This window comes from Cnephaeus nilssonii (assembly GCF_951640355.1).
Source record: "Cnephaeus nilssonii genome assembly, chromosome: 14".
Lineage (NCBI taxonomy): Eukaryota > Metazoa > Chordata > Mammalia > Chiroptera > Vespertilionidae > Cnephaeus > Cnephaeus nilssonii.
In genome coordinates, this window is record NC_137085.1 from 26,016,082 (window position 1) to 26,070,955 (window position 54,874).

The 54,874-nt window shown below is 46.1% G+C and overlaps 1 protein-coding gene across 1 annotated transcript; it reads right to left on the reverse strand.

The window, feature by feature from the left end:
- Window positions 1–30,189: 30,189 nt before the first annotated feature.
- Window positions 30,190–49,277, reverse strand: GALNT12 (polypeptide N-acetylgalactosaminyltransferase 12). The gene is made up of 9 exons (XM_079790079.1): window positions 48,436–49,277; window positions 44,979–45,168; window positions 42,032–42,217; window positions 41,584–41,701; window positions 40,053–40,229; window positions 37,477–37,608; window positions 35,002–35,115; window positions 33,172–33,318; window positions 30,190–30,616 (listed from the first exon to the last, which is right to left on the reverse strand). The coding sequence occupies exons 1-9, from the start codon at window positions 48,698–48,700 to the stop codon at window positions 30,476–30,478; spliced, it is 1,470 nt and encodes a 489-aa protein (XP_079646205.1). The 5' UTR covers window positions 48,701–49,277; the 3' UTR covers window positions 30,190–30,475.
- Between the last annotated feature and the right edge of the window lie 5,597 nt (window positions 49,278–54,874).

Consider the following 54,874-nt stretch of genomic DNA (forward strand, 5'->3'; position numbering starts at 1 on the left):
TAATACAAGATAAGAGTCTGGGAAGTTGGGGTTGGGGCTGTGAGGAGAAATAGGACACTGCCCCTCTCTCCTGCCCTGTCTCACAGCCTGCCTTGTAGAGCTCTTGTGGACAAGCCTTCTCTCTCTTACAAGGTCAAGGCTGACTTGTTCCTTCCTTCCCCCATAGCACCTAGCCTTGTGCCTGGCACTGAGAAGGTGTTCAGGCAACATGGGTTCAAACGAATTGTGTTGGATTGGAATGGAAATGAACCGGGACTCATGGGGGAAAGAGAAAGCAAGCTGGTTGAGTGCAAATGAAGGCATGTTTTTTGTTTTGTTTTGTTTTGTTTTGTTTATAGGAAGCATGTTTTAAGCAATTACAGATGTCTAACTTGTTGCAGAAAAGGCTTGTGGGCAACAAATAAGAAAAGGGATCTGGTGTTCTCTGTGGGTAGGAGTTACAGAGAAGCAGGTGTGGCTTCATACTAGGAAAATCTTTCTCATAGATATATTGGGTCGTTTGGGGAGGTGTTCAAGCAGAGACTGGGTACCATTTAGCAGTTATTCAGGCACTGTATGTGGGGCTTGGACTAGATGAGCCGCAAAATTCCTTTCCACTGGGAGTGTCTAAGTCTATGCTTTTATTTGCTGGTGAAATTGTTAGTCAAAGTTCTAGTTATTAATGCACCATCTCACAAACCTTGGCCATGTGTTCTGAAATAAATATCAGACAAAGAGCAGCCAGGGGATAACTGTTATGATTTATAACTTCAGTTTTTATTATACAGTTTTATTAATGTTGGATAACGTTTTAAGAAAAGCTTTTTTGCCCCCAAAATGTTAATGGGTTGCCTGTCAGCTTCAAAAGAAGAGAAATTGCTAACAAGGAAATTATGGAGTTACAGTGTGAATCTAGAAGTGGAAAGAAGAAGCAAAGTTCCAGCAAAGGGCCTGACGTGCTCAGCCCAAAGTCACCAAGAGGACAAATCATGATGAAGACCAGGCCAGCTTGCAGGATCCAGTGGGACTCTGTTGTCTGTGTGCTACCAGCTGACTGAAGAGGGATAGGCAATTTTCCAAAACTGTATATGGAATACGAATCCCCCCTGCCCCATAACAATGCCTCCACTGGCCCCCTTCCAATGTAATCCTCCTGTTATCATAATAATCTACTCCTTGAATAAGCCGGGCTATTCTTAGAAGAGGCAGAAAGAAGAAAGCTGGTGGGGCTTTTGGGGGCTCCATCCTACTCTTACCTTCTTCTTGGCCTTTTTGGCATCTTGGTGCTTGCCAAGTAGCCATGCTCAAGTAGACCCGCCATCAAGCATGCATGGAAGTCCATTCACCCAGCTGCCAGGATCCGCACATCCCAGCCAGGGAAGCACCTGCATGGCAAGCAGGATGACAGAGGATTCTATCATGAGACAAATCCCTATGACTGTGGTTTTTAACTTTGGCCGTGGGAACTTCTAAAACCCAGAGCCTCATTCTAAAACCGTTAAAATCTGAATCTCTGGGGGTTTGACACAGACATTAGCATTTTTACCTTTTAAAAATTACATATACTTTATATACCTCTGAAATGTCTAAACTTAACTCCACATCTTAATGTGTGTGTGTGTGTGTGTGTGTGTGTGTGTGTGTGTGTGTGTGTGTGTGTTAATGCACACATCCATGTAGCCTACACCCTTATCAAGATATGGAACATTTCCATCTTCTCAGTGTGGAGGAAAGGAGCCACATGCTAACCTGACAAGCTCAGGGGAGGCCTGCGTGGCAGTCTTGCAAACTCAGAGACCTAAAATAATCACAAAAGTTGGTCTGAAAATTAAATATTTAACTACAAACAGGTTACAGTGGGTAGTCATGTCCTAGGCCAGTATTTTCCCTGACAAAGATCAACTTAGATCTTTACTGAGCCCATTTGCCTTTTTGCCTCTAAGATAACATATCTGTGAGATGTCTGGGTACCTTGTAACTTCCTTTTTACCCTGACCCCTCAGGGCACAACAAATGGCACCGGGACATTCCCTAATTGTTATTGTTATCAAGTTAATTGTCAACTGTTAATTATGTTAAAGTATCCTGTATCCATCTCTGTAAAAGAAGCATATGTCCATCAGTTCACTTTTTACCCTATCCCAGAGGTTTCCCCGCTTTGCTTTGTCCCACCTCCTTAATCTATCACCAATGAATTTCATGTAACTCCCCTACATCCCTTTCCTTTGATTGCAATGTATAAATACAGATGTAACCCTCCATTCTCTGGAGTATTATCTCAATTCCTTGGGGTTCTGCTTCCCAGCGTATGTCGACAGTTTGGCTCAAATAAACTCACAAAAATTCTTTACAGGTTTCAATGTGTTTGTTTTTTTTACGTTAACATCAGGAAGCTCCCTCCTGTCCCTTCTGATGAATGCCATCCTCAGACCTCAGAGCTCAAGATGCAACCATTGTTCTGATTTTTTTCTACCTTAAATCAGTCTTGTTTGTTCTAAACTTGCATATAAATAGAATGATACAGTATGAACTTTTTTTGTGTTTGGCTTCTTTTACTTAGCATAATATTTTTGAAATTAATCCATGTTTTGTTTGTATCAGTAATCCATTCCTTTTTCATTGCTTAGTTCTATTTCACTTTATGGATGTATTCAATGTATTTCTGCATTCAGCAGTTGATTTTGGTTTTTCTCAGTTTGTGATAACTCTGAATAAAGCTTCTATAAGTATCCATATCCTAGATTTTGTGAAGAGTTATGTTTTTATTTCACTTGGTTAAATACCCAGGAGTGAGATTGCTAGGTTATTTCATCAATATTTTTACAGTTCCTTAAGTGATCCTAAGGTACATCCATGGTTGAGAGCTATTGAGCAGTAGTTCCCTAAATGTGAAGGAGCAGGGTGGGGGTGGGGAATCCCAAAGAAAATGCAGAACCCCTCAAGGGGGAGTGGTCCTGAACAAAGTCATGAAGGATGTTGATAAAGGAGCTCTACTCTAAAATAGCTCTAACCTGGAAGACATAAAGGAATAAAACACAAGATAAGTCAGTGAGTCAAGTTTAGTCTATGTACTTTCTGCCCTTTAAAAAACGATCAGCTGTGACAGTTTACTCTTACTCTGTTTGAGTGGACCCTTTAAGACTTTCTTAACATCTAAATTGCAGAAACTAACGTGATATATGCTCAAAAAGAATTCCTGATGCACTAAAGCCATGGGGTGTAGGAAATTAGATCATCTCTTGGTTAAATCTTGTCGTTATCAGATTCCAAGCCCAGGGGATATAAAAGAAGAAGAATGTGTTATTTCCACCCCAAAGTGGCTCCCAATCTAGTTGAAATCCCAGTATATATGGCACTAAATGAAATACATTTCAGACTGTGCTACGTCCAGGGGGAGGCAGAGATAGAGTCAAAGTGCTTTTAGGAGCACGGGTGTTTCTAACTTTGGGTCACGAAGGAATAGCTTTTGAGTTGGGTCTCATTACGGATAAGAAGGGTGAAGAAGATTGTGGGGGCGGGGTGAAGAAGGGAAGGGTATTCTAAGCAAAAAGAACAAATGCAAGGGAGAATAAGTGGAACATTAGGGAAAATTTGGGAAGTTCTGTGTAGAAAGATAAGGAGGGGACGTTTATAGAACAGCAGAAATAAGATGCTTTCACCCTCCCCATCAGGTGAGACAAGACAAATTTAGGAAATAAAAATAACTTCTAAGTAGTTCCCACTGATTTTTAATGAATGCCAGCTTCTTTGGGACTAGAGTAGGTCCTTCGCAGAAGTTTAACAGAGGTCTGTCACTACAGTGAGGGAAATCCAAACAGCATGCAGGGAACCAGGGATGTCTGACCAGGTGAATCTCATCTGAAGAATGTAACCTCACTAGAGTTACAGCTTCCCTTTTAGCATGAAGGTGTGGAGAAGGATCTTTCCAAATGGATGGGGTCATCATTCTCATTGTCTTACATATGCACAGGCACTGCAGAAAGGCCAGGCCACTGAGTGGACTGAGAAGCTTAAGGATCTAAGACACTCGGCCAAATGTGTTTTAGAAATCTATCTTCCCAGCAGCCAGAAAGCATGAGTCTGAGGCTGCTATTTATTGACTGCACATTGTGCCCTTGAGAAAGTTCTTTACTTCCTCAGCTCCCCCATCTATGAGAGGAGCGCATTAATGCTTGCTGACCCTGCTGTCTCATGGGGTGGTTAGGAAAGACCTAATGACCCACTTTGTGTGAAAAAGCCTTTATGGTTTAGAGCACTGACTGTGATGCAAAGGGTTATTATTACTAATAATAAACAAGAAGAATGTGTAACAATGACCAGAACTTCCTGTTGAGACAACAGCTTCACAAAACCATTAAGAAAGATAGGATGTTTGGTCAATTCCACAATGAGAGTTATGTGCTGGTATTGTTTCAACAATCTCCAGGGAATAAAGGATTTGGTAGCAAGAAAGAATGAGCCAATTTATCCTAAAGATTTTTGTTCTTTTTACTATCAGCTCAATAGTGGGTTGGTTTTTTTTTGGTGTGTGTGTGTGTGTGCTAACCCTGCCATGATTGATGAGAAATGGGTATTATTCGATTGATTTTTTTTTCCTTAAGAGAATTTATCTTTCCATATTTTAATACTCATAAAATTTAGGTCTGTGAACAGGCCGCTCCTCCAAGGCAGCCCCAGGCACAATGCTGGGCCCCGAAGAACATCTATTTCCTCCGAGACCTCAGAAATTTGTTTCTTCTACTTACTAAGAAAAGAGGGAAATGCGTGCCTGCCACCAAACCAGTCTCTCAGAACCCTTTCATTCCCCTTCTATCAGCTCAGGACAAGAGGCTTTCATGTGGTACCAGTTGGCATTTATAAATTTGTGTGGGCAAAGCCCTCTGGGGGTACACACTTAATGCAACAGAAGGATTCTTTCTTGTTGGTCTAATGATGCCTGGTGGTAATTCTGATGACATTTGGGCTGCTATTTTCATTTCATGTCATCACACAAAGTAGCCGACTGGCCTTCCCCATATCCTGCCACAAAGAACCTGTGGGTTCTGGTCCCAGATGGTGATCCAAAGCCTTGCATTGAACTAAAATAACTTCCACTAAAATAATCAAACAATTATAATAATGCGGAAACACTGCATCACCACCAGAAACTTGGAAAGGGTACCCTCTTTGGCCAAAACTTTCCAGCGCTGTCCAAATTTTAATGTGCACACGAATCATAGGGCATCATGCTAAAACGTGGATGCTGATTCAGTATGTCTGGGATGGAGCCCAAGAACTTGCATTTCTAACAAACTCTCAGGTGATGCTGATACTGCGGGCCCCTAGACCACACTAAGGAGCAAGAAATCAGAAGACAAATGTGAGCAACTCTCAGAACTCCAAGGAAATGGTTAAAGAGATACAAATGGTGAGAGAAAAGTTGAAGAACAAGCCAAGAGCTACAATGGAGCTTCTACATATAGAAGAGAACAGAGGAGATAGAGAAAAAATTAAGTTGCATGTACACTGAGTGGCCAGATTATTATGATCTCTGAACACATAATAATCTGGCCACTAAGTGTATATATACTGAGGCCCGGTGCATGAATTTGTGCATGGGTGAGGTCCGGCCAGCCTGGCCAGGGGGAGGGGACATGGGCAGTTAGCTGGCCTGCCTGCTGGTTGAACGCCTGGTAGAGGGGACAATTTGCATATTAGCCTTTTATTACATAGGATATACACTGAGTGGCCAGATTATTATGCGTTCAGAGATCATAATAATCTGGCCACTCAGTGTATGTTTCAACTTTAGAAAGACTTATGAGTTTAAATTATCATATTGTATAGAAAAGCAGAAATACCACAGAATTTAGATAGATGAGAAAATAATTTGAGAAAATTTAACATTTCTTCATCCTCATCCTCATCCTCATCCCCATCAAGAGAAAGAAGACTATATTCTCCAATGACAAATGTACTCATGTAAAATGAACTCCAGTAGGACACATCATGAAATACTAGAGCCATTCCCATTCTCTTCTGTAACCAGAGGAGGTCCCATTGGTGTTATTAACACTATTTTGCAAATTCTAATTCAGATAGTCAAATACAAAAAAAAAATGAAATTAGGGGTGATATGAGTGAGGGTTATGTTCAGTTTCATGTAATCATGGCTTAAACGAAACACACGTGTCTTCCACTTGCACCTAAGTTGGAGGGAGCAGACCAGGCTGGCATAATGACAGTTCAGGACTCCAGAGACCCAGGCCTTTCCAATTCTCTGTGCAGGCAACACAGAGAGGGCTCTCATGCTGTCGTTCTACTGTACCAGTCACACGTATTTGATGTCTCAGACCTCATTAATATTTAGTGCTTCCTTGGTCCTTCCATCCCTTCCCATCTATGTTCAGCCCACATATGCTCTACTAAAGTTATCTATAGTGTGTCCCACAGCCACTTGCTTTTATTGTTCTCTAAGGCAGAATTCAAACTTTTACATAATACAATAATACATCGTACATAAAATAATAATATCACGTGTACAAATAAAGCTAAACTAGAAAAAATAAACATGATAGCAACTAGGGAATTTAAAAAATGAGTGATAATATAAACTTATATGAATGAATATTAAAGTACATCATAAAGGGGCAAGAAATTTAACAGTATGCTCGCAGCTGAAGAAAAGACACATGGCCTGGCTGGTGTGGCTCAGTGGTTGAGCATCAACCTATGAACTAGGAGGTCATGGTTCAAATCCTGGTCAGGACACATGCCCGAGTTATAGGCTCAATCCCCAGTAGGGGGTGTGCAGGAGGCAGCCAATCAATGATTCTCTCTAATCATTGATATTTCTACTCTCTGTCCCTTTTCCTACCTCTCTGAAATAAATTTTTTAAAAATGTTTTTAAAGAAAAGACACATGGATTAATGCAGAAAGAAAGTTCAGAAATAGTCCCAACCATGCATAAAAAGTAGTAAATTCATGGACACAGACAGTGGTATGAAGGCCTGGGGCAGAGGGCTGGGTTGGGCTGGAAGAGGGTCCATGGCGGGGAAAAGGGGATATCTGTAATACTTTCAACAATGAAGATAAAATTTTAAAAAGTAGTAAATTATAATGCTATTGTTTCTAAATCAATGAGAAAAAGATGTGGTGGTGCAACTTGCTAACCACATGGAAAAAACAAAATTAGATGCCTACCTCATACCATTCACAAATTTCCAGATTAACTAAAGCTATAAATGCAAAAATGAAACCATGAAAATATAACAAGAAAATGTGCATGTATATTTAAATAATCTTGGTCTGGGAAAAGACTTTAAACCCTGCCAGCAAAGATGGAACAAAAAATAAAAGTATCAATCAATTTTAATTTTAAATGTTTGTATAGTGCTTTTATTTTATTTATTTATTTTTTTGTGTGTGTGTTTATTTTTTTTTCAATTTTTTTATTAAGGTATTATATGTGTACATATCTTACCATTGCCCCCCCACCCCACTCCCATATATGCCCTCACCCCCCAGAGTTTTGCGTCCATTGGTTATGCTTATATGCATGCATACAAGTCCTTTGATTGATCTCTTAAAAGGCCAAAATTTAACTGGAATAATGAAATAAAGAGGATCTGGAATAGAGCTAACTAGACTAATCTAGTCCTTCACTGGGTCAACTATGAGGGGTTGGTAGATCACACCGAACTCATACTCACTATACTTTTGTCTGTATGCTAGCTGAGAGTTGATACAAATATATAATTTTTAATTGTTCAAAAGTGTATGGTCAACATGGATGAACCTTGAAAATATTATGCTAATTGAAATAAGTCAGACTGATAGGCCATATGGTTTATGAGTTCTTTATTATGGAAATCCCATAGCTATTGGAACAAGCAATTGCATAGAGACAGATTAGTGACTGGTGGGGACTGAAGGGAGAGGAGAATGGGGAATGACTGCTAATGTGTACAAGATTTCATTTGGGGGTGATAAAAATGTTTTGGAATTGGACAGTGATCATGGTTGCATAACTGTTAATATAACAAACCATTGAATTATATACTTTAACAAGGCAAATTTTACAGTATGTGACATATCTCAATTTTTTTAAAAAATGTTGAAATTTACTGTCAAGAGCGGGTTCAGTCCTTCTAAACTGACCCTGTTGTTGTTGCTATAACATAGTTAAAAGAGCTCCCTTTGCGTATCATTATGACATGATGCCCGAGCAACACTTACTAATGGGATCTTTCCCTCCTGATGGCCAGGGTAGACTAGTCAAGGCCATACCTCCCCACTGAATGATGCAGACCTCTCCCATTTGGATGAGCCACCTATACACCCACTACCAGTTTAGAGCTTGCCATGCAACCTCCCAACAGCTCCAGAAAAGTCTGGTTTTAGTTTACAAATTTGAGTAAGCATGTGCTGAACCTTTAGTGGGTTGATTTGGCCATCTGTGATTTTAGACCATTTCTAAACTTTTGGTTCCTAAACCATGGCCTTGAACTCAGGAGGACTGGGATCCTCTCCCAGAAATCCATCAACGTCCCTTTCCAGCAACTCTGTGTCAGTGGGCCTTTTGTCAATCTGATATCATGCAACTTACAGATATGATTTATCAGAACTGGAATGAACTTTAGAGTTTAATCAGTCCAAGCACCCTGACTTCCACCTCCTACAATCACTATTCAGTGGATGGGGTCCAGAGAGGAGAAGGAGCCATCCTTAAATCACCCAACAAATAAGTGAGGTTAAATTAAATTTCTATGTCCCAGTCCCAAAAGCACATGGGCTGTATCTCCAATTATTCATGTTGCAATATTGGCCTTACTGCACTTCCAATGTAATAGTCTCCCACACAGCGAAAAGCAAATGGAATGGTGCAAGACCAGCATCAGGACAAGGGTCTTAAATGTTAGCAGTTTGAAAGACATGCTCAGGGCAGGCCCCTCAGGCAGCCTGCTGGGAACAAGCATCTTCTCCAAGTTCCCTAAAACTAGGTGAACAGCTTTGTTTGTAGCTGCAGGTGGAATTAATAAGAGGGACCTATCTAGCTAAAAGGCAAATTTTATAGTCTCATAAAATACTGTAGCAAAAAGGAGCAATTTTCTTCCTTATCTCCCCTGTAAATGAAGCAGTTTCTATTGTGATATCAGATGCCCTTTCATTTATGTGTTGTTGTTTTTCAACCAACACTTTCTAAACATCAACAATGTTCCTGGCCCTGTGTCAGACACTGGGGCATGAACATGGGTCAGACATAAACCCAAGTTCAAGCAGCTCCCAGTCTATTGTGAGACACTCCAATACAACCAGCCCTGATGGAAGAGGAAGGCAAGGCACTCTGTACAGAGCACCTTGGAGACACAGGCAAGGTCATGATTCTGGTTTGGAGGTCAGGGAAGCCTTCATAATGGGGATGACATGAAGCTGCACCTGGAATGTTTTCAGGTGGCAGAGGAGGAGAGAAAGCTTTTCTGACATGAGGAACAAGTGAGCAAAGGCCCAAATCATGAAGGTGCATGGTATTTCTGGGAAAGGGGAAGAGACGAAGTTTCTGGAACATGGTGCCTGGAGCTGTGTTATGTTGGCCTGTTCCCACTGAGTCTCCAGCCCTAAATTATGGATTTCTTGGGGTCAAGCCAGGGACTGTACATTACCCCCTTTTAAATTTTCAGCACCTGGCCCAGTGCCCAGAACCTTGTCAGAACTCTGCAAAATTTTTCCAAGTGAATGAATAAGTGAAAATAAGAGTTCACGTGTGTTAGGCACTAACTATACAGTAGGCATTGTACTGAGTGCTTTATGCACATCAAATAAGGTAAAGCCCATGTAAACCGTATGAATTTGGTGTTTTTATTCTCATGTTTATTCCCCTTTAACAGAGGAAATGATTAGGTACACAGAGGCTTGAAGTCACTTGTCCAAGATCACTACTCAGACAGTAAGAGCCTATCTGGTCTTCAAACCCAGAACCGAGCCAGAGGTATTCTCTGAGTGATTGCTTTCTGTCTTCCCAGGGGCCAGGTCTGTTCTTAATCCCTGGAGTTTGCTCTCTGAAATGCTATTATCTCACTGCAGTGGGAATGACTAGTAAGAGGAGGAGGCAGGAGTCAAGTGGTGAAGAGCTTTCTCCTACCAGACTTGGGATCCTGGACTCCATCTTAGAGATAATAGAAGGCTTAACATAAGCCAACAAATGTCCTGGATCCTTTCAATATTTTGTAGGGAAATGAGCTGTGTGTGGACTTAGCAGCCAGGTCAGATCTCCTGGGAAGAGGAAACTGGAATCTAAAACTTCTTTGCTCTGTGTCAGGGTAGGTGCAACCAGATATACAAGAAGTGGTGCATGGGGCAAAAGTCCTAGTGGGTTAAGGTTTTCTCGGTGTGATAGTCTTAAACATCTGGATCTTCTCTACGCTCTAAATTTGGGTCGACTGGAAATCCACTTCCTCCTGATCAAGATAAGTCCTCGGCTGAGAATCCAGGCAATTGTGTTAGGTCATTTGATTGCCTTCCTCTTGGAAACCTTGAGCCAACCATGGGGAAATTCTCAGGGCAAGGCAAAGAATAAAGGTCAATGCCATGTCGCATCCTGATGACTTTTACAGACCCAGGAGCCACAGGAGAAATCAGTTCCAGTCAAAGAAGTTGTAAAATTTTTCCAAAGTGGAGCCAATATTTTATGATTTCCAGGTCATGGAAAAATATACACTAAGAACATGAAAACAACCCAAAGTGTCTCCAGCAGCACGGAATTTACTTCTCATTGTTGTCTAAATAAAAATAGGCCAATTCAGTCACAGGGCTGTGTTCCTTAATCCATCACTAAATGACCTATTATGAGTATACATGGGAAAAATATGATTACAACTTATTCCTACTTTTCCTGGCTGCCCACAGTTTTGTTATTAACCATGCTTTCTTTTTCAAAGCTTTTTTTCCTGAATATAAAAATAATACATATTCATTGTAGAAATTTTGGGAAATAAAGAGATAAAAAAGTAAAAATCACTACAATCCACCATTAACAAGTTTTTTTTTTAACAAAAATTGAGATCATGTTGTATATATAATCTTATATTCTCTTTCATTTAGCATTTATCAGTAGCCTAATCCTATATACCCAATATTCTTCAAACATGTCACTTTTATCAGTTATATTAGACTGCTCAGTGTGGCTGTGCCATAATTAAAGTAATTGATCACCAGACTGGACATTCAGGTTGTTTCCAGTCTTCCGATTTTATAATGAATGTGTGAAATGTCCTGGTAGAAATATCTTTGCCCCACTCTCTACAGGTTTATTTAGGAAGTAGAATTTCTAAACCAAGAGGTGTGCAAAACTTAAGTTTCTTGATAGATATTGTCAAATGGCCTTCCGTTTGTTCAATAAATATTACTTGGATGCCCAAATGCCAAGCGTGGTTTTGGGCACTGGGGATGAGACAACCTTTGTACCTGGGGAGTTATATTCTAATAATGGTACCAATTTGTCTTCCCACCAGCCGTGCCTGGCTCCTCACTCCCTTGCCAGTGTGATAATTTTTTAAGAATAAACTTAGGGTAACCCAATAGTCAAAAATGTTCTTTCAACTATTGTTTTAATTTGTTAGTTTTTTATTAATGTACTTTCCCATAAATGTAGCAATCATCTCTATTTATGTGTGTGAATTGTCCTCTCACTTTCTTTTTAATTTAATTTAATTTTTTTGTATTAAGATGTTTGCCTCTTTTTACTGGCAAAAGCTTTGATTATGTTCTAGACAGTAACTTGCTGCCTGCCATATTTTACACATACTTTTCATTTGCATTATGGATATTTATGATGCTTTCTAACTTTTCATTTGGCAAATCTTGAGCACGTACCAGGCATGGAGGATGGAGCGGTGGACAGAAACAGACATGGTCCCTCATGGAACTGGCAGCCCCACAGGGCAGACAGACCTGCTTTATGAGAATAAGGCAAAGAAGGGAAGGATAGCATTCAAGGATTCCTCTGGCAGTTGAAGGCATGGCAAATGTCTTAGGGAGAGCTCTGAGAAGCAGAGGCTGACGGGAAATATCCAGGGAATGCTCTTCAGGAAAAACCTACAGGGAGTGAGGGAAGCCAAAAGGAAGGGGAAAAGGCCTATCGTGAATGCTCTCTCCTGTACAGTTCAACTCGGTCCTGACCCACAGCTGGCTAGGGAGCATAAATTGAACAGCAGATCTCGCTTTGAGGTGAAGGTGTGGAGCCCTTTGTGAACTACCCACCAAGTCATCCTTGGTTATGAGATGTTCTGGAGGGTGGGGGGAGGTAGCCTCCATGGCAGGTGGCTCCCCAGAAGAGGCAGCTGTGAGCATCAGTGGTCAAGGCTGCTGCATCTGGAGATGGGTGCAGAAGCCTGGTGAAGGGCAGCTGGGCGGGGCACCGATGGTGTGTCCTACACATGTCCAAGCACCAGAGAGGCCGTGTGGCAGGAGGGGTGTTGGCAGAGCTACACAATCAGCTTGGCAATCAGCAGAGGTCAGTTTGGCTTCGGTGTGGAGATTGGACACATGGACAGGGCAGAGATGGACTGCAGGCGTCTAGGAATGATTGAGTAAGTTTAGGGCATATGAAATACAGTCCCCCAATTTGAAGAGTCCTTGTGGCCATGAATAACATGTCAAAGGCTCTGAGAAACCCTATAATTTAGAATCTTGATTGACTTTGCTCCAATCCACATTTCCCAAGAAATCACAGAGGAACAGAAAGGACAGCATAACAATATAAAGGGTCAACTCCAGGTGAGACACAGAGGCCTGGATTATGGTGATTCAGAACTGCAGAGAATTGGGTGGATTGAAAACATATTCAGAAATTTAAAACCACAGGACTTAATTGAAGATTGGATATGGATGGAACAAGAGAGAGGAAAATGTCAAGGACGACTAACTCCTGGGTTTCCAATTTGAGCTTCTAGGTGGTGACGCATCATTCTTGGAGAAAGTTCAGGTCTGACATCAAGTGGGATGATTGATGGGTGGGCAAGGAGAGAGGACCATGCATTGGCAAAAAAAAAAAAAAAATGTTACCCTTAGAAGAGCATTATGCTAAGTGAAATAAGCCAGTCAGAGAAAGATAAATATCACATGATCTCACTCATTTGTGGAATATAATGAACAACATAAACTGATGAACAAAAATAGAACCAGAGTCATAGAAGCATCGAAGAGACTGTCCAATCTATGAGGGAAGGCGGGGGATGAGGGGGTAAGAGATCAACAAAAGGACTTGTATGCATGCATATGAGCATAACCATAGGACACAGACGGGGCGGGGGGCAGGGTGAGGGCATGTGCTGGAGGATGGGGGCAGCCAGGGAGAGGTCAATGGGGGGGAAAAGGAGACTTATGTAATACTTTAAACAATAAAGAATTTAAATTTAAAATAATAATAAATAAAAAATTAAAATTAAAAATGTTACCCTTAGATATTTAACTTAATAAATGCCAGCAAAATGTGAACTCATGGGGAAAGCCCTGGACTATAGACTTGGGTTCTAGACCCATCTCTACTAATAAGTTATTCTAGAACCTTGAGCAGATCCTTTCATTTCACCGAGCCTCAGTTTCCCCACCTGAAAAATGGAGATAAGTCCTATTCTAACTACCTCACACTGTTGTCATTTTGATCAAATAAAAATAAAAATATGTCCAATTGTAGAATTTAACCCAAATACAGGAGTATTATTATGATTATCACTAGCAGTCATTAGAGGTCATCTCTGCCATAATTCCCTAAGGAATCAAGTCAGACAAGACATGAGGTCAACAAACTCAGGCACATACATTTGTGACATGGCTATGTTATAAAACCAATTACACAGATTCACTTATAATCATCCCAACAACATTTTTTCGGACAGAAAACGTTTTTTCTCTGTCACTAATGTCTCTCCCTCTGCTCACTCTTACTCAACGAGAGTCAACCCCATCCCCATCAAAATCTGATCTCAAGAAATCATCCACTGATTGGAATTCAAGAAAAAGTGCCGATAAAGCCTGAAGGGTTTTCTTCCCAGGGATCCCTTTGCTTGTCCCTCCTGGGCAGAGAATTAAACCCTTTGCCAAAGGCAGGGATTCGTAAGGCCAGAAATGGAGAACAGGGAGCACATTCAAAGAGGTATTGAGGGCGAAATAAGCCAGTCACGAGAAGACAAAGACTGCATGATACATAGAGACAGGAAGAAGAGTGGCGGTTGTCAGAGGTTGGAGGTGGGGATAATGGTGAGTTGGTTTTTAATGGGGACAGAGTTTCTATTTTTCACGATGAGAAGAGATTTGAAGACGGATGGTGGTGATGTTTGCACAACAACGTAAGTGTACTTAAAACCATATACACTCAAAAATGGTTAAGATGGTAAGTTGTATGTGTATTTCACAGTAATAACAAGAAGGTATTGAAAAAGTTCAGGGTCACATCATTATAAATTTGCCAAAACCTATGCAATGTACAACCCGAAGAGTGAAGGCGAATGTAAACTCCTGACTTTGGTGATGATGATCTGTCAATTATGTCCATCAGCTGTAACAGATGTACCACTCTGGTGCCTCTCCGGTGCAAGATAGTCAGGGAGGCTGTGCATGTGCAGGGGCAGGAGGTACATGGGAGATCTCTAGGCCTTCCACTCAATTTTTCTGTGAACCTAAAACTTCAAAGAAATAAAAGAAGAAGAAGGAAGATGTATTGAGGTTTGTGATGCTTGTTCTGGCGCTCAGGGAATCACCCTGCAGAGGGTGCCTTCTACCACACACACACACATGCACATGCACAGCTCTGCACAGCCTTCTCCAGTCAGCTAAGCAAGGAGAGCCAGTCCTCATCACTTGGATACATTCAGGGATCACTCTGGAGCTTTAACATTCAAAGGCATCTTTGTTCTCATTGTGGAGCCATTTCTCATCCCATTTAGCTCTTACATAAGACACACTTTGGATCTGATCTATGGGGGGGGGGGGGGAAGCATTACCCATTTTACTCATTTCAAATAAACTAAAAATAACTATTCTACCCATTTCCTGGAGCCCATAAAAACTATTTGGAAAGAACAGAGGGAAAAAAAGATATAAAATGAAAAGAAAGACGTACAGAGGCTTGGCTTCAAAACCTGGCTCTGCCCCTCATCTGCTGTGCGACCTTGGGCAAGTTCCTGCTCCTGTCTGGCCCTCAGGCACCTCATCTACCAAGTGGGATATTTGCATTGGAACCTCTGGCCTTGGAGATCTCTTCAACTCTGACACCCTACTTTTCTGTGAGAAGTAAGACAAGAAGTTGAGATGCCTTATTTTGCTACCCAGCCAGCAGATAAATCATTTTTTATTATTCAGAAACTTTTCCAGATTAATTTTGATGTGATACATGTTGTAAGAAGTAGCTGATGTCATCCTTCCTCTCTTTCCTGTTCTGTGTCTACAAATAGTCATTAATGCTCACAGTCTCCACTTCCCCAACTCCTGCTAACTGCTCAGTCAAAGTCACCATAACCTCCTGTGGCCAAATCACAGATACATCTCAGTCCTTTGTTTCCTCCCTCGCCTCTCAAGAACATTTTAACATAGGTGACTGCCCTGTCTTTCTTGAGACACTCTCCTCCCTGGGGGTGAGAGAGAAAGTGGGGTTGCCTTCCCAGAATCCTGAGTGTCAATGCCCAGATTTGTACTTATAATATTGGTGCCGAAGCCTTGGGCCTTGATGCTATAGGTGTCACATAGTTATTTGCAGTGATTTGCTTTCCCGTTGCCATTACTTTACCACTCAATTCTAGATTCTCTGTGTGATTCATTAATTCACTCATTCATCAATTACTTGTCAAGAGCCAACTATTTGCCATGCACTCTATTGGCAATGCGCATGTAGCAAGACCAGCATGACCCCATTATAAATGCACTCCCAGCATTTATAGTTCATGGAAGAGGCAGGCATTAAACAGGTAAATACAAGATGCGTTTGTTTGTTTGTTTGTTTATAAATATATTTTTATTCATTGCAAGAGGAAGTGAGAGGGAGAGAGATAGAAACATCAATGATGAGAGAGTATCATTGATCGACTGCCTCCTGCATGCACCCTACTGGGGATTCAGCCCACAACCCAGGCATGTGCCCTGACATAGGTGGACACTCAAACACTGAGCCACACCGGCTGGGCAAGATGCGTTTATAATTACAAATGTGATGCGTTCTCTGAAGAAAAGTACCAGGTGAAAGAGGGGCCCCACAGGATGTCAGCAAAAGCCACCTGAGGAGTGTAATGTTGACACTAAATCTAAAAGACAGGAAGGAACCAGCAGAAGTGAGTGAGAGGGTTGGAGCCCTCCAGGCCCAGGAAACACCCTCACTGGAGCTGGCTGGGGAGGGGGGAGTAGTATCTTGAAAGGGGGACCCAGGGTCCTTGGCATTGTCAAGAACCAACAGCACCCTGCTCTTACCTAGATCAAGGATTTTGGAGTCGCTTTGGGGAAGCAAATGGAGACTCTAGAGGAGCTAAGCCCCCACTCCTATCCCCAGTCACCCCTTGGCACCGCCACTGGGGCCAGGGTCAAAGGAGGCCATAGCTGTTCCATTTAAGGGCCTGAAGGGGGCCAGAGTGAGGGAGAGGGCAGAGCAATTGGAGGAGGGCGTGTCAGGAGGGGCTGGACCCTACCAGGCCCCAGAGGACTGCTTTAGAAAAAATATTCTGCTGATCTGTGGAAACTTGGGAAAGGGCAGGGAAGAAGGGAACTCATCTTTAGTGCTGACCCTGCTTATTTTCAACAGACGTAGAATAATTTGTCACAGAGAAAGGACTAAAACCCTTTTCTTCAGCTTCCCTGTGGAGGGTGGGCAGGCACTATCTGTCATCATGATGCCCACAGGACCTTCAGAGGTGATCTGGTCCTGCTTTCTCAGTCACAGATGAGGAAACCAAGGCTGTGAGGTGAGGGACCTCCCAGGCCAGACCATGTGACCAGTAAGAGGCACAGTTAGGACTTAAACCTCATCTGCTTGTCTCCAAAGCCCACGCCTTGTCCACGCATCACCCTGGGATGCCACCTGGGCCACCTGCAGCTTTCCCAAGGGCTGGAACCCCAAGCCTAGAGGCCTATCTGTGGCCCCTCCCCTGCCAAGCTGTCTCTTTTCTGCCACAGAAGAGAAAGTGTCCCCTAAATAACTGTCATGAGCAGACTGCTGTGAACAAAACAATGTCTCTGTGGCTGGGAGTGGCCCAAGGCCATGTGAGGAAAGCTTGCCTTCCGAGGACCAGCTGGTGTGGAAGCCGGAGCATTCACTGGCGGCCCCTCTCCCAGGAACATTAGCTCAGGAACGAGCGTTGGGCAGGAGCCCGTGGGAACCAGTCCTGTGCTCCCCTCTCTAGGGGCCGCCTCAGCCACTGACTTCGCTCTCAGCAAAATTCTTGCCGAACATCTGTATTGTTCAGGGAACTGGCTCCAGGGCTGGCTGCCACAAGGGGCTCCAAGATAGTCCACCAATTCTGGGGCTGTCACCTCTGACCCCACAGAGACCATGTCTCCCAAAGTCCACATTCTGACCATGGAAATCTGGAGCAAGCTAGGGGGAATTTAGACAGATGTTGCTTTTTCCAGTTTCCTGTGGAAATTAAGTGAAACCAGGAGGCATCTCATTCAAGGAGATGAGATATGTGAGAAAATGGAGAAGATAAATACACGACGTATTTGTTTGCAAAGCAGTTGTTCTTCCTTGCTCCGGGCTCGTCAAAGGGAAGTTAACCTCTGGCAGGGCACTTGGCAACAAAGGAAGAGCTTGAGCCCCATCTTCCATCCCCCACCCCCATCCATGACCCCCACCCTCACGGCAGTGAGCCTGGGGTTCCCCACCCCTGGCGCCTTTGCACACTTGTGAGCCTTTGCACCGGCTGTTCCCTCTCCTTGCAATGCCCTTCCTTACCTTTTTGGAGAACCTTTACTCAACCCTCATGGACCAAGTCAAACAATAGCCCTTGGACTTCCTCCCTCCTGCCTTCCCAAACCAGGGCTGCTCTTCTGGGTTCACCCATCACCTATAAACACCCCCACAGTGGTCCTGCTACATGGACTTGAAGGGCCTCTACATTCTCCCTTTAAGGGTCTGACTGGGTTTTGAGTGCATGGCCCCCTTCACCTGTCAGGACCACACCCGCTGCAAGGCAAGCTGGGATTGATGGCCTTGCACTGAGTCTGTACGTACCAAGGTGAAAGTTCTGTTTCTATGTAAAAGGAGGCAAATGAATTTTGGAAACAACCAGACACCTTTTCCAAAATAACAACTAACAGAAAGCATTTTGGGTATTTTGGTTTTGTTTGTTGGTTGGTTTTGTTTTTATATATTTCAAAGCTCTAGCACCATCCCAACAATCCCGAGAGAAAACTGAGGCTTGGGGGTGGTAATGTCTTTGGGTGAGGACACTATGGGCAGTGAAAGAACAGGACAGAAACCCGAATCTGTGGTCTAACTGAGGATTTCAGTTAAAACCTTCAAATACTAGAGGAAAAGGAAGCTGACCAGACAGCTAGTTATAGGGAGAAGAAATGGGGTCCAGTTGAGCCCTACCCCAGTGTAAAGCGACACTCATGGAGGCTAACGCCCAGAACAAACGGTGAGGGCCGGCTTTCCCAGACTGGACTGGCTGCCCTGGGAATGCTCTGTTCTGGGGTCAACCTTAATGGGAACACTGAGAAACTGAGACACGAAAGGATGCCGGGCTGAGACCGGCTGGGAAGGGTCTGGACGCCCCGTCCTGTGAGGAAAGAACCACAGCTGAACACCGTGGAGACAGGCAAAATCTGGGGGTGTGATTCCCTGTCTCTCACCTCGGTCACCGTGAGGACTAAGTAAAGGAGAGTGACAGAAGGGAGCGAGGCTGTCTGGGATGGAAGAGGGCCCTGTGAGTGCCCCCCAGTGTGTGCCATGAAATCCAACTACACAAAGCCCCCACTTGGCAAGCTGGGAGCAGGCACCCCTCCCCTCCCTGGGTCTGGGGATCCCCCATTTGTCACACGCCAGACCCAGTGCCTGGGATGATTGCCAGCCTTTCTCTGAGATGCCCCCTGGCAGTAGATTTCTCTTTATGTTTCTTACTACTATTTTTTTGTCTTCCACAATAAGAGACCCTCCCCTTTATAGGGTGTGGATGTAAACAGACTTGTAAAGTGGCTGTCCCCAAGGAGCCGTGCAGGTGGTGGAAAGGGAGGGGCAACGATGGAGAACAGACTCTGAGTCCTGGTCCTACATCGGCACCAGGGCCCCGAGTGACCTTGAGCGCATCCCCTCTCCGGCCTGAGCTGCAGTTTCCTCCAGATTAGAACATGTTGCTCGCAGGGTCGATGGGACACCCCGAGGGGGCTGTTCAGCAGGCAGCTGGCTAGGAAATGACCCTGGCTGCAGAGAGATCTGCGAGTTGCCAGTGTGTGGGTGAGAGAGGTCTGAGAGAGGCTTAAGAATGCCACGGACACTGGCTTGCTTCTTGCCCTGTTGACTTGCTGTTAGAAAAACCTGCCCTGGAAAATGGTTGCTTGTTCAACCTTGTCCCAGAACTAGTGCACTTAGAGCCAAGACAGCTGATCCACGTCTGGAGTGCTGCCCAGCTGAGCCTGGCCCGAACTGGCTTGTTACACTGAGTTTTGGGGTGGTTGTTACTGAGCATTGCTGTTGTAATACTGACTGATGCAGAGATGGGAAAGGTCTTAACGGGGGACAGACTCAGCTGGCAGATCTTTTGCTCTTTACCCTTCTCCTTCTCCTGGAATGAGACAAATTCGATGCTTGGAGGGGGTGCAGCCATCTTATCACCACAGGGTGACAGGAACGTGCTAAGTGTGTCTGAATGGAAAGACAGAATGAGCCTCCACCCCTAATAGCACCATGAAGCCATTGCATCAGCCCTGAAATGCCTAACCCTGGACATCTTCTTATGTCAGAGAAATAAAGCTTCTAAGTCCATTAAGCCACTGTTTTTCAGGTTTATGAAACTTCAACTAAATACAGTGCCTAACTGAGAGACAGATAACCGTTAGATCAACCAGGGAGACTGTGAGAGGTCACAAGAGGACCCCACAGGATCTCAGCAAATGTGGCTCAAGAATGTGGGAGAGAGAGGAAGCCTACAGAAGTCTGAGGTGAAGGAGAGAGAGAGCCTGAGGTGAAGGGGGGACTGAGAAATGTGGTGACCAGAGCCACAGAGAAGAGAGTGCCAACAGGAGCCAGGGGTCGGCCAGGCTGACGGCAGTAGTGAGATACAGAAACACGAGGAGGAAACCTTCCAAGGGATTTTGGAAACAAGAGGTCCTTGACCTTGGCAGGGTTCAGGCCAGAAGCCAAACCACACAGTGTGATAGAATCCCAGGCCCCTGCAGCTCGCTCCTGGGGGATGGACACTCGAGGAAGGATGATGCAATGGGAGGAAGCCGCTCCTGGGCCAGCTGCAGTCTTGTCCTCACTGCAGGGACCATTTCTCCTCCTCACTTCCAGGTTGGAGTCTAAACTCCTCGGCTTGGCATCCAGCCCCTCCAAGACACAGACAGACCCAGCAAGGACCTGGCCTCCCCTCCCAGCTTCCCTTCCCACAGTTTAATAACCGCTACCCACCATTCCTGGCCAAGCTGCCCTCCCCTTGGCCCGCCTTCCCCCTACCCATCCACCGCCTGCTCAGCCTTCCCGCATGGCACCAATGTCACTTCTCTACGATGGAGATGAGATCAACCCGTTCTCTGCCTCCTCCCACCTCCCTGTGCCCACCTGGAGTCCTCATTGTCTGGGTGCAAACGGTTTGCACTTGCTGGGGTGGGGACGCCAGATGGGGAGTGCCTGTGTTTCTGGCACCTGTAGCCTTGGCGAATTGTCATCGGCTGGTGACAGTAGGCCTTGCCTGAAGCTCCCAGGTCAGGGAGACCTCACGGGCATCTTCAGGCCCACACCCGCCCCCTTCCACGCCCACGGGGCTGCTGTGGAGCCCTCAGGAAGGAAGCAGAACAATCAGCAGAGAAGCTGAGGACTTTCTTCCCTTCTCTCTGGAACCTCCCAGAGGGCAGCTGCTTCCTTTCTCTCGTTTTAGAACAAGAAGACGCAATTGTGACCAAATTTAGAAAACAACCAAAAATTAAAATAAAATACAACCCATATTTTAAAATCCATTTTGACAGCTCCACCCACTTTAAGGAATGTTTCTTCTGAGCATCACGGCTGAGGGTCCAGCAGCAGCAGCAGCAAGGCCAGCCGCGATGTGACAGTGTTGGAGGCTGATGCAGGGAAGGGGGCTTCTCACCCAAGACAGACAGACCTGCCACACCAGCAAAGGGGGTGTGAGGATGAGACCCCAGGGAAGGGCAGGGCCAGGCATGGAGCAGATGAACCCAGATTCAAGGAAGCATCTTCTTGGGTTCTTGTTTCTGCCAGTAGCCGGAGAGGACGGATGCTTCCAGAAGCCACCTCAGAGACCAGCCACGGTGGAGGGGCCCCTCCTTAGGTCCATGCTACTTTTAGCACATTGTTTGGCTGTGTTCTGTGGGGAACAGAGGGAAACCCAGGGAACCAGACAAACAGTGTCTCCCACCTTATATAATAATAGCAACCGGGTACTGGGTAAGTACTATGTGCCAGGAGCTGTGCTGGGAGGGACTTTTTTTTGGGGGGGTGGGGGGTGGGGGGTTAATATTGTTGCCAGGAAATCTACTTGAGTCACGTTGCCTCAGAGAGATTATCATAAGGCGGGGTGGGGGGGTTGGCGGGGGCGGGGGGGGGGGGGGGGGAAAGGGGGGGAGAGACAGTTGTGGGCCAGAGTGAAGGAAAGGAATTTGTTAGGAACAATGTAAAGTCTTGCTTTGCACGTATGGTATTCAAGAGGCAGTTTTAGTAAGGCTGTAGGGGAAAGCTGCTTTGTCCTTTGGCCACATTAATAAAGATAAAGAGGCCAGATTCAGGTGATGATCTCACTGAACTCAGTTCCCATCAGCCCCAATGGGACCCATTTTCACTGAGCCTTAGTTTCCTTTTTGTGTTTATTTATTTTATTTTTTTGTTGTTGTTACTAATCCTCACCCAAGGTTATTTTTCTATTGATTTTTAGGGGGAGTGGAAGAGAGAGGGAAAGACTGAAAGAAACATCAATGTGGGAGAAATCATTGATTGGTTGCCTCCTGCATGAGCCCTGACCAGGGCCTGGGCTGAGGAGGAGCCTGCAACCAAGGTACGTGCCCTTGACCAGAGTTGAAGTCAGGATCCTTTGGTCTGCAGGCCGAGCCGACACTCCATCCACTGAGCCAAACCAGCTAGGGCTGAGCCTCAGTTTCTTCCCCTATAAATTAGAGCTAGAAAATACCTCTTTCATTATGTTGTTGTGAAGACTAAACAAGGTAATGTACGAAAACCTATTGTTCATCAATGATCATCATTGATGTTTAAACCTTGGCATTTAAAATGGAGTGGAGGTTTCCTCCCAGAGTTGGGAAAATCTGGGGATGCCTACTCTCTTCATATATCTGAACCCCTGTTATGGGCAAAGGAAAGAGACTAATTCTGCAGAATCAGTCTGTCCCTAAGGGACAGAACCATGTTCACTTGGCAAAAGCCAATATTAAGCTAATTTCAGCCAAATAAAAGAAATTGCGACTTTAAAACTGGAAGGAAATACAGCTGATCCTTGAGCAATATGGGGGTTAGAGGTGCCAACCCCACCCCCACCCTGTATAGTCCAAAATCTGTGTCTAACTTTTGTCACCCCAAACTTAACTACTAACAGCCTACTGTTGACCAGGAGCCTTACCAATAACAGTTAATTGACACACACTTTGCATGTATTCTTACAATAAAGTAAACTAGAGAAAAGAAAATGTTATTAAGAAAATCATAAGCAAAAACACAATTACAGAACTGAATGTGTTTACTGAAAAAAATCCACACTATTTGTGCACCTGTGTAATTCAAATCCATGTTGGTCTAAGGTCAACTGTACTTCCAAATGGTGCTATCTTTGGGTATTGAGAATTTAACCCTTTGCACTCGCTTGCTTTTTTCTCGATTCCTTTATTCTACTTGGGATTTAATTTTTTAAATACCCCAGATTTTACAAAGCGCGGCAGTAGAATAAAAAACTGGAGTTTCTTTTCATACAAACTTATTTATTTGGATTTTTTTATATTTCAAATTATTGATACATTCAAAGAGTAATTTTAATCTCGATGCTAACCGTGTCGAGTCACACTCGACATCCGAGTGCAAAAGGTTAAGTGATTTCTTTATATTCTTGTGTAGTTTCTAAATTTTTAGCTGAGCATATAGTTTTGAACAATTAAGAAAATATAAAGTGTTAAAGAGAAAAAAAATGTGTCAAGAATCTGATAGTAGGAATTGGAGATCTACCAAATATGAATCGTGCTTTCAAAACTCTCAAAACTGAAGTCCATTCCCAACAGAGGTAATGCAGCTGCCCTGTCTGGGGCCACCCCAGCACTCATCCGCAGAGGACAGAGAACAGACACCTGACAAAGGACCACTGAGTCCGGTTCTAAGAGTGCAGGGACCAACTGCTCCAGTGGAAGATGTCGCTAAGGGTCTCAGAAGCCCGTGAGGTGGGGAGGACGTTTTTCGGCCCAGCATTAGGGTCAGGCAACTTTACCATCAGTTAAGCCTTCCCTCAACGTTTAACTTAGAAAACAGACTTGCCTTGGATTTAAAAAGGCAGGAGTGAGCGGCCAAGGCAGGTGATGGGACAGACATTAGAACTGGCAGCAGCAGATGTGGGATCTGGTCCCAGCCTAGTCTCCCCTGGCTGTGTGATGGTGGGTAAGCCCCTTCCCTTTCTGAGCCTCAGGGTCCTCTTCTGTAGTTTCAAGAGGTTGGGCAGAATGAGTTAGTTCTAAGCTGTTCCCCAGCTCAGACTCAGCAGCTGAAAGCCACAGTCCCGTGGCTATACTTTCTCAAAGTCTCCACGGCCCAATGAACCTCAGAAGCCTTTCAACCCCATTGTTCCACCCCGGCCTTTAATGAAGCCACATCTGGAGTATATCTTCTCTGATCCCTGTTTTGTACAGTTCTTCACAGCTGGGTCCCCATAAATCAATTAGTTCTGCAGACAAGTTCCCAGAATTGTCCAGAATCTTACCCAGAAAAGGCAGTTTTATTTCCTTTCGTTTCCTGGTTCCAAAGGAGTGAACGAGCCCAGTCCATTTCAGGACAAACTCCCAGAGTCCTTGGAATCCTGTGGCCGCTAGGGTTTTGCGGGGTGGCCGAGACCCACGCTCCTGTGTCCTACCTGTGGACACAGAGGATGGATGGGCCGGGGGTCCCCTAACTCCCACCCTACTGAGAAAAGATTGGACTGAAATGACCCTCAAAACTTCTTGCAGCTCTTGGGCCCAAAGTTTTCGCCGGGATGAACTAATTCTGAGGGAATAGTTCAAAAGTTAACTTCCCTGCAGAGGGAGGAGGAGGACTGGGGAGCCTTCCTTGGATAGAACTCCCTTTGTCCGCTTGTTCTACCCCAGGCAGCAAACAGCACAGAATCCAGGACATACCCCTGTTGTTTCTGACAGCTGTTCTGGTCTCCAAGATATCTCTGGGGTGGAGCAACTCAGACTCTTTGGTCAATAAATGGTCCCTGAGCACCTCTTCTGGCCGGATGCTCTGTGCTCACGGCCTGGCCCACCTCATCTCATTTCATCCTCACCACCCCCTTCCAGTTAGGTACTTGCATGGCCTCTATTTTACAGATAAGGAATTGTGGCTCAGAGGGGTTTATTAACTTGCCCAAAGTCACACAGCTAGCCAGTGACCGAAGAGAATTTATATCCAGGTCTGTCCTTCCACAAATCCCAAGCTCATTTAAATATATTCTGACAAATAAAGCCAAATCTAGGCCCTTAATTATTTTCCTACTAACAAGAGTTTAGACTCAGACTCCATTTATGAGAATTTTTAAAGATAATTTTTACCAAATGTACTGAGCTTATAAGTACATGTACTTAGCTCAAAAAGTCTAGTAATACTCAAGATTTATAATAAAACCAGTAGTCCCTGATCCCACCCTTCCCACCCTCGCTCAGATCTGGTTTCCAAGAGGCCTCTACTCTCAACATTTCCAGCTAGTTCTTCCAGAATTTGCCGCCGTATTTCAAGATTAGCCCTGCTTTCTCAACATATTTCAGTGTTAGACCATTATTGTAGACTTCCTATTATGGAAAATGAAGGTTCACTTACACCTTCTCGCTCTTGCTGTCACACACACACACACACACACACACACACACACACACACACACACACAAATACACACACACAGCCCCTCCCCACCCCACAGCCTACTAATGTCCTTTTACTGCTCCCAGAGCATCTGGGGTAACCTGAGCAGCCTAAACTCTCTGCAGGGATGGAGAATAGAGTGTTGACCTTTGGTTAAACACAGATTTAATGCAAACATCTATCTCACATTCCCTCCCAGAAATCCAATGAAAACCACATCCCATGAGGATGGTTGAAGAACCGAGGGCTGGCTAGCCTGGTGCAGAGAGGATTCCATGCAGAACCTCCCTATTGACTCCTCCAAGGGGGATCCAGAGCAGTAAGGGAAGTACCAGGTAGATGGTTGAGCTTCGTACAAAGCCATCCAAGAACAGAACAGAACAGAACAGCCTCGGAAGGGAGGAGCAGCCCCCACTGGCAGTGGACAAGCCAGTGGCAGCCAACCATGTCCTGGGGACCAGGAGGAATTCCTGCATGAGGAGGGAGTTGAATACATGACTTCTAAAGTCCCTTAACATTCTACAACCCGGGCATTTGCTTCCTTTTATAACAGTTGGCAATTAGAATCCAGTGGGGCTTTGCAATCACTCCCGAGTTAATAACTGGAGCTGCCCCATAGGCACACCCATCAGGCAACTTCTTTTCAGGATGCTGAAATAACTAGCTCAACATTATGATGAACAATCAGTCCCAATGACCCTTGCCTTGCAAAAGAAGGTTCGAGATGATTCACAGAGGAATCATGACATGGCAGATGGGATAGCACTCTCAGTCCCCAGTGGCTGAAGCACGCTGAGGATGAGTAAGTGCTGGATGGAGCAACTACAGTTATGTGGCCACGGACTGTGAGCCTCCTTGGCTTCACAGCAAGAATCTCCAACGGGAAATGGAAGAAACACCCTCTAAACTGTGCTTCCCCCTTCTGCCCCATTTGAAAGAGCAAGAGGGCAAAGTGTGGGCAAGGGCAACATGGAATTGTACGTGGACAACTGCACCGAAAGGAGCAGGCCTGAGCCCCCAGGGGCTGCCCCCGTACCGCTCCCTGACTTGGCACTGCTGAAAGAAATGTGCTTGCCCAGATGTGTGACTCCGCTGGGACCTCCTGTGCTCTCCAAGCTGGACAGGCTCACTAATTCTCATGTCATAACTGACAGTGTGGTGTAACTGGACTAAGAATGAGGGGAGGGGCCAGGGTCAGGGTGTATAACCTGTGTGACTTGGGCTGGTCACCTCCCCTGCAGTGAGCTCTAGAGTCTTAACCTTTGGTTAAATGCAGCAGCTTTAATGCTGGAGTAAGACTATCTGGGTTCAAGTCCCAGCACTACCCATGGTTAGCTGTGTTACCCTACCCTCTCTGAGCTTCATCTTTGAGAATTAAATTACTGCATTTGAGAATTAAATTAGCTCATTTATAGAGGCCTGGTGCATGAAATTTGTGCACTGGAGGGGGGGGGGCGTCCCTCAGCCCAGCCAGCACCCTCTCCAATCTGGGACATCCTTCTCACAATCTGGGACTGCTGGCTCCCAATGCTCGCCTGCCTGCCAGCCTGATCACCCCCTAACCACTCCCTTGCCATCCCAATTGCCCCCAACTGCCCTCCCCTGCAGGCCTGGTCACCCCTAACTGCCCTCTCCTGCTGGCCATCTTGTGGTGGCTATCTTTGACCACATGGGGGCGGCCATCTTGTGTGAGGGCATGAGGGTCAATTTGCATGTTACCTCATTATTATATAGGATTATTATATAGGATGCTTAGAGCAGTGCCCAACTCATGGAGTGATTAGGGTTAGGATTATCGGCAGCTTCAAACAGGACCCAGTAATTCTCACCCTGTTGACCTAATAGGCTCGAACAATATCCTTGAAAACAAAACTCTAAAGTTGTGTATAAATGTGAGAAATTTGGTGTGTAGTACATTAAACCTCACAAACATTAGGAGGCTGTTTCTAAGCCAACATGTTAAATAATCACTGTGGCTGTGATACAACAAGCCATGTGGCATAATCCTTAGAACTTTTTATTAAGGTAGGTAACTAATTTTACTTGATAATTTAATACAATATAACAAAGTCAATTTTGTGTGTGTATGTTTTCTTTAATCTTTTAATCCTTGCCCAAGGATATTTTTTCCATTGATTTTTTTAGAGAGAGTAGAAGGGAAGAGAGGGGGAGGGAGGGAGGGAAGGAGAGAGGGAGAGAGAGAGAGAGAGAGAGAGAGAGAGAGAGAGAGAGAGAGAGAAATATTGAAATATTGATGTGAGAGAAACACATCAATTGGTTGTCTCCCACACATGCCCAGACTGGGGCTGGGGATCAAACCTGCAACTCAGGTATGTGCCCTTGACTGGGAATTGAACCTGCAACCCTTTAGTACGAAAGGCCATGCTGTAACCATTGAGCACACCAGCCAGAGCACAGAGTCAATTTTTGAAGAGACAATTTTTAAAAAAAGAGTACCAATTTAACACTTTAAGAAATATATCACACTCAGGCCAAATTCAGAACACTGATTACTAAATGGAATGATAGGGGTTGCCAAAGAACATGTCCCTAACTTGCTGTGGGATCTCCAGCAAACTCCTCCCTTATCGGACTCAGCCCACCCTCCTCCACCCCCACCCCCCGCCCGTCAGCTACACTGGGCACAGGGTGATCTCTGGGGACTTCCAGGTCTGCACCCTGTGGACCTGTGATTTGGAGAATCTTTTAGACCAATAGACTTGGCCTCAACTACAGCATTGACACATTTCCTGAGGGGACAACATCATCTGGTGTGTGTGTGTGGTGGTGGTGGGTGGGGGCGGTGGGGGTAAGACACTGGCAACCAGCCAACGGGGGACTTTCTTCTCTCCCTTGAATATCTTGCTACTCGAAATATGGTCCATAGACCAGCAGCAATGGTACCATAGGGAAGCTTGTGAGAAATGCAGGATCTCAGTCCCCACCCGACCTACTGGACCTGAACCCACCTTATAACAAGATGCCAGGGGATCCCATACACATTAAAGTGTGAAGAGCCCGGCTCTAATAGAAAAGGGAAGCTAGTTAGTGCAGGAAATTTAAGTTTTAACATAAACTCAACCCATCAAGAAACCCAGAATTGAGCCATATGAATAAACAAACCCTTTCCAATTGATGTGGAAGGAGCTTTAAGCAAGTTTTCAAAAAGGAACCTTCTCAAACAGGAAGCAGGCATCTGATGACAGGGAGGAGCATCCCTGGACCTGACTTTCAAATGCACCTGCACTGTCGACATTGTTGTTGTTGTTGTTGTTGTTGTAATAACCACACTGATGACCAGAGCTGCAGGCCAGTTCACACCTTCCAGTGGGGCCGGTGGGGACCTGCGGGGCGCAGACTCCTCACCCATCAGTGAAGGGAAAGCTTCCTCAGAGTATTGTAAATTGCCTCCCAGTCTCTGAAAATATTTCCCTTGATATCTCCCCAATTTTTTTTATTGGTTTCTCTACCCTAAGAAGTACTGCAAATGTACTGATGGCAGGAGGAAGACAGATGACTTCCCACGCCAAGGTAACTTACTGGGATGCCCCGTGAACGCCCACAGGAGTGCACCTGTGGCCTCCTGCACTCCTTGTGGATTTGGGCGCATTAACCTTCTGTCTGCTGAGCTGTCTTCACACACCCTCAAGGGGCTGGCACCCCTTCTTGGAGCTCAGACTGACAGTGCAGGGAAGGCAGGAGGAGGCAGGCAGGACTCTCACCTCCATTACAGGTTGAGCGGGGCATCTCACCTGCTTAACAGACCAGGATGGGGAGGGGAAAGCCTGGACCCCGTAGCGCCTTGCCTTTGAGAGAGAACTGAACCGTGGTGGAAGTTCAGTTCCTGCCTGCTCAGGAGCTACTTAATCTCATAAAGACGAAGTAACTAAATTATTTAATATTTATGTTTGAATAAACACCTATTGAAGCTTATTATGTTTCCTATTTTATAAAGTGAACTTATGAAAACAGATTTTTAATAAACCCATCCTGTATACCAGGGACTAAGCTAAGCCATCACCTGCTCTATGTTATTTAATCCTAACACCTACCCCATAAGCTTGGTTTCATTATTCCCATTTTACAGATAAAGAAACTAAAGTTCAAAGTCGTTAAAGGACATCCAATTGACCCAAGCCAGGTCAGTTGGAGTTGTTTCTGGGTAAGTGTTAAAGGATCCCTCAGAGAGGGGAATCCGAATAAAAAAGAGCGTAAGAGCCTGAGACACAAGTTGAGACTTTTTAACCAACTGCACATGCACCTTCATCTCTCACATCTGATTGGTCGTAAGAACAAAGCTCGGCAGTGCTCTCATCCCTTTGTTAAAGCGTTCGCATGGACTCCATCACATTGACGAGATCTTAGAAGTAGACCTGAGATCTCGCATGAACCAGAATTACTGAGAAACTTTCACAGCAGCCGTGGCAGCACAAAACGATTTAAATGACCAAACAATATGAATGAACAAGCCTGAAAACTGAATTTCATAGAGAACATCAAATTTCTCCCTCACACGAAAGTGATAAAAATCTTTAAAATGACGTAAATATGTTTTAAAGTCCTAGTAGGTAACTGCTAAAAGTAGCCAGCCACACAACAGCTATGCATTGTTTTATTAGCCCAATTATATCAAGTTGTTCCTTTGAGATTTCAGCTTTGGTTAGTCTTCTTTGGCTAACCTAAATTTTAACTGGAGGTTGGACTATGGCAACAATACATAACCAAGCAGCATTCTTTATTAAATAAATCTAGGTTATCTCAATGCCCTAAAGGAATCAGCACAATGTTCCCACTGTCCATCTGTCCACAGTGAGAAAAATCGAAACCAACCTCTGAAGTATTATCAGTTTACGCAAAGTACATTACATGAGTCTAACTTCAACACGTGCAAACATCTTCACACCTGGAAATCCTTGTAAATACCGAAATAAAACATTTACTCTTTTGCTAAGGGAATGAAAAGGCACAGCCGATCTTGATAGAAAAATATTTGAAGGCTTTTAATTCTCTGACTACCAAGAATTAACATTTTGTGATTACCCTTTGAAAATCGGGTATTTGGGAACAATTTTAAAGTTTTTATAAACAGTACAAAGCTTATTCACATTCTTACCACATCGCTTTCACAAATTGCACAGTGATTTCCTTATGAAAACAGAGCAGCCAAGTTTTGGGTGGGCCTGTCACTGTACGTAGCGAAGTCTTTTGTGCTAAGTCCAGGGCCCCCGTCTCCCATGTGGTCTCCGTGATGCAGCGACACTTTAAGACATGCGTTCTTTAAAGAACCATTTCTGATGTTCCGAGTGGGTGCAGTCTCGTAAGAGTGGCACGAAGCTGTTGCTGAGTGCCTTCTTCTCAGCCTGAACACATTTCTTGGACTGTATGTGAAATAAAGAACCATCCTACAAAAGATCATAGACATTGGAGATTCAAGAGAATTATAAGCATTTCTCAGAAAGTATCTTTTTCCTTAAAATGTGTTGTGCTCAGGGCAACTTTTATCATTTCAGAAATATCTATTGAGCAGTAAGCGTCTGCATGTGGAAAGGCAATCCAGGCCCGTCTGTGCAGAGAGAGGGCCAGGTATGTACAGACATGTGTCATGCTAGCTTTTCACAGGAGCAGTTCACCGAGGTCCTGGACTCCGCTGTCAGGGCCAATGGTGCCACCTGCTGGCTGCTTTTGGGATCTGCCAGATCCTATATCTCAGCTGGACAATTTTTTTTTTTCCTTCAGGGAAATCAGGACCAGAGAAAGACTCTTCATGAATCTCTTCCACTTAGTTCAACTAATTCCATCTCTGGAGATCTCTTTCTCTTATGTATTTAAATGGAGAGTCAGGAGGCGTGGCTTTAGTCCCAGCTCAGCTACAGACCAGCTGAGGGAGGGAGCAAGTCACCAGAGAGGAAGTGGGTTCCACAGACTGTGTCAATTCCCAAACTCCCAAAGACGATGATCCTCTTTAATGCCTCCCTCTTCTCTTCTTTTTCCAAACTGTTGCTGAGTTAACTCAGCAAATCTCTCCCCAGGTCCTGGAGTTTTTCTCCCCCTGACCTCCCTTTCTATTGTAAACTGTACATCCCCAAGGAACTTAATCATGGCCTGGCGACAAACAGGCAGAACAGTGACATAACCTGTTCCAGGGCAAGAGAAGCCTTGTTAATAAAATTAGATGCAAAGGAATCTCAAAAATATTAACCATGAGAACCTCTTAAAGTGCTCATAAATTGTCTTTAGAATAATGTGATAGTAAGCACAGGGCTACCTCGTTTTATTACACTTCCTTGTATTGCACTTCGCAGATCATGCTTTTTTTACAAATTGAAGGTAAGACCCTCCACCAGCAAAAATATGACATTGAAGGCTCAGATGATAGTTCGCATCTTTAGCAATGAAATATTTTTAATTACTGTTTTTTAAACATATACTATTATTACACATCTAATAGACTACAGTATAGTGTAAATATAACTTTTTATGTTCCAGGAAACCAAAAATTTAACGTGACTCGCGTTATTGTAATACTTGCTTTATTGCAGTAGTCTGGAACAGAACCCGCAATATCTCTGAGATATGCCTGGAATTAAGTAAAGCACCCCTCCTCCCACCCTTCTGAATAGACTTTTCCTTAAATGGTCACTGAACTTAAAGATAGTCCGGCTGGTGTTGCTCAGTGGTTGAGCGTCGATCCATGAACCAGGAGATCACGGTTTGATTCCTGGAAGGGGCATATGCCCAGGTTGTGGGCTTGATCCCCAGTGTGGGGTGTGCAAGAGGCAGCCAATCAATGATTCTCTCTAATCACTGATGTTTCTATCCCTCTATTCCTCTCGCTGAAATAAATTTTTTAAAAAATGTTTTTAATTAAAAAAGAAGAAATTTAAGATAACATCTCAAACCAATTTTGTAATCTCTATCTTGCATTACTGTTCTTTGAGGGCGTACAATGGCTTCCAGTGAAAGAAAGAAGAGAAGGGGGAGGGCATTGCAGAGGGTCACAGACTTTTGGGGTTTGCAGAAGTATTTTCCCTCCTTTTTTTTATCAGGTAGACAACACTATGGTGCCTGGCTTTTCCAAGGAGCCTGCAAATTACATTGCTCATCATAACATTTTCTGCAGGAAAAAGTACTCCAACTTCTAATCCTACTTGGGATTATCCTATTTATAAGCAGTCTAGCTGACCCTTTCCATCCCGGGGGCCAGCCTGGGAACGACAGCTTCCCACGGAGATGAAAGGGAACTCATTTCTTCTTTTGAATTATTTTCTTTGGTTTTATTCCCTCAAGTGCTCTTTTTTGTGAGTCAATGGATATGACTGATTTATGAGTCGCATCACGGGCTGACCGCAAATACAGTGGAGCTAGTGCCCTTCATGCTTGAAATAACACCCAATTCCAACTCAACGCCTATTCTGATGGAGAGCCAACTCCCTCAGAGAGATCTCTTCTTGGTTATTATACTGACAGTAATGACTAGTCTCGAAAGAGCTTCCCCAGTTTCCAAAGAATATTCCTGGCCATACATCTAATCCTCGCCAGAGTTAAGACGAGGAGACTATGACGGCCCTCACTTTAAAGCCGTGAAAAAGGAGGCTTGGAGAAGTGGAGTGACTTACACCTCCATCTAACCTCCCATCCTTACATGTTGGTGATCTGTTTCACCTGTTTAAACCCCATTTCCTTCTAATTCATCTGCGGCAGGTCCTCTTCCCATTTCTGCCCCCTGCGGCTCAAGGTGGAAGGTGGGGGGCGGGGGGGCGGGTAGAGGGGATGAGAGGAGTTGACAGTGTGGGGAGAAGGAAAGCGGCTGACCCTGACCCTGGGATCCAGCAGTGCGGCCAGGGGCTCAGGGTCACTGGGACCTTCTCCTGTACATGGCGGCATCCCTGCGCCTCCACGCTCCCCTCCGCAGCCCACAGAGGGCAGCCAGCGAGGAAGGAACAAGACCGTGGCTCACCTCCTGCAGGATGAACTTCTGGTTCTCCGGGGCCCTGTCCTGGCAGAGGTGCATGATGAGAATATCTGCTCCTGCCTCCACAGCGATGCAGGCCTCTGGCTGGTGGGTGTTATAGCGGATTTCATTCTGGGACGTGTACTCGAAAAACTAAAAACGGAGCAGCCAACAGGCATCAGTCACCCTCTGACGTGGAAAGGGGAATTGCTGGATGAGAAACAGGAGTCACGAGAGCGTGGGAATCGGGGTCCCAGACAGCAAGTGCGGGACAGGTCCCCACGCAGGTGTGGAACAGCAGGAAAGAAAAATGATGGGTCCCAGTGCCAGCACTTGGGGCTCCGCGACCTTGACTAGCCATTTCCTCTCCTCCTCTTCAGTCCTCTCGGCGTCCTCCCTTGGAAAGACAATGAGTGCCACGGTGGCTGGGACACTATCAAGTGCAGTGTGCAAGCCGACAACATGACTGCGAGTGGGAAGACTTGGTTCCTGCGAGCAATGGCTTCCTCCTCTAGAGTGCCTGGGAAAGCGCAGCGTGCAAGGCTCTGTGGCCCCACCCCAAACAGGGACTGAGGGCCCCTACCCTCTGAGGCGGGGCCTGGGGAGCTGCATTTTTACATTTTCAACATGACACTCAGCAACCCAGCCACCTGCCTGCCCTGCACCACGCCCTCCCTTCCGGGAGATTCGGACACAGGTGGCTGTCCTGAAGGCACGTGGAGCGCTGCCTCTGAAAGGAATCTCCCAGAAAGCTGGTTACAAGCGGCTGGGCTTCCAGAGGGACAGGGTGGGTCCGAGGGTTTGCATTTCTAAGCTCTCGGGGGATGCTGCCGGTGCCCGTCCGAGGCCCACCTTTGAGGAACACTGCTCTAAAAAGCGTTAGAGAACCTGAGTAACTGAAGTTTGTAGGGGCTGAGTTACGAAAGCTTACTGTCGACCATAACGGGGCTTGACAGTCACATGGAATTGTAGGTTGGAAGAAAACCTGAACCCCCAGCCCTTCGTCTCCAGTGTCTGCCACCTCTGAGGACAGCAGGCTTTGAAGGTCTGGAAGCAATGCTTCGCGGCCCTCCTGCCTCCTCCGTTGGCCCCAGCCTGGTGGGCCCATCTGCTTTCCTGGGCCGGGGTCCTGTTCTGGTCCTTAGACCCTCCAGCCTGAGGACAGCACTTAACTCAGGTCTGCCCAGGTGCCCAGCTGAGGCGACCGCCCTAAACACCGCTTTGCAGGGCGGCACTCTGCATCAAAACCTGCAGTTCTGTTTAAGAGCTAGTGATAAGGAAGTTATCCAAAATGCAGATCTGCTGGTTTTTTCCTCCCTTTTTTTTTTTTTTTCTGACCAAAGATGTTAGTGGCAAGATTATCCATAATCGCAAAAAACAGGGAGGCAGGGAATCCATTAGTAAACAGCAATACAGCCACACAAAGACATATCAGAGGCCAGTAGGAACGGTATTCTCAAAGGATGTCTAATGACACACGTATGATCAAATTAATGGAAACAGAGAGTGGAAAACATATAGACATATGAAAACAACCATTTAAAACACATACCCAAAGGCCGTGCATAAAAAAAGAGGGGGAGCAAATATGTCTTAATCATTGTGGTGGCTGCTCTGGGTCCTGTCATTCACTAGTCACTTCTACTTTTTATTCTTCCCAAATGTTCTATGATGAGTACATATTACTTTTATAATGAAAAACATAGTGAACACTTAATTTTTTTTAAAAGCACATAATTTCCCCCCATTTCCCTCTTCAGAGGACCCCGTGAGCACAGAGCCTCCCACCGTGCTCCCCCCGCAGGAGACGAACAGGCCGCAGAGAAGAGCGCGTACCTGGTTCTGGCCCATCCCGTGGCAGAGGTACAGGAGGACCTGGTGGCCCGTGAGGTCGTGTTCGCTGGGAGGGTTATAGTCAAAGCAGTAATCTTTCAGTCCTTTGCTCTGCAGCTGAACAAAACGCAAAGGGGGCCTTTTGGTCCAGATTCATACACAACAGATCCCGCCCCAGGCTCTGAGGGGGGCTCAACAGAGTGGGAGAAGCACCTGCCTCAAGAACGGGACTCAATGGTAAGAGCCCCTTGCATTTCTCATTTTAAAAATGCTCCCCCACCCTATACCATCGGCGGGAATTGTAACCCCATTTTGAGATGATAAACCTGAGGATCAGTGAGATTAACTTTTTATGACCTGAGAGCCCATACTCCTCAGTTCTCTTTAATGCAGCCTTATGACTGCACTGGTCCAGACACAGCTGGATTGGCGCCTCCCAAATATACCAAGGAGCTCCTGTTATCACGCATCGGCAAAGGACACCCCAGTGGACAGACTCGGCACTCCCCAGATCACAAGGCCGCCATGCTAGACTCTTTCTAGAAACAGCGTAATACAAAGAGCCACTGTTGCCCAAGGTACCCCAACAAGTGGAGATACCCGAGTCTTGAATCCGGGACCTCTGACCCCAAGTCCAGTGCTCTATCACTCAACAGTGTCTCATCTAATGTCACCTCTGAGGTATCTCTTGGCTCTAAAACCCTTTAATTGCTCTAAGAGCAAAAAAAATACACCACGGGAGCCCTAATCGGTTTGGCTCAGTGGATAGAGCGTCGGCCTGCGGACTGAAGGGTCCCAGGTTCGATTCCAGTCAAGGGCATGTACCTTGGTTGCGGGCACATCCCCAGTAGGGGGTGTGCAGGAGGCAGCTGATCAATGTTTCTGACTCTATTCCTCTCCCTTCCTCTCTGTAAAAAATCAATAAAATATATTTAAAAAAAAAAAAAAACACACGGGAGGTTCCATGTTCCCTCCTCCCTTCCAGGAGCCTCTGGGGAAAAGCACAATACTTTCCGCATTCCTTCCCGGAGAGTTCAAAGAACTCCCTGAACCCCACTGCTGCCCTGGCCCTTGTCTACTCTTGACTAGTCTGTTCTGATGACAAGACTCAGCCATACAGAAGGAAGGATTCCGCAGCCCACTAGCTGGTAAAGCACAGCCCTCCGAGTTCCTGAGATCGCTTTGCGAGTGAAGGAGCCGGGAACAGGACAAGTCCCGGTGACTCTCCATGAACCTATGATCAATTCCTAACATCAGGAGGACCAGACATTGCGTGCTCCCTCTATGACACCATATGAGTGCAAAGCACACCTGTGAAGGGTCTTTGCCAAAAAGATTTCTCCAACTCCAATCATACTTTTAGACCTCACTTCCATTGTAAAGAATATGGGGGAGAGGCACAATTTAAAAGTCACCCCAAAGAAACAATTAGATAGTCCCCAGGATGAGGCCCTCTCTAGGGCAACTAATGCTGTAGCAAAAGAGAAAGAAAAAAAAAGAAGAAGAAGGAGAAGGCCTGCCTTAGATTAGAGAGACTTTAGAAGATGCGGCGACCATATGCAATGTGTTGACCTTGTTTGGATCCCAAAGGGAACTTGCCAAATACTCCAAGAGAAATTTGACCATCTGGGGGAATCTGGATAAGGGATGGATGTTAAATGACACCAAGAAATTATTGTTCATTTGGTTAGGGGTGATAACGGTCTGTGGTTTTGTAGGATGGTGTCCCAGTTTTACTGAGATTCCTGCTGAAGTGTATAGGAGTGAAATGGCAATGTCTGGGGTTTCCTTGAAAAAAGAAAAATACGGGAGGGTGGAGCAGAGGAGAGGGAAAGCAAGAAAGGAAAAATCTTGATAATTCAAGAATCTTGGGGACAGGGTTCATTATACCATTCCCTCTGGTAGAAATTCATAAGGAAATGGAATTTAATGCGTGAATATCCTGCTTGGTGTTTATCAAAGACTTTCAGGGGAACACCAGCACTTCTGATCTACACGGCCCAGGAGACGTCCCTTGCTAACTCAGTGCAATTCCTCGCAAAAGCCAAAGGCACCAGACATTTTAGCTGGCCGCACCCCAGGAACATTTCTTTTCGGTTTCTTGAAATAAGAGAAGCGACTCTCCTCTCCCCACCACTGCCTTTGTGGATCCCTGAGCTGGTAATTAACTGACCTGGCCACTGAGATCGGAAATAATGTTACAAGGTGTTGGTAAAAACTAGGACATGGAAACACTAAATGAGCCTCGGTTTCCTCATCAATAAAATGGGAGGTTTATACTCGTCAATTTCGAGATGGCCCCCAGGACTGACCCTCTGGACCTGAGTCCCAAACACTCGCAGGGAGAAGGAAGAACAGTGGATGAAAAGGGAGAGGAGTTTGGCCCGCGGTCCCCACCAAGCGGCCTTTCTGGCCCAGGGTTTGCTGATCAGACCTGGGGGCCAGAGCTCCCTGCCCAGCGTGGGCCGCCTCGCTCACCATCCCGAAGAAGCCAGGCCTGTCCTCAGGCACGTGCAGTTCTGGATACACGGTCTCCAGGAACCACTTGAAGTCCTTACACTGAAGCTTGGCGCGAAGCTGCTTCCTCTCTGTCACATCCCCAAAGGGCTCCTGGGAAAACAACAAAACAGTGAGCCGCTGAAGGCGATGGCACTTCCTATCAAAGCCCTGCTCCCCACTGCTGCCCACTCACTCACTAAGCTTTTATTGAGCACCTAATGTGTGCCGGGCCCTGTGCAGGCCACAGAGCACCCAAAACAGCCTCGGACACAGTGGAGCGCACCCATGGGAGAGGCTGTCACACAATCACATTCGCAGGTGCTCTTGCTGCAGGGAGGTACAACCAGGCACACAGAGAAGGACACAAAGCACCTGCTGGTGGGATGAGGAAGCCACATCCTGGGGCTGCACTGGATCCCTGGGCCAGCACATCAAGGATGAACGCGTGATCACAGACCAGCAAAACGTCAGCAGCAATCACATACAATGACAGTGCAATTTACCACTGATATCTGACACTTACTTTCAAACACAGGTAAGTGTTCTAGCTGTAATCATGAATGAAAACCTAATGTGCTCTGTGTATTGAAGTCTAAATACATACTTTCTAGAGGTCCAGTGCAAAAATTCGTGCATGGGTGGGGTCTGGCCGCCTGCCCCAATGGGGGCTGATTGGGGCCAAGCCGGCATTGGGGAGGGGATGCAGAAGGTTGGCCGGCTGGCCCCGCCCCCGATCAGGGGAGGGGAGGGCGCGATCAGGGCAGGGCCGGCAGGGGGCAGGAGCCACAGGAGGTTGTGGGGGGGGGCCAATCAGGGCCCCAATCAGGCTGGTTGGCTACTGCAGTGCATGTCATAGCAACTGGTCGTTCCAATAATTCCAGCATTCCAGTTGCTTGGCTTTTATATATATATATATATATATATATATATATATATATATAGAGAGAGAGAGAGAGAGAGAGAGAGAGAGAGAGAGAGAGAGAGAGATATGATGATGACGACGACAAAAGCAGGATGCTACAATAATAAATACTGGTGGAAGTTTAGTGCTCTGGACAAAACCACTGATTAAGAACTTTCTGCCCTGGCCAGTTTGGCTCAGTGATTAGAGCATCGGCCCATGGACCAAAGGGTTGCGGGTCTGATTCCTGGTTAGGGGTGCATACTTCGGTTGCAGGCTCGATACCAGCCCTGGTCTGGGTGCAAATCGGAGGAAAATCGGAGGAAACCAATCGATGTTTCTCTCCCTTGGGCGAGATGGAGGAAGCAATGAGCCTGGAACCCAGGGGCAGAGAGAAGCCCAGGAGATCAGGGGGTGGGTCCACGGGGCTGTGCACACCCCAGGCCCGGTTCTTCCCGCCTCAGCTCTGAGGCCTGGGGCAAGTTCCTTAACTCACCCTCTCTCTGAGTTTCAGTTTTCTCCTCTATAAAATGAAAAATCCAGAGCCAGCCTGAAGGGCTGCTGCGAGGAGTCAGAAGAGATTTTCGTCAAGTGGCCAGGAAAGAGTCTTGGAGCAGACCTCCTTGTCTAGCCAAGCAGCCCTCTTCATTATGGGAATGAGGGTCGGCGGGCCCCTGCCCTGGGGTGTGCAGAGCTGGCCTGTGCAAGGGCAGTGGACCTGTTCGTTAAAATTTGTTTGTAGCCCTAAAATCAACTAGTGTTCTCAGGCTTCTGTCATTTGAGGACATACACAGGCAGGGAAATTTTTGAGTCACCCCATGTGCATGTTCTAGGCTCTCACACTGTAAGCAAGCGTCCTTTTCGTGCTCCATTCAGTGTCACATCTTTCAGATTTTTGTGCTTTGTGCTGGGGCCGTGGTCGGCAAACTGCGGCTCGCGAGCCACATGCGGCTCTTTGGCCCCTTGAGTGCGGCTCTTCCACAAAATACCGCGGCCTGGGCGAGTCTATTTTGAAGAAGTGGCGTTAGAAGAAGTTTAAGTTTAAAAAATTTGGCTCTCAAAAGAAATTTCAGTCGTTGCACTGTTGATATTTGGCTCTGTTGACTAATGAGTTTGCCGACCACTGTGCTGGGGAGTTCACAATTGGAAAAGGTCCCCGAGCATAATGCTGAAGTGCCGTGGAATGCTCCTCCGTGTAAGCAGGTTGTGAGGGGCCTGACGGGGAAATTCTGTGTGCTTAACAAGCTTTTTTCATGTGTAAGTGACAGTACTATTATTGGCCATGAGTCCAAAGTAATGAACCAACAATATATTAAATATGATGAAACACACAGAAAGCACGGTTATGTATTGATCGGTTGACAAAAATGTCAACCTGCTGGAGGCTTCCAGGAACCTAACCCTGTATTTCCCCCAAGAGAAATGATTCAGTATTCCCAAATTCAGTGTTTGCGGTGACTCTATAGAAAATAATGACTGCAAATAACGAGAATCAACTGTAAATTATACGTGAAGGAATAAAATTGTCCCATACTGTATCGTGAGCACCCAATTTATTTTCTATTTCTGGAACATGGCCCACTATGGTACAGAGGCCAGATGAGCTGGTTTTGTTCAGATGAGGCGAGGCTGAGTGCAGGGGGCAGGAACTCACCAAGCGGGCGTGGGGGTTGCGGTGGTAGTAGATCTCTTTGAATTCATCCATCCACACTTCGGCTGCACGGACACTGTTGGCCAGGGCCTTTTTGCGGGAGTAGGGAGCTTGCTTGGGGAAAACGTGGCCCACGTGAGAACACGGGTGCGTCTCCAGGATCCCGCCGCACTGCCAGATCTGCACACAGAGCAGAGGAGAGGCCGCGGCAGGTGAGCCGGGGGTGAAGTGCTGGTCCGTAACGCCTGCGGCCAGGAGGCCGAGCACAGAAGTCATGACGAACACTGCCACATTCTCACGCTCCACGGGGCAGGGGGCCACTTCCACAGCACCCCCAGAACACAGAATGCAGGCAGCGTATGAAAGCAGCCCCAAGACAAACAAGCCCTGGAACCAAGACCCCCAAGTCCATGCACTGAATCTCATGCACTTGATGCGTGGCGGGACCCATCGCTGACCTCGCTGGGAACCCATTCACTCAAGATGTAAAACGCAGGCAGATTACCTGATCTGCTAGCCACAGAGGATAGGAAAGCAGCGAGTGAGAAGAGAGGTTTGGGAGGGGGAAAGGAGGAGCTTCTAGAGGCAGGCAGAGCAGCCTGACACCTAGGGAAAAGGCAGAAAGACCATTAAGAGCCACTCTACAACTCAACCGTCATCGGGGGCCATTGCATGCTGGGCCATGTCCATGCTGGGCCATGGACACCCCACTGTCCCGAGGAGGTATGGCCAGTGATGGGGGTGTGAGTCCTCCATGGAAGGCCAAATTCTTGTCCGTTAGATAACTCTTATTAAGCAGGAAACCATATACAATATTATTTAAATAATTTTCTATTGAAAAGCTTACATTAACATAAGGTTTTGGTGCTTAAGATGCAAGGTTAGTTAACTGGACAACCCACTGAAAAGCGTAGGGCTTCTCCATGGGGCATCCTCTGGGAGTCGTGGACAGCAGAATCGGCAGATAGGCTTATTACAAAAGGCACATTCCTGGTCCCCACAGGAAACCCATCAAATCTGACTTTCGGGAGACGGTGCCTGGAAATCTGCCTTTTTAACGAGTTTCCCCAACAATTCTGTGTGTGTCCAGGTTTGAACGTTGCTGTGCTAAATAGAGAGGCCACTTCATAAACAGTTAAGCAAATCAAGTCTCCAAAACATGGACTCAGGAGGCAGGGACCGAGTTTTAGTCTAGTCTCTGCCACTCACTCCTGAGCAAGTCACGTCCCCTCGCTGGGCTTCCGCCCTTCCCGCTGTAGGACAGAAAAGAACTGGGTGACCCGCAAGGGCCTTTCCTACCCCAAGTCTATGTAAAAGTAGACATTTTTTAAAGTTTAAACAAGGAGGTAAGAATGTTTATAGGATGCTTATGCCATTATCATCTTTCAGAGTTTCTGGATAAATTGCCAATGTGGAGGGAAAGTGTACCAGGACCTCATAAAATCCCACCATTCCCAAAAAGAGAGAGAGAGAAAAAAACAACAACAAACAAACAGATTAAGAATGAGTCCACAGAGAAGACTGGAATACTTACCCTAAAGGAGAATTCGAGGTTTTCTCCGCCCCAAACTTCCATTCCTGTATCATAAGACCCCAGATATTCAAAATATTTCTTACTCACAGCAAACAGCCCACCAGCCATTGTTGGAGACCTAGAAGCATATGAGATCCATATTGCCATGCAAGCAGCACGAAACCACCAGTTAGTTGAACTCCTTTCCCACCACAAGCCCTTCAGTCCAGTCATGCATCTCTAAAGAGCACCCTGAGCTGAGGCTCTGCCAAGCACAAGCACAGGCAGACCCCATCGGCCCTGCCCTGGGGAAGCACACAGGCATCTCAACAGGAAGGTACCTAACTCTGTGCATGATAAATGTGTGAACTAAGGTGGGGGGCCCAACAGTTAACTAACCCTCCCAAGGGCCTTCACTGACATGTTAGCCAGATGCAATGAGGCTCCCCCAAAGAAGTCAACCCCTGACCTGATGACATCGACAGGGGACCGCATCCGCATCCTCTCCCTCTCAGGAACCACGTGCCACGTGAACACCAGCCTCCAGTCGAAACCGCCGATCTGGGGTTCTCCGGAGTTCCCCAGGTACTCGAAGGTGTTCCAGTCGATCACATCAATCACAGGGCACACCACTGCCGACTCCTCTTCGTGGATCCTGCAAACACCCAGGACACCCGTTTCTCCATGTGGACGGGTACGGGAGGACCATTAGGAAATCTGGGAATGAACTCTCCTCACCCTTCCACTAGGAAGGAGGAACACCCATGTGTCTGCAGCCATGCCAGGCAGGTGACCACCTTGGGGGGTTTTTAGGGGAAAGTGGGGAACAAGGATTCTGACCTTAATATGAAACATCCCACAGCTCTAATGTTCTGATTCTATCTATGGATATTCCCACTAACCATGACTCCCTCTATGAAAGTCAAGACATCTAAAAAAAATCAAAGGTAATTTTTTTAAAGAGAAAGCAGATTTTCAATTTCTCAAGATTGCAAAAGGTTCCTTCATTTAATCACAATCATAAAACATCAAGCTTGGCTCAGTGGTTGAGCGTCGACCTATGGAGGTCACAGTTCGATTCCCAGTCAGGGCACATGCCTGGGTGGCAGCCTTGATTCCCAGTAAGGGGCTTGCAGGAGGCAGCCAATCAATGATTCTCTCTCATCACTGACGTTTCTATCTCTCTCTCCCTCTCCCTTCCTCTCTGAAATCAATAAAAATATATTTAAATATATATATATTTTAAAAAATAATAAAATGTCAAGAAATAATAATCTTCCTGTGCAGAGATGCCCCCAGTCCAAAGGGCCAGCTTTGGAGTTAGAATATAAATTCTCATCCTATTCACTGTGTGAACATTAGCTGAGTCATCTCACCTCTCAGGGCCCAAAGTGGGCGGGCAAAGTAGGTTTAGTTGTTTGTATGGAAAATGATACAATAATTAATAAATAATAATACAAGAATAAGCTCTGTGTTTCACGTACTCACGACAGTAAACTTGTTTTTGCCCACCCTGTATGTACACAGAGGGTTAACATGGGAATGTCCGTGAGATGGCTGGCAGAGAACCTAGAAAGATTGCTATTCTGTTCTTTTCATCTTTATCATTGTGAAACTAGCAGCCCGTTTGCATGAAGATTTGTGCAATAGAGTTTCATTCACCTGGCTGCCTGCACCAGTTTTCTGCTGGCACCGGGGACCCAGGCCTTGGCTGTGGCCACCGCCTTCTGCCTTCTTTCAGGGTCAGGGCTTGGCCCCGGGCGGCAGCCTTGGGCTCTGTTGCACCCCAGCGTCCCTGCTAAGGATCGTAGGAGCCGACCCCCGGTGGTTGCCTGCTATCCGTGCAGGCTCCCCACTGGTGCCCAAGGCCGGGAAAGCCTCCGCCCGAGGCTTTCCCGGCCTTGGGCTCGGCCGCACCCAGCGTCCCTGCTACGGATCTTAGGAGCCGACCCCCTGGTCGTTGCCTGCGATCTGTGCAGGCTCCCCGCTGGTGCCCAAGGCTGGGAAAGCCTCCGTCCGAGGCTTTCCCGGCCTTGGGCTCCGCCGCACCCCAACGTCCCTGCGACAGTTTCCTGGTGGGCGTGGCTGGTGGGTGTAGCGAAGGTACAGTCAATTTGCATATTACTCTATTATTAGGTAGGATATTACACATAGTGGGAAACACTATGATTTTCTGTTGCATGCATCAGCCTGTGTGTATGCTTTAGCTAGTTCCTCTACAGTCATTATTACAAGCCCAACCATCCTTCAGCATGCTGCTAGACTGTGGGTTTTTGCATTTGATAGCACCTCAGGAAAGATGAGCTGAGACTGGACCATGTGTGAACACTAGATTTCTCTGGGTTACGTTTTGGGGTCTTTTATCCGGAATCTGATACCTAAAAATCATTAGAGACACAAAACAATGGCGAGAAGAAACAGAGATCCACCAAACTTGAGCAATAAGGGTTTTTAGAATAGCACCAGAAATGAATGACATTATGAATGACACTGAGGTAAGAATTATGAGTTTGGGGAAAATATCACTGTTCAGGATGGATTATGTAAGACAAAGAATCAAGCTCCTGAGTTCACTAAATTCAGGAAATTGCAGAGTGAGCATCTACCAGTGCCCAATTCTTTAAATAAATTGAGGGCATTATTAAAAGGGGTGAGAGGAACAAGGGCAGACCTGCTGGGCAGGTCCAAAGATGCTGCATGGCCCCTAGCAAAGACCCCAAGAACTTGTGCCTTGTGAGCAAGCTGGTTGGAACCACGGGTAGCCTACATTTTACAAGAAAGAAAACTGGGACCGAAACCGGTTTGGCTCGGTGGATGGAGCGTTGGCCTGCGGACTGAAAGGTCCCAGGTTCGATTCCGGTCAAGGGCATGTACCTTGGTTGTGGGCACATCCCCAGTAGGGGGTGTGCAGGAGGCAGCTGATCGATGTTTTTCTCTCATCAAAGTTTCTAACTCTCTATCCCTCTCCCTTCCTCTCTGTAAAAAACCAATAAAATATATTTTTTTAAAAAAAGAAAACTGGGGAGTCAGCACTGGAGCAGACTGAATCATGGTTATGGAACGTGCAGGCCGAGGAGCAGAGTGCCCCATAGAGGCACTCACTCCTGGCATCTGGGCAGAAGCATGCTTTGCTGTGCAGGTTGCGCACACTGCAGGATGTTTGGCATCCCTGGTTCCCAGCTCACAAAATGCCGGGAGCACTACCCTGACAACCGAGAACATCTATTTCCAAAAGCACATGGAAAGAATGGGCTATGTTCCTGGTTAGGACCATCTGAGAGACATTGCCCAGTGACAAAGGACTTGTCCAAGGAGCCACTGAACCCAGGTGCCCCACGGCCTCTCCCACGTGGTGATCGGTCTGTTTTTGCTTCTGTGGAGTATTGGGACCCTCCCCACACGGGCGGCTCACGTACCTCTGCAGCAGTGGCTCCAGCCACCCCTCGTGGCACTCACAGTGGCAGTCCAGGAAGGTTAGCACTTGGCCCTTTGCCGCGGAAGCCCCCAGCAGCCGGGCTCGCACCAGGCCCTCCCTCTTGTTGGCGCGGATCAGGCGCACCTTGGGCAGCCTTGACAGCTCATTGGCCAGGCGTTCCTTCAGGTGCTCTGGGGAAGCAAGTGGGACAATGAGGGACACACATCCCAAGCCACGTCCTTCCAGAGCCACCCTGTTCCCAAAAGAAAACTAAACAGACGTAAGCCTCCTTTGCTCTGCCACCTGGAACCCGCTCACCTCACCCAGAACCAAGGCTGGAAGCACACCAAAGGCCAGGGGAGACTGAGCGGGAGGAATTCCAGAACCACCAAATGCCTAAAGTGGGTGACATGTATGCAGATGTATCTCAATAAAACTGTTACCCCCAAAATACATTACACCTTGACTTGTGAACATTTAAAAATAAAAAGCTCAAGAGCCACCCAACCATAAATTCTCTGAAAAATTGTGTTAATATAAATTTGTTAATGTATGTTAATTAATTATGCAATATGCTATACATTTTTAATTTATATGGAATAATGTTCATATACATTTTGTTATAATAGCTGTATTATTATAGTTATATTAATGCACATTTTATTGTATGACGTTATGATAGTTCTGTTCATGTAAACTTTCTCAGTAGCATATTTCAGTTGACACAGTAATAGTAGTCATAACAATGGCAGCTAGCCTGAGAGGGCCGACTGTGCTCATTGCTACGTGATTTGTATGATTCTTACAACAATCCCACAAGGTAGGTACCACTATTACTCCCATTTTATAGATGAGAACACTAAGGCCAGAGAGGCTAAGGAACTTGTCAAGGTCAGGGTCACAGAGCAAGTGAGCTGAGGGCCCATGGTTTAAACCCACGGACTCTGCCTCCTTGAGTCCAGAGGCTTAACACTGCCTCCCAGAGCTTTCTTGTGCACCTTCTGATCTTTATTAAATAACTCTACAACTTGTCAGGAGAACATCCTCTTTTGCTAAAGAGGAAATGAGTCCTTAAAAGTTGAAAGGATGTGCCCACAGCTAGTGCTCACCCCAGACTCCCGACTCCATTTCCAGGCTCTAGGGCTGGAGGCCCCCTCTCACACCCCTCAGTGGTCAGGTGGAGGCTGGTGGGCACCCCTGGGGCAAAATGGAAATGAGAGAATTTCTCTACATCTAATGGGCTTTGTCTCAAAGTCTTCAATCATCAAGAAAGGGGAAATTTTTATAAAATGTTCTAGGTTGCTTCATAGTGTATGAAAATATTTCCCTAAATATTCTTGCCACTAAAAAAAAAAAACACAAAGGTAACACTCATCAGTTGTTGTTTTTTCCCAATCCAAATATAACTGCAAGTAAGCTGATGGTAGGAGCAAGACAGACGACTTCCCACACAAAAGGTAACTTACGACAGTGCCCAGTGAATACCCCAAAAAGTGCACCTGTGGCCTGAACTCATTGTGGATTTGGTCAGCTTTAATCTGTCTGCTGAACTGTCTTCCCACGCCCTCGAGGGGTGTCGGCCTCTTGGAGCTCAGGCTGACAGTGCAGGTGGGGCGGGAGGAGGCAGGCAGGACTCTCACCTCCATTGTGGGTTGAGTGGGCATCTCACCCGCTTTACAGGTTATCAGGATGGAAAGGGAAGCTGTGGCCCTGCAGCACGTTCATGAGGGAACTGAGCTGTGCTGGAGGGGTTCGGACCGCGATCCTGCCTGCCACAGAATCCCATCAATCCTAGTTAGTGCCCAAAGATAACATTTTAAATCTGCTATTTGCTTCTGAATGAAGACATGGCTGGAATATTCTCGGCACTTTATAGTTTAACATTTCATAAAAACAGAGGTTATCATTTAACAAGGGCTAACAATATACCAGGCACCGGTACCTTGCTTTATCTCATTTAACCCTCGCAACAACCCTACAAGGTAGGAAATATTATTATTTTATTTAATTGATGTTAATGGATTACATTAATATATTTTAAAACAGGGGCTAAAAAAATAAATAAAAATAAAATAAAACAGGGGCTGAAGCAAGGATGAAACTGGTGAAGCTCCTTGCTCAAGGCTGCATGGCTGCGAAGTGTTGGAGTGGAGTCAAGCCCATGCAGTATGACCCAGAGCAGTGCCCACGGACAAGGAGGAAGGAACAAAAGGCAACGGGGATGGGTGTCTCCTCCGGGCTGCTGCTACCTGAGGGTCTGTCCTGTACGTGTGTGTATATACCTGATCTCACTCATTCCTCACCACGACCCTGAGGCAGGTGTGGATAAAGCCATGAGAAACAGGCTCAGAGAAAGACAAGTGAGCAGGGGCTTGTCTTGCTGCCCATGGAACCCCAGTGCCTAGAACAGCACCCAGCACACTGTAGAAACTAAAAAACTGTTCACTGAATAACGAAGGACCAGCCCTGGGCTGCATGTGAACTGCCGGACCCTAGGCCACTGGTCAGGCCTGCAGGGACGCTGACCACCCTGTCGATGGAACACCTCCCCCTGGCTTCAGTGCTTTTGTCTGGGCTGCCCCCCTTTTGATCTCATCTCAAACTCAACACATCCAAAACCAAACACCCCTTTCCTCTCCCAGACCTGTTCCTCCTGTCCTGGGTGGCTTGTCCAGCTCTAAGACGGCACCACCATTCACCCGGAAACCCCTGCCAGAAGCCCACGGGTCCTTCTTGCACCTCAGCCAGTCTCTGGCCCTGTGGATGCCACCACTCGAACATCCCTACTCCCACCCCACCCCTCCCTTTCCTCTGCCACCACCTGACTCCAAGCCTCCATTTCTCGCCTGGGCCACCCCTACAGCCCCCTGGCTTCCCCACCCAGCTCCTCCGTACACCATTCTCCGCAGTCCAGCCCAGAAGGATTCTCGCCAACAGCTCTCCTGCTTAGAACCCTGCTTGGCTCTCCCTGCCCTTAGAACAAAGTCCCAGCTCCTTGGCCTTGTGTTCTTGCTGCACCCTTCTCCACCTCTCCTCCCTGCCCTCTCCTACTACCCCCCAAGCAGCTGGCCCTCCATCCTTCCCGAACCACTGGCAGGTCCTACACAATCCACACAGCGCTGCACCTCCAGCCTTTCCACATCTGGGCCCTCCATTTGAAACACTCTGCCTCCTCCTTTGCTGTCCACAAACTATTCCACCTTGGAGGCTAAGGTCAACCACCCATCCTGAGCACCCAGCAGACTGAGTCCCTTTCCCATGTTTCCTGGAGCACCATGCGGTAGAACCCTCTGTCACTACATCTGTGTCCCTCCTCCAGGCTCTGAGCTCCCTAAGAGCAGGAGCCGGACACAGGGGGATGCAGGAGGCCTGTCCTTACCGGGCCTTATCACACGCTCACCTCCCAGGCACTGCCATGGAAAGCTAGGCCCCGCCGAGAGCCCGGGTCAGGGGCTTACCTCTATCACTGTAGTCATCTACAAGGATAACTTCTTCCAGGAGGATGTCTGGGGACGTCTCGAGGACACTGTAAACTGTCCGAAGGAGCGTTGACCAGGCTTCATTATAAAATGCTATGATAACAGATGTTGTGGGCAATTGATCATAATCATATTTCTTTTCTTTGCACCTGCAAATACAATACAACTTCAGGAATGGAGAACCTACTGTTGACTGTGTGTGTACCTGGCCAGGCGGGTGCTGGGGATGGGGTCGAGGGGACATAGGTCAAGACCAGGTCATGGGACAGTGAGATTTTCAAATTGTTCCCTTCCATGGACCATCTATTCTGAGGAAAGCCAGCCGCCATGCAGTGAGGATGGGGCTGCTCTGAGCCTATGGAGAGGTGTTTAGAGCGAGAGACCGAGGCCTCCCCCCTACAGCCAGTACAAACTTTCCAGCAGGGGATGTGCCTTCTTTTTTAATTTTTTCTATTTAATCCTGACCCAATGAAATGTTTTTATTAATTTTACAGAGAGAGGAAGGGAGAGAGTAAGGTTTTTGAAAATGAAGTTTATTCAATTTAAAGAACTGTCCTTTAGTCTGAAGTCACAACCCTCCTGTTCTGGATTAAAATTTATTTCTTCTCATAATAATAAGCAGGAGGGCAGAAAAAGCTCTGCTTGACCGAAGAGAGTTGGGACAGGATGTCAGCCCCTCCTCAGAGTTTTTGTTTTTGTGTTTCTGTGACAACCCAAAGCCCAAGGCCACTTTTCTCAATTATCTAGGTGGGTTCTCTATTTGAGTCCCCTTAAATCACAAGGATGTTGCATACCACTTTGGCAACACACACTCAGAGCCTTAAAATGTTCCTCTTCTCTTTGATGTCATATTACTATATCTAAGAATTTCTCACCTAAGGCAATAATCAGAGATATCCTAAAGGAGGCTTGTGGTAAAAATTTTTCTTTGCAACATTATTTATAATAGCAAAAATCTATTGACAATTTCAATGTCCAACAAGAAATGGTTAAATAAAACATAGCATGGCTGCATGAAGGAATGCTACATTGGCCACCCAAAACCACATCTTCAGAGGATATCCTATATAATAAAGAGGTAATATGCAAATTGACCCTCACACCATCACAAGATGGCTGCACCCACAGCGGAGGCAGGGTTCCGTAACACAAGATGGCTGTGCCCACAGCGGAGGCGGGGTTCCCATAATGAGCGATCTGCAGGGACCTAAGGCTGCATGGCGCCGGGCTGGGCCGGGGGACCTGAGGCTGCGTCCCCGCCCAGCAGAGCTTGACTGAGGACCTCAGCTGTGCCCCCGCCCTGGTGCTGAGCCTGGGGACCTCAGGCTGTGCCTCCCACCCCAGCACCGGGCTGGGGGACCTCAGGCCACGCCCCCCGCCGGCACCAGGCTGGGGGACCTCAGGCCATGCCCTTCGTCCTGGGCCAGGGGACCTGAGGCTGCGCCCCCCCCCCCCCGCCCTGGTGCTGAGCCAGGGGACCTCAGGCCATGCCCCCCGCCCCGGCGCCAGGCTGGGGGACCAAAGGGGGCATCAGGGGACCTGAGGCTGCGCTCCCCACCTGGCGGGGCTTGACGGGGGACCTGAGGCTGTGCCCCGCACCCAGCAGGACTTGAAGAGGGTGGGGCCGGCCAGGTATGGATCTCACCCAATGGGGGTGGGGCCGGCTGGGTCTGGGTCTTGCGCGATTTTGAGGTGCGCACGGTTGGCCAGGGACTTGACTCTGGGTCCCACGGCATGCTCCAGACTCTGACAGGAGGGAGATTTTCATATAAATTTTACTAATTTTCTTTCATCTCTAATACTTCTATTATAGAGAAAGGGCAAATAGCAATATTAAAATATTTCCTCTAATGAATTCCCTTTTAATGTGCACAAATTTCATGCACCGGGCCACTAGTTTAACAATAAAAGACAATGACAACATTATATTGTTAATAAAAAAACAGAGTACAAATCTACACAGCATAATGCCCGTTCTATACACAACAATGTATGTATGCACATGCTCACACATAAGCAACAAACAACAGAAAGAAATATGCCATAATGTTAACAATGGTTATCTCTGAGCAGTAGATTATTTCTGATTATTTCATTTTTATATTTTCCTGCATTCTAAAATTGTTCAATAATGAATATGTATCGTTCTTATAATCACAAAAATGGTTATTTTTAAAAAGCTGAATTGTATTTCTTTAATTCCCCATAGCAAATGCCTTCAATGAACAATAATTTAATATTCTGGCCTCTCCTTTTTCTCTGGGCCTGGTAGTTTCTCCTTCTTTCTTTAAAACATCCCTTACAGGCATTCTACTTCGTGACTGCTCAATGTGCCCTTCTGGAATGTTTTCACAAAAAATACTTTCCCCTTTGCCTGACTGGTAAAAAGCTAAGCATCCTTCAATTAGACGAGTACAACTCTGCATGACTCAGGGTTCCATTTTTGTGTAGGGGACAAAAGGAAGCTCAAAGCAGCCCAGCCAGTGTGGCTCAGTGGTTGAGCATCAACCCAGGAACCAAGAGGTCAATGGTCTGATTCCTGGTCAGGGCACATACCCGAGTTTCAGGCTCGATCCCCAGTGCAGGGCGTGCAAGAGGCAGCCGATTGATGTTTCTCATCGATGTTTCTATCTCCCTATCCCTGTCCCTTCCCCTCTCCCTAAAATCAATAAAAATAAACAAACAAATAAATAATTTTTAAAAGGAAGCTCAGAGCCAAATTTATTGCCAAGTCACAGTAACCCATCCTTTCCTTAACTTTCTGGTATAACCATGTGCTTTGTGAGGGCAGTGGCTGAATTGTGTTTTTCTCTGGATATTCAGCATGCCTTGTATTGTACCTGGTAATAGTAGTAGCATGTATTAGGTGCTAACTACATGATAGGCCGTATAAGCACTTCACATGCATTATTCCATTTGACCTTCACATTGGGTGGGGACTACTCTAATCTCCACTAACAATACATGTCTATGTAATGTATGGCTACGAATGAAATGGGTGCAGTAAACATCTCCTGAGCTTTTATCTTTGTACTAGTGGCCCGGTGCACGAAATTCGTGCACATTAAAAGGGAATTCATTAGAGGAAATATTTTAATATTGCTATTTGCCCTTTCTCTATAATAGAAATGTCAGAGATGAAAGAAAATTAGTAAAATATATATGAAAATCTTCCTCCTGTCAGAGTCTGGGGCACGCCGTGGGACCCACAGTCAAGTCCCCGGCCACCCGCGCGCACCTCAAAATTGCAAGAGACCCAGACCCGGCCGGCCCCACCCTTGTCAAGCCCCGCAGGGCGGGGGGCCCAGCCTCAGGTCCCCCGCCCGGCCTTGGGTCCCCTGGCCCCAGCACAAGGGCATGAGAGCATGACGACCATTTGCATATTAGCTCTTTATTATATAGGATTCAGGTTATCACATTGAAAATTCCTATCCTTTGTAGAACAGGCCAGGGAAGTCATAATGTCCACTGGTGTGTTTTATCTGCCCAGATTCCTTTCTCCTTTCTTCACAGAACTGCACTGTGATTTCCCTTTCAGAAACTATGCCTCCTGGACTCTCGGTCTGTGTGGTTAAACACACACACACACACACACACACACACACACACACACACACAAACATATATTTACATACACACAGTCCTCTGGTAAGGTCAAATGCCCCAGGCCTAACCAGTCAACATTTTCTAATGATATCCACTGAATCCCTGAATCCAGAGCCCAAAATAATCTGAACCCAGTTCTCATCCCAGACTTTTCTACTATAGAAGTCAATATGTTTTCTTTTATATTTAAGTCCATTTCCCATTGGGTTTTCAGTCACTTTCAACCCAAAGAACCCTAAAAGAGAAAAAGTATAACAAAAAGAAAGCATAAAATAAGATGGTATAATTAAATCCTTAAGTATTAATAAGCACAATAAATATAAATGAACATGACTAGCTAGTTAAAGTCAAAGACTGTCAGTCTGGATTTAAAAAAAACAAAAAACACAAAATTCAACATGCTAGAGACACACTTCAAACTTAATTACATAACGTGAGTGGGAAAACGTATCATGAAATACTAACAAAACTAAACACGTTCTAAACTTAAAGAACTGATTCAAAGAAAAGGTGCCACTCTGAGGGCCACATGATGAATCTAATAAGAATAAAATCTCTTGCAGTTTACAGCCTTGTTGGAGAAGCAAAAGAAGCATCAGTCTAATCTCCACATGATGTGTGATGTTTTTCCAAAGATAATGTTATCACAATAGACAAGCAGGCTACCTCCTTGCAAAAGGAGAAATTCTAACCAATTCCCTCCTGCCAACCCCCGCAAGACACAGACACTTTTGCTAAATTACCTAATTTGAGCTATTTGGAGACTGTCATCCCAGCACCCAAATCCTGATCCCTAAACTTAGATGCATCAGCAATTATGGTATTGATAAGGCTAAAACCAGAGCAAGCATTTAAAAAATGCAAATAGCTGTGCATTATTTAGACACTTTCCTAACCAGTGGTTCAAACTCCTCTGCCATGGCAGAGAACTCCTGATGTTCTTACGTGTGGCATCCTCATCCAAGTGCCCATGAAAATGCACTGTCACTCAACTTTTCTCTCTGCCTGAATAAGTCAGAACGCAAATGAGAATGACAGTCTAGCGATGATCTCGAGGCTTCTCTGACCTAGGAAAACCAAAACTTTCTGCAAATATTGGGAGTGCAAAATTGTTAGCAGTCACTTACTTGTGACACATCTTCCAATGGCTGTGATGTCATCACTAGTTTCAACTGCACTTGGTCTGTTTTTAATCCCCACTTTGTCTAATTCTGGTATTCTCCCACACCCTCCGAAGCACGCACCCACCCTTAATCTTCTGAGTGAGGAATCTTCAGGCTCTCAGCCAGTAGCTTTCAACACTAGTTGACATTAGCCTTAGCCTAGGCTCTACCCACAGAAAATTACATTTAATTGTTCTGGGCATGGTCTCTGGAATCAATATTTTTAAGTCTCCAAAGGCCACAACCCCAGCTATCTGGCTTCCCACTTTGGCCGGCTGCCATCTCAGAGGGTAAGTTCCCTCTGCCGGCGACGCTCAAATGAGATGGGCTTTGTTAACGAGTTTTGCAAACCCTAAACTATATCACCATTGCAAGGATTCCTTGTCATCCTCCACCTCCTCCTCCTTGAGTTGGTGCTATAACTAACAGAAATAAAGCTGTGCTCTAACTTACGAGCATGTAAAGTATTAGACTCAGACGAGCTGGGGTCTACAACAAGTTTTAAGGAATTAGAACCAGCACTCCTAAGTTTTCCTCTCAGTCTGGAATCCAACCCGAAGGAATTTGAACCCGACCCCTGCAGTCCACGGGCTAATGCTCTAACCACACCTGCCAGGGCCCATATGTATATTTTCAAAATCTATTCTATACCTGGAAAAATCTAGAAGGATGACAGCAAAATGTTAACAGTGGTTCTCCCCAGGGTGGTAAGTTTATAGGTGATTTTTATTTTTTGAACATCTATTGTTTTTTTTTAATAATTAAAACAGATAAATAATTGACTCCACCCAAAAGGGAGGAGAGAATAAAAGATCTGGGTTCTAACCATGGCTGGTGTGGCTCAGGGGTTACAGCATCGGCCCATGTACCAAAGGGTCACGGGTTCTATTCCTGGTCAAGGGCACATACCTGGGTGGCAGGTTTGAACCTTGGCCTAGGTCCCGGAGCATGTGGAAGGCAACCAATAGATGTGTCTCTCACATTGATGTCCTCTTTCTCTCTCTCTCTTCCCCTCCCTCTTTCCCCTCCCTCCCTTCCTCTCAACCTCCACTCTCTCTAAAAATCAATGGGAAGCCGAAACCGGTTTGGCTCAGTGGATAGAGCGTCGGCCTGTGGACTCAAGGGTCCCGGGTTCGATTCCGGTCAAGGGCATGTACCTTGGTTGCGGGCACATCCCCAGTAGGGGGTGTGCAAGAGGCAGCTGATCCATGTTTCTCTCTCATCGATGTTTCTAACTCTCTATCCCTCTCTCTTCCTCTCTGTAAAAAATCAATAAAATATATTTAAAAAAAAAAAAAAAAAAATCAATGGGAAAAACATCCTCAGTTGAGGATTAACAACAACAACAAAAAAAAAAACCACCTAGGTTCTAGATCTGCTCTCCCCGGATCTGAGTGTTACCCTGGCTTCTTCTCTTAGTTGAGACTGGATGCTGCCTCAGGGCCTTCCCTCCTGTAACATTCAAGCTTAACAAGCCCTCTGCTTATTAATTAGATCCCCAAGGGACCATGTCTCCCATCCAGAGTGTGAACTCATAATCTGCCATTCCTCAGGCTAAATCTAAAGAGCTTGATTAAGTCCTCACCCCTGTAAGAACTATAAAAGTGAGGCCCTGACACTATTGGCCACACCAAAAGTTATACCTCAAG

Coding starts and splice junctions, on each gene's coding strand:
- GALNT12 (XM_079790079.1), bottom strand. CDS start 48,700: ATGTCCCCTCGACCCCATCCCCAGCACCCGCCTGGCCAGGTACACACA. Junction 45,169..48,435: donor AGATGACTACAGTGATAGAG/GTAAGCCCCTGA, acceptor TTGCTTCCCCAG/AGCACCTGAAGGAACGCCTG. Junction 40,230..41,583: donor ACCTCGAATTCTCCTTTAGG/GTAAGTATTCCA, acceptor CTCTGTGTGCAG/ATCTGGCAGTGCGGCGGGAT.